Source organism: Pinus tabuliformis, chromosome 1_2 (genome assembly GCF_031772625.1).
Source record: "Pinus tabuliformis cultivar Carrire ecotype Pingquan chromosome 1_2, CPIR1, whole genome shotgun sequence".
Lineage (NCBI taxonomy): Eukaryota > Viridiplantae > Streptophyta > Pinopsida > Pinales > Pinaceae > Pinus > Pinus tabuliformis.
The window spans coordinates 1357793043-1357865131 of record NC_142298.1 but is presented as its reverse complement, the minus strand read 5'-3'; the positions used below and the strand labels follow the sequence as shown (position 1 = coordinate 1357865131).

Sequence of the window (72089 nt, the reverse complement as noted above, 5' to 3'; positions counted from 1 at the left end):
ACACACAACTTCAAATTCAAACAAGAATGTTTCAGGGTCCTCAGTTCTTAATCCATGAAAATTTGGGAGGACGGATGGTGATATGTTTTTCATGGTGGCTCGGGAGTCCTCATTAACAATGGGAAACCCAAATGAATTATCCCCGTCTCTATTTCCTCCAATGGGACCTCTACCTCCTCCATTGTTATTGTTATTTCCTCCTCCTCCTCTACCTCTACCTCTACCACCTCCTTCTTCCTCTGCCATGATGATTCTCCTAGGGATTTCAAAATCTTCTGGTTCTTCTACAAAGGGTGAATGAGAAGAGATTTCTCCTTCCTCCTTACGTGAGTCTATTTCCTCAATTACAATTGGTTTTCTTGTAGGAGAAAGAGAAGAGTTTCTTCCTAGTTCAAACTCAATAGAAGGTATAGGAGAGTCAACTCTTGGCTCTTGAATTTCAGGACTAGGAGTTTCGGTTGGAGATAAGGGAGGTGTCTCTTGTCTATCTCTTGAAGCAGATGGACTTGTAAAAATTGAACTTCGAGCTCTAGCTAAAAACCTTCCCCTAGAATCTCTAGCTCTATGCATGTCATTTTTTATTTTATCTTCAAGTCAAGTTAAATAGTTCTTTTTCTGATCTTCCAGTTCACTCTAGGTGCAAGAAGAGAGCATACTCAAGAATCTATTAAATCAATAACTTTCTCCTTTCTGATCCTCCAGATCACTTCAAAGTGCAAGAGGAGAGCATACTTAGATAGGCTATTAACTTCTTTCCTTGAAACTTTATATTTTTTTTTCTTCTAAGAATATGGCTACTTAATTTCACTTCCCCGACAACAGCGCCAAAATGTTTAGTCAATTTAGTGTTATCTAAATTGCTAGTATTTATTGTCAACCCGGGGCTCGTAAGCTGATGAAGCGAAGGTGTACTATATGTACTTAAGTAACCTCTTAGAGTTTTTCTTATCGTTGGGGGTGTTGTTGTGGTTAATTATGTTCCTAAGATGGAGTGATAATTTATAAACAAGTGAGTGATGGTGTGTGTGTAGAGTGAATCCTAAATGAGTGAAAGTGTGTGTTTAGTGATCTCTAACTACTTGCTGAAAGGAAATGCTTGAAAGGAATAAGTGAACTGAAATGACTTGAAATAAAATTGAAAGCAAATGACCACTTCCAATGGCACTAGACACCGTTCAAGCTGCTGCTAATAAAAGAAAAGAAAGTCACTTTTAAAACCCAAAAATAAAGATTATCTCTCTCTAACTCGATGCTTCAAAGCACATGTACTGTGTAAAGCACGGATAGAAAGTAGCTTAAGTTGAATTAGAAAAGTGAGAAAAATCTGCTTGAAAGACTAATGATGATGGTTTGCTCTTTCTAATTCTCTACTTCAGCCATATGTACTATGCAAAGTATGATTAGAAAGTAGTGAAAGAATAGTCTAAGAAGCACTTAAAATCAAAACTCTACTTTAAAGACTAGTAGTAATATTTTTCTCTTTCTAACTCTCTACTTCAGCCATATGTACTATGCAAAGTATGGTTAGAAAGTAGTGAAAGAATAGTCCAAAAAGCACTCAAAACTGACTGCAGGTTAGTGATATTCTGATCTTAAAAGATAACAGTTTATGATGAAGATCATTCATGTGTTAGCAGCTCTTTGAGAAATAAGATTAAAAATCAGCTATAAAAACAAAAGCATCACTTGAATTTGTCAACTTCAAATACCATTAGTTTGTAAAGCAAACACACACACATAAAAATAAATCCCGGGCTAAAAGAAACCTGCAAAGAAATAACACTGATCAGCTTGAAAGAAAGGAAAACAAGTAAATGAAACTATACATGCTTAAGGAAATGAATAAGAAAATAAAGAAATACTGCACATAAAATACTTTACAGAGGCTGAGATGAGCAGGGGCCCTCTATTCATTCAGCCACAAGAAAACTCAAAGATCTGGAAACTTCAAAACAGTGCTATGTCTATTCCTCCATTTGCAAAAAGTGTACAAAACAGAGTGCTAGGATAGCACTAAAAAAAAAACAGAGTTCACAACGCTCTTAAATTTAACACAAGTTCAGAAATTACAACTAATAAAAGTCTGATGAGCGTACGCAGACGCAGCTATTTATAGAGGTTTCTAAGATAGCCTACTCGTACAGCTAATTAACTGAAAAACAACAAACAGTCATGCGTATTTATGGTCCCTTGACACATCATACGGCTGCGTGGATGAGTTTAATGCTTCTGTCGTCATGGGTAATGAATCCCATGTTGGATCATGTCCCCTGCCACCTGTAGAACGTGGACAAGTCACCGTTTAAGATGACGTGACCAAGCAACTCACAATCACCGTTAAACAGCCTTGAGTTGACCGTAACTTGACCAGCTTTGACCATGGGTAAAGATGATGTGGATGGCTGGAAAAATGGGACAGGAACCTCGAGCACGTTGATACCTAAGTGCCCATGTGGCTCATCTAGCAAACCGACACGTGGAACATTGCGTTTAACAAAAAGGCTGCAGGATCTTCAGATAGCTGCAGGATCGTCAGATAGCTGCGGGATTCCTGCAAGTAAGTCAAAATCTAAACAAATAGTCATTCATTAGCAAAACTTGCTTGATCATGCTTAATGACACCTAATGTAATGATCTGGGTGGTTTTATGGTGAAAATGAGGCAAAAGTGAAGGAAAGATAAGGAAAAACTGAGGAAAATGGTAGACAAGTAGGTGTAGAATAGAGGCTCTACACAAGGAGAGGAGCCTTCAGATTATTTAAAGGGTTATCAACATGCTATCTTTGAAATGCAAAAATAGTACAATCTCAGGAATAGAAATGTGCCAATTACTGCAAACAAAACATAGCCCAAGAAGGATGTTTCAAAGGCTGTTGAAGCCAAGAGGGACAACCCAAAGGCTACTGAAGGTAAAAATGATTCTCCACTTGGTAAAAAGGACATTCAACCTCCATCTCCTACTAAAGAAATTGAGAAAATTGTTTCTGTTTTTAACCTTGAGAATGAAATTGCAAAAATCAAAATATCAGTCCCTTTTAGTGAAATTCTCAAGGTAGATAAATACAGAAGTAAGATTGTAGAGATGCTTAATTCACAACCAGGAGCTGCTGATATCTTAAATGTACAAGAAGATAATCCTACTATATACTTGGGTCCAAGACTTGAAGATGATCAGAATGAAGAATTTCCTCCTTTCTATGTAAGCATTAGTATTCATGATATGACCTTACATAATGCTATGTTGGATTCGGGGGCCTCTCATAATCTTATGCCCAAGGTAATCATGGAAAGGTTAGGATTACAGGTAACAAGACCATATAAGGATTTATTCTCTTTTGATTCAAAAAGAGTCCAATGCATTGGTTTAATTAAAGATGTTGTTGTTGGTCTAACACAAATCCCAGCAAAGACAATTGTCATGGACATTGTTGTGGCAGACATTCCACCAAAGTTTGGGATGCTGCTGTCAAGAACGTGGGCAACAAAAATCAAAGGCACAATGCAGATGGATCTTACTTATGCTACCATCCCTGTTTTTGGTGAGCAAAGGAGATTATATCGGGAGACCAAAATGGCCTATATGGTAAGCAGCAAAGACAAACCTCAAAATTTTCCTATTTATTCATTTGATACTGAACTTGGATCGGCCATCCTTTTCAATGAGTCAGTTGATAATGGATTGGAGGAGATGCTTTCAGAAAATCAGCAAGAAGATGAGAAAGAAACAAAGAGATGGTGGTCATTGTACTTTGATGGATTAGCAGGAAAGGAAGGGGCAGGAGCTGGAATTTGGATCACAAGTCCAAGTGATGAAAGTAAGTTTTACTCTTACAAACTAAACTTTGATTGCACAAATAATATGGCTGAATACGAATCTCTGATTTTGGGCTTAGAAGTCTTGTTAAAGATGAAGGCTAGAAACATTTCTATTTTTGGAGATTCTGAATTGGTGATTAAACAAGTGGAAGGTGCTTATCAAACAAAGGATGTAAGGATGAGAGCATACAAAAATCTAGTGTTGGATATGTTGGAAAAGTTTCAAGCATATTCTTTCACTATCAAAACTAGAGATCAAAACTCCATTGCAGATTCCCTTGCTGTTTCTGCCAGTCTATTTGTCATTCCTATTCATTCTTCTGAAAAGTATGAGGTGGAGGTTCGTCATCGACTAGCTATACCAGATAACATCACTAATTGGCAAGTCTTTGAAGATGATCAATAGGTAAAGAATTTCATTGAATTAAAGGAAGAATTTGAAAGCACTCAAGTGGATCAACAAAATATGTTTGTGGAGTCAAAGGAAAAGTCTGAAGTCTTACAATTAAAAAACAATTTAATACCTAAGGGTCTCATTCCTCTTGAGAAGTTGTTTGATCAAAATGATGTGTTCAAAGCTCCAAAAATACAGGCTGATGAGGAGGAAGTAGAGAGCTACAATTTAGGGACTTCAGTTGTACCTAAGATGGTTAAAATCTCAAAGTTTCTTTCAGCTGATATGAAAGCCAAATATGTTGAGATGATGAAAAGGTTTGTTGATGTTTTTGCATGGAGCTATGCTGATTTAAAACAATATGATTCTTCTATTATTCAACATACTATTCCTATTAAAGAGAATGAGAAACCTTTCAAGCAAAAGTTAAGAAGAATTAATCCTCTTCTCATGCCATTGATTGAAAAGGAAATTAAGAAACTCTTTGATGCTAAAATCATTGTTCCAATCAGATTCTCAAATTGGCTTGCAAATTTGGTTCCAGTTAGGAAGAAGAATGGAGAGATCAGAATTTGTATAGACTTCAGAAATTTGAATAAGGCTTCATTGAAAGATAACTATCCTCTTCCCAAGATGGATTTAATTCTACAAAATATTGTTGGTTCACAAAGGATGTCTATGCTTGATGGTTTCTCAGGGTACAATCAAATTCTTGTGCATCCGGATGATCAAGAGAAGACAACCTTCACAACACCATGGGGTACATTCATGTATGCCAAGATGCCTTTTGGTCTCATGAATGCAGGGGCCACTTTTCAAAGAGAAATGGATATTGCCTTTGCTGAAGAAAAGGATAAATCAGTGGTTGTTTATCTTGATGACATCACAATTTTTTCAAAGAGAGAAGAAGATCATTTGAAGCACCTTGAAAGAATTCTGTTGAAATGTAGAAGGTTTGGTATTTCTCTTAATCCCACTAAAAGTATCTTTGCTTTAACATCAGGCAAGCTACTTGGTCATATTATTTCTGAAGAAGGAATTAGGATTGATCCTAATAGAGTTAATGCAATTCAAAAGCTAGATCTGCCAAGAAGTAGGAAAGAGATCCAATCTTTTCTTGGAAAGGTGAATTTTGTTAGGCGCTTCATTCCCAATTTTGCTGAGATAGTCAAGAATATAACAAGGATGTTGAAGAAAGGAGTGGACTTTAAGTGGACAACTGAAGCAAAGAAATCTTTTAAGGAAATCAAGAAGGAACTTACACAAGCACCGGTACTCATCAACCCAGATTTTGCCAAGGAATTTCTTGTTTTTACATTTGCTTCTGAAGATATAATTGCTGGAGTTTTGCTGCAAAAAGGAAATCAAGGTACTGAACATCGTATTTCTTTCTTTAGGAGGACATTAGCAAATGCTGAACTGAAGTACAATATTCTAGAAAAGCAAGCTTACGCCTTAGTGAAAGCCATAAAAGATTTTAGAATCTATATTTTGCATTCTCATATTGTCGCTTATGTTCCAAGTGCTGTAATAAAAGATATCTTAACACAAGCAGATCCGGATGGAAAAAGGGGCAAATGGATAGCAAAATTGCTAGAGTATGACATTGACATCAAACCTACCAAATTGGTGAAGGGTCAAGGCTTGGCAAAGCTAATGACTCAGTCAAATCTGGACTATCTTGACATAAATTTGAATGCAAAAATCTCAGAAATTTCTGAAAGTGAGGAGGAATTGGTTCAAATCAATTAGAAATTCTTTGTTTCAGAATGGTACAAGGATGTGGCTTTTATTCTACAACATAATAAAACCCCTGCCAATTTAGCAAAGTCCAAAGCAAGGTTTGTCAAGATGAAATCTTTAAGATATTTTGTATATGACCAAAATTTGTTTTGGAAAGATGTAGGAGGGATTTTGTTAAACTGTCTCCTTGAAGAAGAAGCTGATAAAGTGATTGAAGAATTTCATAAGGGGGATTGTGGAGGACACCATTATTGGAAAGCTACTGCAAATAAGATCCTAAGAGATGGATATTTTTGGCCAACTATGTTCAGAGACATTTACAAAAGGGTATCTGCATGTCATGAATGTCAAATATTTGAAGGAAAGAGGAAACTTGTGCCTTTGCCTTTGGTTCCTATATATGTTGAAGCGCCTTTCCAGTAATGGGGATTGGATTTTATTGGAGAAATTCATCCTCCTTCATCAGGACAGCATCGCTGGATTCTCATAGCCACGAATTACTTCACCAAATGGATAGAGGCGATTCCAACAAGGCAAGCTAATGATTCAGTAATTATTTCTTTCCTAGAAAATAATATATTGTCTAGATTTGGCTGCCCAATGAAGATTATAACTGACAATGCTCAAGCTTTTAAGTCCAAGAAAATGATTAATTTTTGTCACCAATATCACATTACTCTTGGACATTCTACTGCTTATTATCCGCAAGGAAATGGCCTTGTTGAATCATCAAACAAAAGCATTGTAAGGATCATTAAAAAGGTGCTGCAGGAAAACAAAAAAGCTTGGCATTTGAAATTGAAGTATGCCTTGTGGGCTGATAGAATTTGTACAAAGAGATCTATTGGCACTTCGCCATATGAGTTAGTGTACGGTGCTGAAGCTATATTTCCAACATCACTTGGAGTACCTGTAATGAAACTAATTCAAGGACTAGAAGAGGAACCAAATGCTGTACAAAGGAGAATCAATCAGCTGATAGCCTTGCAGGAGAAGAGAAATGAAGTGTATGACAGTCATCAACATAGTCAGAACAGAATCAAGAATACATTTGATAAAAAGATCAAAGAAGTTAGTTTTCAGATCAATGACAAAGTGCTGAAATGGGAGGCCAAAATCGAAGAAAAAGGCAAGCACGGTAAGTTTGAGAATTTGTGGAAAGGTCCTTATCAGATTGCTGCTTTCCATGGAAACAACACTTACATTCTGCAGGAAATTGATGGAGAATCATATGCTGGAGGACCTGTTAATGGCAGGTTCCTAAAGCAATATCATTTTTGAAATACTATCAATCTCTCATAACATTGTATATATCCATTTTATCGGTTTTTCTTTTTTGCTAATAATGACAAGTTGAAACATAAGGCTTAAGCCCGAGGTGAAGGCCCAAGAAGCTTAAAGGGGATGCTTGCCAAACAAATTTTTGTTCATCCTAAGAGGATAAAGCACTGGACCTGTGAGTTCTTAGTGTACCACAAGGGCACACTATCCCAAGTGGAGCCACTGTTATCACTTAAGAAAAAAAATTAAATTCTGAGCATCAGTTAGATTCCAAAGGATTGATGTTAGTTTTGTTCTAGTCTTTCCATGGTTGTTTTAGAGTCTAAGATCTAGAAAAGAGTCTTGTTGGTATGGTCAAATAGGGTCAACACTCTATTCTTGCCTATCACTAGTCCCACATCACACATAAATTTCCATGTGTCAAACTTGTGTCAAGGTTTTCATGCGCTACGAAACTGTCTAGGATTTTTCATAGCGCAAAACCCAGTTTGGGAGTTTCGTAGCGCAAAACCCAGAATTTGCACTGGCTGCGCTACGAAATCAGGGATTCGTGCTGATTCGTGTTAAATTTCACCTAGCTATCCAATCTATCAGAATCTGTTAGTCTTACATCATCAACTGTCAGTCCATACACCATGCCTATCACATGCAACCGCTCCTTCTCATCATTAGGTTCGTTAGGTGTCTTGGTACGCTCAAGTTTCAAATTTCAAAAAAGGATCCAAGTGTTTTCAGTTATTGGGTTCATGCATGAGAAGAAAATTGACAGAAATTTAATCAGAATTCTCTGAAGTTCAAGCAAGGCAGTTTCCCTGTTTATTTCAAGCGAGCCAATCATTAAGATTAAGACGGTGCAAGCTCTTCAATCTTCATTTGCAGAAATTCCATTGAGGTGTCTACAGAAAGGAAGGATCATAGGTCGGGCAGGTGTCTAAGGAATGAGCCTAAAGGCTTAGATGATCTCCTGAAGAACAATGAAGTTGAACGAGCTTTCAAACAAGTTGGCTGTTGGAGATTTTGTGAAAAACTTCAAGGAGGCCACATGCAAGTCACCAAAGAATTTGCTTTAAATTTCATAGGATTGAATTCGAAGGTTGGAGTGCTTGAATTACCAATCTCTCCAGAGGTTATATCTGCAGTCACTAAAATTCCAAGGGGACAGGAGAGGTGGTTTAAAAATTTCAAGTTTGATATGACTCCTTGCAAGGAATTCTTGAAGCCAGAGTTCATTGATTCAGACTTAAACAAGTCAGTGCCCAGGAGCTTTGTCAAAGATTCATATGCCAATTTACTTACCTGCATATAGAGATACTTCACCTATGAGGGGAGGTATCATAAGGTGTATTCCTATCACTTTAAGCTTCTGCTTCATTTCACTGGAAAGATATCTCTAGATTTGCCTTTCTATTTGTTTCGTAGCCTAGGCAAAATGTGTGACAAGGTTCAGTTGAAGAAGGAAGCCTGTGAGACCTCGTTGTTTCATCATGGCTTAGTCAAATTGATTGTTTTGCATGAGCTCCAGAAAATAGATAGGGAGTGGTCCATTTTCTTGTTTATGTCTGGCTTCAAGAATGAAACTAGTCTCAGCCCTCAGGCTACGAAGATTTCTTCACCAGCAGTTAGTCATCGTGAAGAAACAAGATCAAGGAGATTCGTGAAATTGAAAGCTAGGAAACAGGTAAAGGAGCCCATGAGACCACTAGTAATCCAAGACACACCCCAACAGTCACAAAAAAGGAAAGGTCAGATCGAAGAGGGTGTATAAGAGAAATCCACAGGTGAAACGGTCCAAAGAAGAGTAACCAGGAGCCAGCTAGCTAGAGAAAAAGGTAAGACAGTGGTTACTGAAGGAAGCCCAGTTTCAAAAAGAAGTTTGAATGATTTTCTTCAAGCTATTGACATTGAAGAATCTCCTCTAGTTTGAGCAGACTTAATGGAAGCAAGTAAAGGAAAAACCAAAAAAGCCAAAACCTCTAAAAAGCTCAAATTTGATGATCAAGCTTCTGAATTTGTTTTTAAGCCAAGAATACCCGTGACAAGGTGTTCAAAAGAGATACAAGAGGCACTGCCAGAAGTAAGTGAAATAGGGGAGGTAGCAAAATTTCATGAAGGACCTGTGGTTTCATCAGAAACATCATCACAACTACATAAAAATGACAGAGGTAAGGCAATTATCTCTCAACAAGAGGAATGTAGTTTTGAAGAGTTGAAAAAGAAACTGAAGCTGGCAAATCTTGAAATTGCCAAACTGAGGAAAACCTCAAGGAAACATGCATTCAAGTAATCTTATTTTAACAAAATGGAGGCTTTGTGGGAAGATAAAACAATTTCAATACCCGAAGTGGTCAGTTGTCATGCTCAATACTTCACCTGGACAGTCCCTGCAATAAAAGAAGCAAGATACATCAGAAAGGTCAATGCAAAATTGAGAGCTGGAATCAAAATTATGAAGAGGCAAATCGAAGATCTGAAGATATAGCTAAACCAGCCTAAAGGCCATCCTCAGCTAAGAAAAACTACATAGCAAGTAAGGCTAAATCCTAAATTTTGATGTAGACTACCTTTTGAAGTTTACCTTGAAGAATGGTGTCAGTTTATTCAGTTTTGAACAGCTTCATGGCATATGGAAGAGCCATTTCAAAGGAAAGAAAGCTCAAGGAAGTTAAATTTTGGCCTTAAACTATGTTTTTGAAATTACACAATAGTTTCGTAGTGCGCTACGAAACTGCTGTAGGTGATGCCTAATGCACAGCAGTTTCGTAGTGCGCTACGAAACTGCTGTAGCTACATGTAATGATTTGGTGGACCAATTTTGAGAGAAAAGGAAATCTTTTTGAAGAGGGGCTTCTGAAAAGGATTACTTACAAGGTGTAAACATCTAGCAAGGGCAAAACAAGTAAAGGAAGGACATCTATGAACTCTAAGCTCTATGTTATGAAAGTAGTCATTATTTCGTAGCTAGTATTGTTCATGATGCTTCAGGTAGCATTAAAGAAGTTTTTGTCTTACCACGTGTATATGGGCAAGGTCTACAGCATATGGAAAACAAGCTAATCCAATGCATTTTTATGTAATTAAGAAGAACAACAGGGATAATAGACTTCAAAGATCCTTTTGGAGACCAAAATCAAAAAAACAGGAACAGCTTCCTAATTTCCAGGAACAGTCAAAGGATGAAGCATCAAGGGTCAGTAGGGAGTTTAAAGCCACCACCAAAGCTAAACTGAAGAAGGCCACTTGTTAGAGAACGAGTTTGAATTGTAATCAATGCTACTACCAACATAATGAGGAGTTACACTCCTAATTGTTTTAGGTCTCTAGAACTACCAGTTAACAGTTAGTTACATTAAATAGTTAGTTTTAAGTGTCAATAGGTGTCAAAGTAGGAAAAATTCGAATTCCCCTCATGCTGGAGGAGGAATCTAAGTCATGTAATGAACTCTATATATGGGAGAAAATCTAATGTATCAAGGGTTGGAAATTTTCAGAGAAACTCTCATATTGTGCTTTGTGTAAGACTCTGTTTTAAGTAATACAGTATTTGGCTTTGCTTCTCAGGAATCAGAAGGAATTCAATGTTCAAAATGTCTTGTATTGTCCTCTTCTCATTATTTACAGTGGTATGAATGTGTGATTACTTAGAAATCACTGATTGTGCTCTAACTTCCTTCATACATTTATAAACTGTGTTGTCCTATATGTTTCTGATGTATTCTCCATGTGTTGAATTCTAGATGCCCTGACTTCCATGTAAAGCTAACATTATTGTCATACTGAAACATTTTTGACTCCATAAGCCCAATGAATATTTTCTAATTGTGTTTCAACCATTTACACTTCTTCATTTGTTTCATAGAGTTAGCCATCTTATTCATTATCAAAATCTTTAATCTAGTGAGAGAGCCCTCTCAGGTTGAGGAGGCTAAGCCTCAGCCAAAAATTGATTTGAAAGAGTTACACAAGGTCTTCCTAATTACTAGCCTATCAGGGTTGATTTTGTGATAACAGTACCATTGGTCCCAGACTAGTCTCAACCGACCCGAAGTCAACGTCATAGTTGTTGGCCGCTCTAATTGTTTTCACAATTCGAGCTCCACATAAATTGTCAACCCGAGAAGGTCTTTTTATTCCAAAGGTAATAACGCACTGGATATGCTCAATTTCAAAAGCAGTTCAATGTTGTAGTAAGAGAAAGTTACACACAACTGTTAAATTCAGCAATCTACTAATTCACAGTCTACTTAATTAAAGTTGAAGTAAATTAACTTATAGCAGACACGATTTCTCTGTTACAGCAAAGGGAAAATAAATGTATGGGAAAAGAAATCATTCAACTATAGCAGGAACAGGACCCTATTCCTTAGTGGGAACTTCAGCACCTGCTGCCTGGCACTAATCACACTGCAAAAGAAGTAACCTTAAGAGGTCAAGACCCTATTCCCAGGAACAGGAATCTTCAGCACTTGGCCTCTCGTTTCCAATCACACTGCAAGTAAAAGAAGGCAATCAATGGGAGAAAGACCCTATCTCTATGTACAGAGATCTTCAGCACATGCTCTCATCATCCACTCGTGCAATCAATACATGTAGCGCTAAGAAACAGAGCATCACAAACCATGTAACTAGTGTTTCAGCAACAGAATTAACTATAATGCAAAGAAATAAACAACTACAGAATAAAGGGGTGGATCTTGTGAGGAAGGCGGGCCCTTTCCTTCTCACAAGATTCCCCGAGAGAAAGAATTAAACGAGAATGCTCAAAACAGGTCTTTATTCATCTGTCAAGAAAACTGGTACATACAAGAAGGAGACTAGCTCCTGTTCACACAATGCTGTTCTCAAAAATACAATTCGCTCCCCTCTAATGATGATGTCTCCTCTTTTTAAAGAGGAGACATCATTTACAAATTTACACAAGAGCGGATATCTTGATTCTGTTCAAAACAAAACTACTCTGTTCTTCTTTAAAAAGAGTTACTGTTACAACAGTCATGCTATCTTTACAATAATTCCGGTAACCATATCCTCGGCTTGCTACTATTATCCACAAAAAGTTCTTCAGAATCGCAAATTACGCAAAATGGAATTTGCGTGCTGTGTCGGCTGTTTCAGCAGCTGAGTTAACTGTTTCAGCATCGGGACCAGCTGTTTCAGCAACGGGACCAGCTGTTTCAGCAACGGGACCAGCTGTTTCAGCAAGTAGTTGGCTGTTCCCGCAACTTAGTCAGCTGTTTCAGCTACAGCCGCTCGTTCTCATCAAGGCATATAACTTTATCTGCGATCTTCAACTTATGTTAGCAACAATGCACTTCAATAGTTGATAAAATATAAGAGTATTATGGAATTAAATGTAAAACAGATTAACCATATAATAAAGAGAGGATTTCCATATACCTTAGGATATAGTGAATGAAAAAGACATTGAAGCTCATAGTTTTGAGGGCAAAATGATATCAAAATATATAACAAAATGGTACATATTGGAGTCCTAACATCCCCCCCAGCTAAAAATGTTGCATGTCCTCAGGCAACCCCTTCGTCTGAATCAGAGTCTGAGTACTGGGACTGGCAATGCAGATTACTCAAGCAGTAGCTGGAGAAAGTGGCATCTGTAGGAGCTCGAAATCCGTTGTTGGTCTGCAACTGTTGCCATGCCGAGGCTTCCTCTTCGTCAGTCAACAAGTAATGATTTTGATATTTTTCAGAAGGCAGCCATAAGCTTGGAAAACGGAAATGATACCCAATCCAGTTGACTCCACAATGCTGAATGCAATCAATATACTTAGGGACTCTATACAATGCAGCATGAAAATTGAGAGGGTTAAAAGGATGATAGTCCTGTCTTTCCTTATCTGAATGCTGCCAAAAGAGATCATTGGCCTTTAGTGCAGCAGGACCCTTCATTCGAATATGCTCTTGACACTTGAAAAGGATTGAAGCCTGTAATTGCTCTATGTGCTCGCTCATACCTGGCTTCTGCAAGAACTCATAGTATTGTGCTATAAACATGGCTGGGCTTGCCGGCTCTGGCCTAATCCACAGGAGTTTATTCTCCTCATTATGACTGCTTGTATTGAATGCAGTCTGCCAAGTGAGCTGATTAGACAAAAATGAAGAAAATGCCCTAATTTGTATGTCCCCTGCAATTGGAATAAGATTAATTCTTCTTTCTTCAGGCATGGCTTCATTATGAAGGTAGAGTTCGCACAGCAGATGCTGGTCGCTTTCAGGGGCCTCCTTGAAGGTCTCAACAAACTTTTCTGAAGTCAATACTTCATGTGGTCTACCATGTGCTAGTGATTTAATTTGAAAATAAGCTAGTCGTTCAGCAAGAAAAAGAGCATAATTTACAGAAGGTTTGCGTGTGACCATCAACTTCCTTACCAATGAAAACATCAGGGCTATCCGTTCCTTAGACTGTGTGGCTTCCTTCTTATATTCCCTGTGCTCTTGCAGTAATTGCTCCAAGTTCTCCCAGTTAGTGTATACAAAGTTTTGCCATTGCAACTTATGCTGTTGTAATACTATATTCTGTTTCTCAGCATGTTCCTTCTTCCATCTGTTGAATTGTTCCAATGGGTCCCATAGCCGAGTCTGTGTCTTTTTAACAGAAGTAGTAGGCTTAGGCACTATTCCCTCTGTCTGTATGGCTGCCTCAGAGGAAATGCATTGAGGCATTATTTCTTCTGTTGGGATACTTGCACCAGTAGTGTGCTGAGGCAGTGTCTCTTCTGCCGAAACAGCTGTTTCAGTAGTAGTATGCTCTGGCGATGTTTCCTCAGCTGGAGTATCTGAATCAATAATCATGTGCTCTGGCAATGTTTCTTCTGCTGGAATATCTGAATCAATAGTCATATGCTCTGGCAATGTTTCTTCTGCTGGAATGTCTAAATCAATAGTGGTGTGCTCTGGCAGTGTTTCTTCTGCCGGGATTGCTGCATCAGTCCCCAAGGGATGAGATATCTCTTGTTCGATTTCTTCTTCTTCTTCTTGCATCACAGGAGGTCCTACTGGCTCTTGTGGAGCAGTGGGGCATTCCTCTTGTGTTCCCTCTGTCATAATTGTCTCAGGGAGTGAAATTTCAACTACTTTATAGCCTGCATTCTGATAAATTGTGCCACACTCCTTGCACATATATTCTATACATGTCTCCCTGTTCTGCATTGAGGCTACTTGTGCTAATGTATGGAGATTGAGTTCTTTTTCAAAAGCCTCTCGAGCCATGGCTAACTCAGCTTTGTAGGCTTCTATTTCAGACTTCAGGAACTCATTTTCCTGCAGTAGAGATGCCATCGTATGTGGGCCTTGTATGCTAGTTGTTTCTGCTGGAATATTTTGCTGGTGCACAGTGGTAGCTGGTTGTTGCACCACAATGGGTGCCTCTTGTGTTTCATCCATCGTGCCAGGAATGGATTCTTGTTCTTCAGAAACTAGTTCTGATACCACAGTAAATAGTCCTCGTGCTCTGTCAGGAATGAATCCTTGTTCCTCAGCTACTAGTTCTGATACCACGGTGAGTGGTGCTTGTATTTCCCCTATGAATTCTTGCTTCTCAGTGACTAATGCTGGTACCACAGTGGGTGGTTCTTGTGTTTCATCCACCGGGTTAGGAATGGAATCTTGTGTTCCGGTTTCCAGTTCTGGTACCACAGTGGGTGGTTCTTGTGTTTCATCCACCGGGTTAGGAATGGATTCCTGCACTTCAATCTCCAATTCTGGTATTTCCATCTCGAGCTCTGGTATTTCAGTCTCTAGTTCTGGCATTTCAGTCTCTAGTTCTGTCATTTCAATCTCTGGGCATTTCCCACTATCATCTTGCTTGTTGTGTTCCTGTGCCTCAGTGACTGGTTCTTGTGGAACAGTCACTGGGCATTCTTCAGTATTGATCTGCTCTGTGAATTCTTCTGCCTCAGTGACTAGCTCTTGTGGAACAGTCACTGGGCATTCTCCACTAACAACCTGCTCTGTAAATTCCTCTGCCTCAGTGACTGGTTCTTGTGGGACAGTCACTTGGCATTTTTCAATATCAACCTGCTCTGTAAATTCTGCTGCCTCAGTGACTGGTTCTTGTGGAACAGTCACTGGGCATTTCCCGTTATCAACCTGCTTGGTGTATTCTTCTTCCTCAGTGACTGGTTCTTGTGTTACAGTCGCTGGGCAAGTGACTGGTTCTTGTGGAGCAGTCACTTCTTGATCCATAACCATTGTCGTATTATCCCGAGGTACTGATTTTTGTGGGACAGTGTCTTCGGACGAAGCCGGCTGAGGAGTTCGGGATGGGGATAAGGGTTTCAATACAATAGTGGCAGGGTTAGGGAAAATGGAGGTAGATTCTGCCTCAACAGTCTTTGTCCTCTTTCTTTTTGGTAGGAAGGCAGCAAAATCGCTGCCTTTCCTTTGTCTCGAATGGGAGTGCTTTTTCTTCAGGACAGGGTTTTGCGGAGAGATAGGAATTTTGGATGTGGACCTTGTCCGTGGTCTAGAACTTGTGACTGCTGGGGTTTTCCTTTTTTTCTTAATGGGTGAAGAAGGGGGTGTTGGAGAATCATCACTAGGGACAGGAATAGTAGAGGGTGTTAGCTCTGCTAACTGTGGCGAGCTCGGGGTTGGGTTGACGGGAGAATTCAGGGTTTCCTCCTGTTGTTCTTCATGAGGATTTTCAGACAATTGGGACGTTTTCTCTTGTTGAGGAGTTTCGGGTGGGGCTTGCAAAGGGGCTTCAGGTGGTTGGGGAATTTGTGGTGGGGCTTCAGGTGGTTGGGGAATTTCTGGTGAGGCTTGCAGAGGAGCTTCAGGTGGGGCCTGCAAAGGAATTTCAGGTAGGGCCTGCAGAGGAATTTCAGGTAGGGCCTGCAGAGGGGGATTTTGCTGAGAAAAACCCCTCTGTATTAACAGCTGACATAAGCGATGATGGGTAAGGGATGTCATGGGAGATTTGGCTTGCTTACAGTAATACGACATATTTTTAATACAACCAAGCAGGTAATAGGGGATATTAACCAATCTTCCATTTCTCAAATGATTCAGCAGAACAAAGTCGTGATTGTACACTACCTGATAACGCCCTTCGCATGTGAGGTAGTGTTTGACGAATTCTGCCACTGATGGCCATGGTTGAGGAAGTGAATGCAGACTGACCCCGCGGCCTCTAGGTTCCACTTGCTTGTCCGGGCGCAAAAAGTCTTGTTGCGCGTTAAGAACGACCGTCTTCCTGCTGAACCAGCGAATGCCCTCAGCTGGCAACCCTGATACCTGAACTATGTCATCCTCTATCACTGAGATTCGAACCCCTCGGACCACTGAGAAATTGCCTTCAAAATTCTGTGCGAATTCTAATACGTCCTCTGCGTTAAAATCTCCCAACCTTTCGAAATATGCTGTCCACCCTGCTCGTTGGAAGATCTGATATGCTTCAGGAAAGAGCTGTAGAAGACTTATGGAGCCGGGCTCATTTCTAATGGCCGCCTTTCCCATGGCTAAAGCTCTGAGTTTTTCCGCAGAAGCACAATTCAGTACTCTCAGACCCTGATCAGACTTAGTAGTTGCAACAATGGCTGCGTAGTCTAAATGACGGCAAAAATGGGTATGATAGCCGGCGGCAGGTTGGTGCATGCGAAATAATCATTCCATTTTTGGAATTCCCCCCTCCTACGTATGGTATGATAGTGATTGGACGCGGGGAGATATGCAATCATTTATGACATGAAATCTTCTCTTTTAATATGTTTTAACCGAATTACATTAAAACCATATACCTCATACTTTACCTTTAATTAATAACTCGAAGTGTTGGTTGCAATAGCCTTGAATGATCATAGAAGGGTCTGTGTAATTGATTCTGGTATATTGCAAGTAATTTTTCACCAAAAGGATCTAAAATATGGTCATGAAGGACCAGAAAGCTTATATGTCGTCAAAGAGAGATGCTGCTTTGATAAAATCAAGTTGCTGAGACTGATGTTTGAGCAACTGACAACGAACGATACATTGCTGAAGCAGGTGTTTCATCAATCGGGGGAAATTGATAATGTATTGCTGAAACAGGTGTTTCAGCAATGGGTAGAATCAATGGTATGTTGCGGAAACAGGTATTTCAGCAACGGAAAAAGTTGGTGTTATGTTGCTGAAACAGGAGTTTTAGCAATGGGAAAAATTGGTGTTACGTTGCTGAAACAGGTGTTTCAGCAACGGGAAAAATTGGTGTTACCTTGCTAAAACAGGTGTTTCAGCCACGGGAAAAATCAGGAAATTGTGATAACTGACTTAGGTCTGTGAATGATAAGGGTTTATTTCAACAGTAAGGGATGGGTAACGCAGACTGAAAGAAGATATTTCGGGAGTGGTGGGAATGATTGGGGAAGAGGATAAAATGATGGGCGGAAGCTTCTTGATTTAAAGCTTCAGATCTTCTCATGATGAATCAGTCCTCCTTATTGCCTTTCCAGAATCTGTAAAATTCAATTGTAACATGCCAATCCTTGACAGGGATTATTAGTGCTAAATCTAATCTACTACTAAAAATATAGTGCAGAAAATTAAGTGCTGTGAGGAGCAGAAGACTCCCCTGGAAAAAGATAATGAATATCAGTCATGCAAGTAGTCTTGAAATCTTCTCTAGAAACAGGGCGCTCATATAAACGGAGCCTATGGCCATTGACTAGTAGAGGTGTTTTAGCATCATCAATTGTTACAAGTCTTACCGTTCCATTTGGAAAGACATCTTCTACTTCATATGGTCCAAGCCAACGTGTGCGTAGCTTTCCCTGAAAATTTTCAAACCGTGAATCATACAGCAAGGCCCAATTACCTTTTTGGAACTGCTTGTGTTTGATAATTTTGTCATGCCATTTCATCCTTTGTTGCTGAATCATGTTTGTTTGGTGAATGGCATCCAATCTCTTTTCATCCAACTCCAAAAGTTGCTGCAATCTAGCTGTCTGCACATCATTCAAATCAAGATTAACAGCTAAGGCAGTCTTCAAAGTTTTAATTTCAAATTCCACAGGAAAAATAGCATTTTTACCATAAACCAATTCATAGGGAGAAAAACCGGTAGTGTTTCTCCAAGTAGTCCTGTAAGCCCATAATGCCTCAGGGAGCCTTTGGGACCAATCCTTCCGGTTGTCCTTCACTGTTTTAGTTAGAATGGCCTCTAAAACTTTGTTTGTGCTTTCCACCTGCCCATTGGCCTGGGGGTGGTATGGTGTAGTCATTCTATGTTGAATATGATATTTGTGAAGAGTAGATTTAAAACCATGAGAATTGAATGGAGGTCCTCCATCAGTAACTAGCTCTCTGGGGATTCCAAATCTAGTGAAAATATCTTCAAACAAGAAGGACAAAACAGCCTCTTCATTGGCTCTAATAAGTGCTTTGGCTTCCACCCACTTAGTCATATAGTCTGTGCAGACTAATATATAGGTTCTTTGATTGGATGGAGGGTTAATGGGTCCTATGAAGTCCAAGGCCCATCTTTCAAATGGTTCAGAAACTACCTAGGGGTTTAGTGGCATTTGGTCTCTATGATTGGGTTGACCCATTCTCTGGCAGCTATCACAAGCCCTTACATACTTCTTTGCATCCTTGAATAGTGAGGGCCAATAGTAACCCATCCTCAGAATTTTATGCGTTGTTCTTTTATCAGCAAAATGGCCTCCACAAGGGCCATCATGACAAGCTTTCAGTATGTCATACACTTCATCTTCTCTAATGCATCTTCGAATCTCCTGATCAAGCCCAGTATAAAAGAGACATCCGCTGATCCAGCTATACCTGGCACTTTGTTGAACAATTCTTCTTTTTTCCCTATATGACAGGTGTGCTGGTAGTTTTCCTGCAACCAAGTAGTTAGCAATATCTGCATACCATGGAGAATGAGCAGAAACTGCAAACAAATATTCGTCAGGAAAACTATCATCTACTGGAATATCATTATCAGTTTTTAACCGTGAAAGAAAATCAGCCACCACATTTTCTTTACCAGGCCGATCTATAATTGTAATATCAAATTCCTGCAATAGTAATAGCCATCTGGTAACTCTAGCGTTTGTAACAGATTTGTTCATTAAGTATTTAATAGCTGAATGATCAGTGTGCACAAACGTAGGATAACCAGTAATATAGTGTCTGAATTTATTAATGGCATAGATTACTGCAAGGAACTCTTTCTCGGTAACTGTATAGTTAAGCTCAGCAGAGGTCATGTTCTTACTGATAAAGTATATAGCATAAGGAAGATGATTTTCCTCTTGTCCCAGGACTGCTCCAATAGCACTGTCTGAAGCATCAGAGGATATGTGAAATGGAAGATTCCAGTCAGGCCCCCTCAAAATAGGAGCAGTAGACAGCTGATGCTTCAATTCTTCAAAAGCTTTTTGACAAGAGCTAGTCCACTTGAATTCAGCATTTTTCATAAGCAATACAAACAATGGAGAAGCTATTTTGGAGAAATCTTTAATAAATCTCCTATAATAACCAGCATGTCCTAAAAAACTTCTCACATCAGTTTGAGTTTTAGGAACAGAAAGATTCTGAATGACTAATATTTTAGATGGATCTACCTGAATACCTAGAGATGAAATAAAATGTCCAAGCACTATTCCCTCACTCATCATCATGTGGCATTTTTCGGTGCTTAAGGAAAGGTGGGCTTGAATACATCTTTTTAGCACTTTCTCAAGGTTTTGTAATCCCTCTTCAAAAGAAACACCATAGGGGGTAAAATCATCCATAAATATTTCCATACAGTCATTCAGCATATCTGAGAAAATTCCTATAACAGCTCTTTGAAAGGTTGCTGGTGCATTGCATAATCCAAATGGGAGAACTCTATAGGCGAAAGTTCCCCAAGGACTGGTGAAAGTGGTCTTGTCTTGATCCTGGGGTGCAATTTTTATCTGATTATAACCACTGAATCCATCTAGAAAAGAGAAGAATTTCTTCCCTGCAAGACTGTCCAACACCTGATCAATGAAAGGTAAGGGAAAGTGATCCTTTTGGGTAGCTTTGTTTAAAGCCCTATAGTCAACACATACCCTCCATTTCCCGTTTTTCTTAGGAACAATTACTAACGGGGAAACCCATTCACTGTCAGATATGGGGTATATAAACCCTGCATTAAGCAATTTTTGAAGTTCTTCTTTAACAATTTCTCGTAAATTAGGATTCATCCGTCTTTGGGGTTGACAAACAGGTCGGCATCCTTCTTTAATGTAAATTCTATGAGTACATAATTCAGAAGAAATACCTTTCATGTCCGTGTAATCCCAGGCAAATGCCCCCTTATATTTGTGTAATAACTTCATTAGCTGCTCTGTTTCAGTGTCTGTTAAATCAGGATTTATGTTTAATGTCTTACCGGGTTCAATTTCAACCGTTACGCTCTTAGATGGGATCGTGTTTAAAGTTTGAGCTGAATCTTCAGGTTCAATCTTTTCTTGTATATCAGTTTCAAAAATTGCAGTTAATTGATTGTGTGTTTCAGCAATGACAGAAGAAGGTTCACAAATAAAGTTATTAATTATTTCATCTTCTGTATTGTCTTTAAGAGTTAAAGCTTGTCCTATAGTTAGAATTGGCTGAACAGCATTATCATCATAATCCATCCATATAGAATCTTCATTATTAACTACTGGTGTAGCGTGAGGATAAAGAGTTAACTGCTTTGTTTCATAACCATTAGAAATTGTCATTGAACCAGATCTACAACTTATAAATGCATCAGCTGTGGCCAACCATGGCCTTCCTAGAATTAAGGGATGTCCCCCCAGCTTTGTTTTAGTTTGCAATACAACAAAATCAGCTGGATATTTCCAGGATTCAACTGATATGAGCAGGTCTTCAACAACCCCTTCTGGCTTAATTGTGGAACGGTCAGCTAACTCTAGAATGGTGGGTGTATCTCTGATTGTGTTATTCAGCTGTAACAATTGTGAAGTTTCCAGAGTCATTATATTAATTGCTGCACCTAAATCTACCAAAACTCGGGGGATTACTGCTTTACCTATTTGAACTGTAACAGTAGGATGGCCAGGATCACCATATTTTACAGGAGGGGTTTTTCCGGACATTAATGCAGACAAGTCTCCCATCACATGTACTGTAAGGGGATCCTTGGTTTTCCTACCAGGTTTCTTCACACAAATATCCCTTAATGTTTTGGCATAAATTGGTACATCTTTTAATGCTTGTAAAAGTGGAATCTTAATATACAAATTTTGCAATTCCCCCATAAAATTAAAAGCAGGTGTTTCAGCTGTTTTGGTTAAAACCAAACGCTCGGGGAATGGAGGTTCAGTTAATTCAGCATTTTTGTTAGACGGTGGTTGAGCTTCTTTTTGCTTTTCGGTTTCATTTTTATCTGAATCAGTTACATCATCAATAATAGGCTCTACTACTCTTCCAGATCTCAAGTGAATATCATTACATTGCATAGTAGGGGATATAGACTGATTCTGAATTTCAATAACTTGCACAGCTTTATTTTTGGGGTTAGGATTTGGTTGCGCAGGTAGTTGGGGTCTCATTTGGTTGTTTGGTGGGGCATTGGATGGCAGAGAGAGTGATTGTTGGAATTGAGGCATCTGATTTGGGTATGGAAGTGATTGATTATTCCAACTTGGGTTCCAAGGATTGAAAGGAGGTGGTTGCTGTGGAGGCCAAGGAGTCCACATGGAAGGATCAACAAAGGGAGGGTTTTGCATTTGCATGGGTGGGAAACTCATTTGATTGAAAAGTGGATATTGCATTTGGTTGAAGGGGGGGTAGCCTGTTTGGCCAAAAGCAGAATAATTGTTCCAACGATTAAATGGCATACCAGAATTCGTACCTTGCCCTTTAGGTTGCCACTGTCTTCTTTGAGTTAGAAGGTAGACTGCTTCAGCTTCTTCCTCTGTTGGCTGCATCGCTGCTTTTATCCCCGGTAGAGATGGACATTGTTCTGTCTCATGATCTTTCTCACAAAGGGTGCAAACTGGTGCTTTATCTCTTGGGCACTCCCTTAGTGGATGTTTATCTCTACATTTCAGGCAGTAAACAGCCAGAGTTGCTTCTGCCTCAGCCTGCTTCTTCTTAACCTGCAAAGTGTCAATCTGCGAAGCAAAAGAACTTAGCATTTCGGTTTTAAATTCTTCAAGCAAATTACCTATCTCTGCTCTTGTTGCTCCTCCATTGGCTGATTTCTGTACCCTTGAATAGGTGGAATCTCTTATTCTGTTTCTTGCAGCTCCCCTAGAACATCTTTTAGCAAGTTCACAAATCTCATCATATGATTCTTTAGATATATCTCCCTTAGCAAGCATATTTAACATATTTAAACAATCATCCCTTAACCCTCTAAGTAATATTGTTTTGCGAATTTCCTTACTTATATCTGGATGATCGGATCTCTGTATGTTGTATTGCAATCTTTCGATGTAGTCCTCCAAGCTTTCGTCCGATTTTTGTGCCATATTGAATAATTCATCCTTCTTCTCTCTCGTCCGGCAGTAGTCCTGATATTTAAGCAAAAAAATTTGTTTCATTTGCTCCCATGTTGTGATTACCTGGCTTCCAAGGCTCATGAACCATCTCAAGGCATTCCCTTTTAAGGTGGCTGGAAACAGTTTCAACTTTTGAGCATTTGTAACATAATCATAGCTTCTGCATAAAATATCAAATTCAAAAAGAAACTCATCAGGATCCTCAGTAGATAAACCATGAAAGTTAGGTAGGGCAGACAATGGGATATTTTTCATTGTTCCTGCAGGCAGATCACTGATGGGAAATCCCAAGGTAGAAAGAGAATTTTCATCCCTTCTCTCCTCTTCAGGACCTGTACGTCCTCCTCCAAAGAGGAAATTTTCATTGTTGTCTTCCATTGTTGGTCCTCCTACTACACTTTCTCGATCGTCAGAATCCTCTATTGGTTCTTCAATATTTCCTACTGGTCGTCCAGCGCTTTCTACTATCTCCTCGATGTATTCTTCTATTCTGCTACTTTCCTCTGATTCTTCAGCGCTGACTGCTGGTTCTTCTGTATTTTCAGGACCCACAACTTCTTCTGTATTTTCAGGACCCACAACTTCTTCTGTATTTTCAGGACCCACGACTTCTTCTGTTCTGTAATCCGACTGAGGGGAACGCTGAAATTTTGACTTCCGAGAACTCAATCTTTGTGATGATTCAGCTTTTGATACAATCTCGTCAATAAACGTTTTTCGTCCTCCCCAGCCCTTGCCACCTGCGCGGTTATTTTTCTTCTGGTTTCCTCGTCCTCTCATACAATCTGCACATTAGGACAAATAGATAAATACTTTTTGAAATCTATAATTACCTTCCCCGGCAACGGCGCCAAAATGTTGGCCGCTCTAATTGTTTTCACAATTCGAGCTCCACATAAATTGTCAACCCGAGAAGGTCTTTTTATTCCAAAGGTAATAACGCACTGGATATGCTCAATTTCAAAAGCAGTTCAATGTTGTAGTAAGAGAAAGTCACACACAACTGTTAAATTCAGCAATCTACTAATTCACAGTCTACTTAATTAAAGCTGAAGTAAATTAACTTATAGCAGACACGATTTCTCTGTTACAGCAAAGGGAAAATAAATGTATGGGAAAAGAAATCATTCAACTATAGCAGGAACAGGACCCTATTCCTTAGTGGGAACTTCAGCACCTGCTGCCTGGCACTAATCACACTGCAAAAGAAGTAACCTTAAGAGGTCAAGACCCTATTCCCAGGAACAGGAATCTTCAGCACTTGGCCTCTCGTTTCCAATCACACTGCAAGTAAAAGAAGGCAATCAATGGGAGCAAGACCCTATCTCTATGTACAGAGATCTTCAGCACATGCTCTCATCATCCACTCGTGCAATCAATACATGTAGCACTAAGAAACAGAGCATCACAAACCATGTAACTAGTGTTTCAGCAACAGAATTAACTATAATGCAAAGAAATAAACAACTACAGAATAAAGGGGTGGATCTTGTGAGGAAGGCGGGCCCTTTCCTTCTCACAAGATTCCCCGAGAGAAAGAATTAAACGAGAATGCTCAAAACAGGTCTTTATTCATCTGTCAAGAAAACTGGTACATACAAGAAGGAGACTAGCTCCTGTTCACACAATGCTGTTCTCAAAAATACAATTCGCTCCCCTCTAATGATGATGTCTCCTCTTTTTAAAGAGGAGACATCATTTACAAATTTACACAAGAGCGGATATCTTGATTCTGTTCAAAACAAAACTACTCTGTTCTTCTTTAAAAAGAGTTACTGTTACAACAGTCATGCTATCTTTACAATAATTCCGGTAACCATATCCTCGGCTTGCTACTATTATCCACAAAAAGTTCTTCAGAATCGCAAATTACGCAAAACGGAATTTGCGTGCTGTGTCGGCTGTTTCAGCAGCTGAGTTAACTGTTTCAGCATCGGGACCAGCTGTTTCAGCAACGGGACCAGCTGTTTCAGCAACGGGACCAGCTGTTTCAGCAACGGGACCAGTTGTTTCAGCAAGTAGTTGGCTGTTCCCGCAACTTAGTCAGCTGTTTCAGCTACAGCCGCTCGTTCTCATCAAGGCATATAACTTTATCTGCGATCTTCAACTTATGTTAGCAACAATGCACTTCAATAGTTGATAAAATATAAGAGTATTATGGAATTAAATGTAAAACAGATTAACCATATAATAAAGAGAGGATTTCCATATACCTTAGGATATAGTGAATGAAAAAGACATTGAAGCTCATAGTTTTGAGGGCAAAATGATATCAAAATATATAACAAAATGGTACATATTGGAGTCCTAACAATAGTATGTACCACTCTCACTGGTCCCAGACCAATCCTCCACTGACCTGAAGTCAGTCTCAGAGTATGTACCACTGGTCCCAAACCAGTCTCAACCAACCCGAAGTCAGCGTCATAGTGGGTAAAACTCCTACAATTGGTCCCAAACCAGTCTCAACTGACCCGAAGTCAGTGTCATAGTGGGTACAACTCCTACAACTGGTCTCAGACCAGTATCATTGATCCCAGATCAATGAAGGTCATCCTAGCATAGGGAGTACGATAGATACAATGATGTGTCCATCAGTACTACTATGGTCCCTATCCTTATTTCCCTTCTCATTGATTAGATGAGAGGCACTTCCCATGAGTCCCAGACTACATGGGTAGGATGCATTGACAGGAGAACTTAATCAATCTTGTCCTCACAGGAGAACTAATCATCATGTTACATAAACGCCATGGAGAACACATCATCCAGGCCTCACAAGAGAACCAATCATCCTGCTACATAGTCGTCATGGAGAACACATCATCCAAACCTCACAGGAGAACCAATCATCCTGCTACATAGTCGCCATGGGGTGTACACGTATACCACCAAGGGATGGTGAATCACCCTGTGGTTATATGTTGCTCCAAGAAGTACCTCGCACCCCCCCGGAGCCCCCATAGCTCAATGCATCATACAGGACCCTCTTTGGAGGGTCTTTGAATGACACTAAGTGGTTCTCAGAAAGTAAAAAATTTGACCTTTCCTAGGGGTTTTGTTAGAATGTCGGCGACCTGTTCATCTGTACTGATATGTTGGAGCCTTATAGCTCCCCGCTGCACCATACCTCGAATATAGTGATACCTGATATCGATATGCTTGGAGTGATCATGAAATACGGGATTCTCTGACAAACAAATCCCACTCTGGTTGTCACATAGGATCATGGTGGTATCCAATGTAAATCCAAACAGCTCACTGAAGAGCTTTCACAACTAGACTACCTTATAGGAGGCCATGCTAGCAATAATATACTCAACTTCGGTGGTGCTCAAAGCCACCGACTCTTGCTTCCTGCTCATCCAGGATATCGAAGCAGATCCCAAGGAGAAACAACACCCGGAAGTGCTCTTACGGTCCTCCACATTGCCTGCCCAATCAGCGTCAATGTATCCAAGTAGTCTCACATCTCCGGCAGTGTATCTTGACCCATATGTAATTGTGCCATGAAGATATCTTAACAGATTCTTGGCATCAATCCAATGTATGTGGTGAGGTTCAACCATATGTTGATTCAACATGTTGATTGCAAAGCATATATTTGGATGGGAGTTCACTAAGAACATTAATGCTCCGATGAGTTGCTGATACTCAGTAGCATTTCGTAAAACAGGTCCAGCAACACTACCACTTAACTTCTTGAAGTCAAGCTCCATCGAGGTAGTTACAAGCTTTCATTCTACCATACCAAATATTTCCAACATCTTCACCACATATTTTCCTTGAGATATGAAAAATTCCCTTGGCTTCTGCCAGACTTCAAGTCCTAGGAAATAGTGCATCAGTCCTAGATCCTTCATTTCAAATTCAGAAGCCAACTCCCTCTTATATTTGTGAATAAGAGGGTCTGTGCTTGTTAGGAAGAGGTCATCCACATACAACACCAGTATGAGAGGTTTTTCATATTCAACCTTAAAGTAAAGGTTAGGATCGGCTTCACTCCTGGTGAATCCCAGCTTCATCAAGTAGCTATCAATCCTCTCATACCATGCTCGAGGTGCTTGCTTCAGCCCATAGAGAGCTTTCTTCAACCTGCATACATGAGATTTTTTATCATAAATCTCAAATCCTTCGGGTTGCTCCACATAGACCTCTTTTTTTATTGAACCATGCAAGAACATGGTCTTGACATCCATCTAATGTAGGTTCCATCCTTATGAAGTTGCAAGGGCTATGATCGAGCGGATGGTCATATATCTTGCAACATGTGCAAATATCTCATCATAATATATACCTTCCTTCTGGGAGAAACCAAGAGCAACAAAACGAGCCTTATACTTTTCCGTACTTCCATCTGATGCATGCTTTATCTTGTAAAGCCATTTAGAAGTGACAATTTTCTTGTCCTGGGGTCTGGGAACTACTTCCCAGACATCATTCTTCATAATAGACTCATATTCTTCGGTCATAGCATCCTTCGATACTTTATTCTTGACGGTATCTGAGAATGATGAAGGCTCATTTTGTATGATCGTGCTCATGATGGTCAGGTATCCCTGATACCTGTTAGGTTTCTTACTTTCATGGAAGGTTCCTCGAGGTGCAGCATGTCCTTCAGCATCATCGAGTAGCCCCCTAAGCCAAGAGGGCCTCTTCCTAGAAGAGGAAGGCTTAGGTGGATCAATATGATCCATGGAATCCTCCACATTAGGAATTGTTACATCATTTTCCCATAAAATCTTTGAAAATCTTTGATCATGGAGCATGGCACAGACATCTTCCACAATCATATGGTTCTTCCTTTCTTCCACACCATTCTGCTCAGGAGTATATGGTGTAGTAGTCTCCCTCTTAATGCCAGCCTCAGATATGTCTAAGTGAACCAACTGTAATATATCAGAGGTCTTGCTTGGGCTTGAGGGGAATGGTCCTCTTTTGAGCTTTCCTTCGGCACATCTCAGATATACACCTTCTTTCTCTACTCAGAATTTGGGCATCCCTGTCACCATTTGTCTTACATCGGGTAGAGATTTATAATGAATGTGGGCAAACATCCGATGTCAAAGTTCGAACTGAAAAGATGTGTCACAAGACATGACACCTAGCAGACTTCCACCAACCTGATATAATGAATCAACTCGAAACCCAAGAGTGAAGGCATCTTTAACATTATGTTTCCATATATGTACCTTGCCATTGCTGAAGGTTACCTTGTAGCCTCTGTCTTCCATTGCTGAGATGGACACCAGTTTATTTTTTAGGTTAGGTACATATAATACATCCTGTAAGTGCATCTTATTACCTTGATTCAATTTAAGGGAGACATTGCCTACACCTTTCACGGGATATTTCATATTATCTCCAAGGAAAATTTCCAGGTTAGTTTCTTTCTCTATCATATTATGGAGAATTTCTTTGTAACCATTGAAGTGCCTTGAGGCACCACTATCAATGAGCCAAATTCCCATTGAGTCCGAAGGAGCAGAGGTAGATAGAGTAGGTGGTAGATAATATTCATCCTGCTTATTTTCAACAATGTTGGATTCATACCTGGAATTTCTAGCCTTCTTGAAAGGTTGTCCTCTTCCTTGATTTCCAACACTCCTTTTACCTTTGCTATTGAATTTGCCATTCCTTTGATTGTCATGAGAGGGATTTTGATCATCGTCCAGGTGTGAGTCCTTTCTATCAGGGCACTCCCTTGCATAGTGACTTGCTTTATCGCAAATGTAACATCGTCCTTTTCTTCCACCCTTAGGTCCAACCTTTTTTTTTTATTTAGTCCCAGAATTACTTCTTTTCTTAGCATGAGAGGAAAAGGCAGCAGGAGGACATTTAGGCATGGGCATTTCTTGCTCTTCTACCCTTGTTTCTTCTTGAATGCATCTAGCCATTAATTCCTAGAAACTAGGAATTACATTATTATTCAGAAGAGTGGTCCTGAACACGTACCATCTGGATGGTAATCCTCCCAGAGTCGTGAGTGCCATTTCCCTATCAGTGATAGTCTCCCCAATATATAGGAGATCATTCCTGATTTCGGTGATCCTTAAGAAGTATGCTTGCATACTCTCATATTTACCCTTCTTAATTCTAAGAAACAAAACTTGATTTGCATCATTGACTTTAAATAAACTCACCAGTCTATCATAGATTTCCTTGGAGGTGTTCAAGTCAGAGATGTAAGCCACCAAGCACTTGTCGATAGAGTCTTAGATGATCTTCTTTGTTTTGACTTCTCTGATTTTCCATTTGTTCCTGGCAATAGTGGATGCATTTGATGGAGGCTCAACAATATTGCCTCTCACATGGTCCAACACTCCTTGATCTTCTAAGGTTAGATCGATAGACATCTTCCATCTGTGATAGTCAACTTTCTCACGGAGCTTGTCCTCGACAGGAAAGAGTGATGAGGACCACATAGTTCTTTTAGGATAGCCTTGCCAATCTTCTCTTCGGTGATTGCTCTTGCTCTTACTTGTGCTTTGTCTTCACCTCAACTCTGATACCATGTTAAGTTATGGTATGTTCTATGCTTATAACAGTTTACTTATCTTTCTTATTATTATCCACAGATTAGCAATCACATGTACATAAAGTAAAGTGTAGATAGAACATTAAATGATCGACATAAAACAAGCCAAGATAAGAGACACAAGATGTGGCGACTAGCTAGGGACAAACCCCAATTTCGAGAAACCCTTTGATCAAATCTTCCTTTATCTTCAATAATTCAGCAGAAAGAAATAGTACATAAATCGGATTTACATCAGCAGTAGCAAACCCTAGATCAACCAAACTAGGGCAGGCAATATCTTGCAAACCGACCATCGGATCGGCTTGATTCCACCACCAAAAAATGCGGCCTTCAGAGGAGATCCAAATTCAGCTACATCGTAGTTGAGAGAGGCAGACTGATGATCAACACTAGTCAAACTCTGGTTCTGCAGTTGCAACCCTAAAATTGCATCCTTCCTTCCACATGTGTGAGAGAGAGTCTCTTTTCTATGCAATAGAGAAGAGCCTCTTTTCTACGCAGGAGAGAGACAGAGATGTGATGAGATGAGTGAGTCCAAATGAGGAAAATACCTCCTGTATTTATACACAACTGTTGATGTTTGAATAGATGCGACTGTTGGGATTCTGAGCCTACATGAGTTGGAGGTCAGGTTGATAATTATTCCATAATCAAAATAAATTCATATCTCCATAAATACTTATCGGAATCAGATGATCTTTAGATCAATCCTACACCTCTCGACGAGAGGAATATAATAAAAATATTATCAGCCATGAATAAGATGACCCACATGGAGTTTGGCCCTAGTTGGTATTATGTGATTTAACTATGTCACATAATACCAATGTGTGATCTACTATGATATATGCTAATGATTTGTTTTGGTTTTATGTTCTAACCCGATATTAGTGGCCTCAACCAACCACATATGAATAAATTCATGAGAGGAATCAAGGGATAACCTTCCCTATGTATATTGAGAGTTATTAAGACTATTAGGGGTGTGTGTGCATGGAAGACTCTCTTGAATTAAGGGATACCCTAAGGAGTTTGAGGGTAGAAATAATAAGATGCAAAGATGAAAATGAGAGGCTTTTCTAAGCATAGGATAGACAAGAAGAATTTAATGCAGTCATATTACAAAGCTTGTGAGACTTGCAAAGACAAAGGCAACAAGTATTAGGTACTATTCATGGGGATAGGAAGAGTCCCTTTCACATAGACGAAAGGACCAATGGAGTAGACAAAATGCGGTCCAGGAAAAGGCACAAAAGATAAATTGAAGACATTGTGAGAGGGAACGAACCATTGAGCACCTTAGAGGGAAGAACTAGCACTTATGGGCATCACTCTGGTAGGCCATCTAGTTCTACTACTAGAAGATTTCATCATCATCACCATCATTAGCATCAGAGGAGAGAAAGGGACTATATGCCAAAGGACTTTAAAAAGTCCAAACCACCCACATTTGATGGAGAGATGAAGAAATCTGAGAATGCAAAAGCATGGTTGCTTGGAATGAAGAAATTCTTCAGAATCCATAGTTATTCTAAGAACATGAAAGAAAAGGTAGCCACCTATCATTTGAAGGGAAAAGAATACAGATGGTGGGAAGGTTTAAAGAATGTCAAAGTCATAATTGAAGAGGAGTTGATTTGGAACAAATATGAAAGGCTCTTCAGAGATAAATATCTATCAGAGAGGTACTATGAAAGAAATGAAAAATAATTGTATGATCTCATAATGGGACAAATATCAAATGAGTAATACATCACCAAGTTCCTAGAATTGCTAAGATATGTTCCATATCTCAAGGATGAGAAGGAAAAGGACCAGAGGTTCATCGGTGGGATGCCTCTAACATTCAAAGATTGAATTAAAATTATAGAACCTTAGACCTTAGATGATGCCATGAAGAAGTTGAAGTATTGTCACAAGGAAGCAAAATGAAGGCCAAAGTTCAAAGGTGATTGTAAAGCAAAAAGTGGCATTAAATATAAAAGGAAATGGCACAATAAAGTACTAGACAAGAAAGAGAGCATGAGCATAGCCAACACAGGTTGAGTACAAAAAAAAATCAACCCAATGGACAAAGGTCATACACACCATCCTAAAGGATATCAACGCAAATATGAAGCCAAAGAACCATTATGTTGTTGGACATGTGGAGAAAACCACTGAAAAAATGACTGGACACATTAGAAAAATGCAGAACCAAAAATTTACAACACATAGGAAGCCCAAACTATGGGAAAAATAGCACAGAGAATGTCGATAATTTATGTGGCAGTGGACAATCATCAGGCATACCACTAGGCATCCATCATTGAGATGGAAGGTAAGTTGTGCAATCAGATTATTTCTGTCTTAATTTACCCTAGTTCTAAATATAGTTATATCATCCCAGAGCATGTGGAAGAATGTCAATTGGTCAAGGAAGTGCATGCAGAACCTTGGCTGGTTAAATTATCAATAAGGACAAAAACAAAATAGCCATTGGGTGAAATCATGTGTGTTTGAGATCACCAACATGCCAACAACAACTCATTTGAATTTGTCACCATTGGGTGTGTACAACATGTTGTTGGGCATGTATTGGTTATATGCACACAACACCAAAGTTGATTGCTTTGAAAAGGAAATCAAGTGCTTGGATGAGCATGGAGAAAGAAGGGTATTGCAGGGAAAGTAAAATCCTACTTCAGTGAGGTCGATCACAACCATGCAGGCCAAAGACAACTACTGGAAGGGATGACATTTATTTATTGTGCAAATTTCAAGCGATGACAAAGGCAATAGCAGTGTTGAGGAAGAGGAGAGTGAGATACTAAAAATATATCCTGTGTTGTAGAAATACAAAGATGTATTTCCAGTAGGTTTTCTTGAATTACCTCCTCACATAGAGGTTGATTTCTCTATCTAGTTGATGCTTGGAGTAGCACTAGAATCCAACGAATCATACAGGATGAGTACTCCTGAACTAATTGAGTTAAAATTACAGCTGAAAGATATGTTTGATAAAGGCTATATACATCCATGTGTGTTTCCATGGGGAGCACCAATCTTATTCGTGAAGAAAAATGATGGTACACTCAAACTCTGCATTGATTACAGACAACTAAATACAATGACCATAAAGAATAGGTATTTGTTGCCATAGATTGATGATTTGTTTGACCAATTGAGTGGAGCATCAATACTCTCCAAGATCAATTTAAGGTTGGGCTATCGTCAAGTGTGCATCAAGGAAGAAGATATCCATAAGGCTACATTCCAGACTAGATACAGGCATTACAAGTTTGTAGTGGTACCCTTTGGACTTACTAATTCCTTGCCACTTCCGAGTGTTCAATGAACAATGTATTATGTCCTTATTTGGAAAAAATTGTGATTGTCTTCGTTGATGATACATTGGTGTACTTGAGTACTGAAAAAAAAAGAACATGAAAAGCACTTGGTTCTTGTGCTAATTACTAAGAGAACACAATATTTATGCAAAGCTTAGTAAGTTTGAATTCTTCCAGTCCCATGGGCATGTCATCTCCAAGGAGGGGATATTAGTTGATCCAAAAACAATCAAGGTCAAAATGGAGTGGCCAACACTAAGAATGTGGATGAGATTAGATCATTTATGGGGTTGGTAGGATACTACAGGAGGTTCATCAGAAAATTCTCCAAGATATTCCATCTTATCACTCCCTTACAGAGGAAAGGAAATAATTTTGAGTGGATAGTTGAATGTGCAACAAGCTTTGAATAGTTGAAGCATTTTCTCACTAATGCACTAGTGTTGAGGATTGCAAATCCAGACAAATATTTCTTAGTTTTTATAGATGCCTGCAAGGAAGGGCTTAGTGGAGTCTTGATGCAGGAAGGATAGTTAGTTTTCTATGAGTCACGGAAGTTCAATGAAAATGAGGAAAACTATGTAACTCATGACTTGGAGTTAGTTGACATTATCCATGTTGAAAATGCAACAAGAAAATCTCAGTTTGACTTTGTCTTGGTCAAACTAGAGAAAATTTGAATTTCCACATCAACTTAAATCTTGGAGGTAGTTAACTGAGGTGACATGGCACTTTTCACTTAGTTAACTCAGTTAATTCGAGTTGGGGAAGCTTGATTTTAGTTTAGTATGATTGATTTCTAATTTGTAGCAATCTATTTCAGTCAAATTGAGTTATGATTAGTTAAACTAGTTCTAATTGTTGGAGGAACTAGTGGAAGGTTAAGTTGTGGAAGTGTAACTTCAACCATGCTTAGTGATAAACCAATTAACTAATCAATCAACCCAAAATAATTGATGCATGTAGATAATTCGGGTTACCCAGTTGAGATGGATACTCCAAGGAAGTGTACTATCAGTTGTATAATATTCTGAAATGTACAGGTGGTGCATGCAGTCATAGGATGAGCCTAAATTAATTGTGCAATTCCAATTCAGGAATTTTCCTAATTAATAGGGGCCTAATTCCTCAAGGAAGAATGTAAGGAAATATGAAGAGGTTTTGAGCAGTTTCTTTCCCCTAGATAAATATTTGTGCATGTGCGTTAGTTCATCTTACATGTTTATGAATTGTGTTCTCGATCATGAATTGAATTCTACAGAGCAGTAGGGTAGATTTGTGTCTTATGTTTTAGTAAATTTGATGGGAAGTTTCAAATCTACATCATAATTTCTACAATCCATGCATTGAAAATGTGGAGGCATTACCTCCTTGGTAGAATATTTATGCTCATGAAAAACCATGGAGGACTCAAATGATCAGCCTAAATTAAATGCAAGACATGTTATATGGTTGGATATACTTAGCAAGTTTGACTTTGAGATCAAGTAAATCAAGGGAAAAGAAAACAAGGTTGTCGATGCAATCAGTACAAGGATTCAATTGAATCACCTAGCATCCATAAGTTTTTATAGAATGGACCTAGGAAAGCAAGTCAAACATGAAGGGAAACATGATGAGAAATATCAACAGATCAAGAAAAGGCTCCAATAAGGTAGTGAGGGTGGTGAGGATAAGGAATATCATCTCACAACTGATGGTCTAATTAGATTCGAAAATAGAATCTATGTACCAAATATTGATGATTTGAATAGGCGTGTAATGAGAGAGTCCCATGCTAAGCCTTACTCTAGCCACCAGGGATACCAAAAGACTCTCATAGCCATCAAAATATTCTATTATTGGCCTAACCCAAAAAATGAATTAGTTGATTTTGTTGCTAAGTGAATAGAGTGCCAATAAGTAAAGGTTAAATGCAACTATCTAGCAGGATTATTGCAGCCCATTCCCATTCCAAAATGGAAGTGAGAAGTGATCTCCATGGATTTCATTATTAGTTTTCCAAGAACCTCCAGGAAACATGATGCAATTATGGTGGTCATTGACAAGTTGAGAAAAGTGGTTCATTTTGCAGTATTCAATTCCACCAATTCAGCTAGTGAGGTGGTTCAAATATTCATACTAGGAGATTGTGAGGTCAATGCATTGATTTCCCAAGAAAAACATTTCAGATAGAGATGCCAAGTTCACTTCAAGGTTTTAGAAGGAGTTGTTTGTAGGCTTAGGAAGAAAGTTGGCCTTCAATACAACTTATCATCCACAAACAGATGGACAAAAAGACAAGACAAATAGAATCCTCGAAGACATGTTGAGGATGTATGTAATGCACCAGCCAAGGAAGTGGGAAGTGTGTCTTCCACTTGTATAGTTTGCATACAACAATGGGTACCAAGAATTTATAAGGATGATCCCATTTGAGGCACTTTATGGAAGGAGTTGCAACACTCATATCAGCTAGAGTGATCCAGTGAACAAGGTCCTTATTGGGCCTGATATGAAAAAATAGATGGAGCAGTAAATGCATATCATCATGCAGAATATAAAGGTGGAATTACATAGGAAGAAAAGCTATGAGGATTAGCATAGGGTGCATAAGGAGTTCCAAGTCAGGGAACACATTTACTTAAGAGTCAAACCCAAGAAAATTTCACTGAAGATTAGGTCATGTGCCAAGTTGGCACCACGATTTTGTGGGCCTTTTGAGATACTTAAAATAATAGGGCTAGTGGCCTATAGGCTTACCTTATGTCCATTAGTAAAATTCCATGATTTTTTCAATGTTTCTATGATTAAAAATGTGAAAGAATCTAATCATGTGATTGATTGGTCTATGCTACAGGTGGAACCAAAGGGAGATATTCACCCCAAGCCATTATGCATTCTAGACTAGAGGAGTCTCGCACTTCAAAATCAAGCAATAGAGTAAGTCAAAGTGTAGTGGAGGCACTCTGGGCCCGAGGAAGGAACTTGGGAAATGGTTGATACTATGTGGGCATCACATCCTTTTTTTTTGTTGGTTGAAGAAAATGGATATCAAATTGTAAATATTGTAAAGAGTTGTGTATATAATGCTCCATAAAGAGTATGTTGTTTCTTTTGAACATGTTTTATGTGTTGTATATAGAAAAAGAACATCGAGGATGGTGTTCCCCAAAGGGGTAGGAGTTTTTTACATGCCCTAATTTTATTCTACACCCATATATATAATGTAAATATGTAATAAATGAAAAATGGGTTGAGTCAAGGGACGTAGATTCCAGAGCTGAGGAGGTTTCTTGCTTGGGATGTTCAATATTTCCTTATTGCAGGAAGTCTGAACTACTCTTGAAAACCTTCTAAGGTTGGTTAGTGAGATCTAAATGGAACATTTTCTCTAAATTAAATGAGTTGGAAAAGAAGGATGAGGGCCATGCTTGTTTGGGCAAGGGACAAGGCCAAGAGGACAAGAATATATGAGGTTGGGGGCTTTGTGCATAAGAATAAAAGACATGAGAAGTCAACCACGATGGATGAGAGTACGTAATATGGGACAGCTTGTGAGTTAACAAGGGAGGGGAGTCTTTGCATTCAGGGGGAATAAGAGAAAAAGAGTCCCTAAAATGCTAACAACAAAGGAGTCTTGTATAAAAAGGAGGAATAACCACGATATCAACTTTGGTTGAAAAGATTGGCAATAAAAAAATATTGCCCCTGAGTGAGGAACAATGGCCCCTCGATTCCCTATTTAGCCATAGGGTGGAGATGGATTTCTCTAGAGTCCCATGATGGATGGGGTGGATGGTTGTTCCTTGGATTCCTGAAAGGAGGATCTCTGAAGCCTCTCTTGTTGTGTTTGTTTAACAGTGAGTTCTAGAATTGCCAAGGTTGGTGGAACCAATGTGCTATTGTTTGAAGGGTGGATACTTATTTCTCTAGACTCCCTTGACATTTTAGGGTGGAGAAGAATTCTTTGGACTCCTTGAAATTACTAGCTACTGAGCAACTAAAGGGTGAAGGTATTGGGCCCCTATATTCCTTGTGCTTTTATTGACTACTTAATTAGTTGCTGGGTGGAGGTGGGAGAACCTCTAGAGTCCCTACTTTAACTGGTAGTCAGTGTTTAAAATCCTTTGAGAAAATCCCCTCAGTCTCTAGATTCTAGCTTGAGGTTGACAGTTGCAAGTGAGGATTGGTTGCAACTTGTCTATGGTTGGGTGGAGAGTTGTTGTCCTAGACTCAATTTCCCAACTCCAACTTTCAATCCAAAATAATTCTTTATACATGTAACTTGTGCCATTGAATATGTGTGTTGTGTGTGTGTGTGCACGTGTGTGCACATGTGTTGGTAATGTTGGCATTGATTTCAAATGATCATGTTAAGGATGCTTGATGTCATTAAGGTTGATTATTGTTGATTGTGTTAATGCTAATTTATGTTGAAGGATGATAAGTGATGTGAAGTGAAAAGGTTTATCATTATTAACTATGTTGATCATTGTGAAGGCTGAACATTGTTAAACATGTTGATTGATTATCTTAATGTATGACGTACAATCAAAATGAAAAATGACACATGATATCTTGAGACATAAGTTCGAAAATCTATGATTTTATTAAACAAGAATCCTCAAAGGCATTCCTCAAATCTAAAAATGTCTCAAGATTTGTCCTTTGCATTCATTGTTGTTGGCTTATATTATTTCAGCTCTATTTATGATTATAGAATTCCAATTTTTAGATTTGAAAATGAAGAGGAAAATTGTGAAGAACCTTATAATATCAAGAGACAACTCCTCATTTTGTATTCCTGCATAGAATAGAAATAACCAAGAAGTTATGCTTATAAAATATGCATTGTTGAATGTGAAAATAACTTTTTGATGTTAAGTTGTTTATCTTAGATGGTTCATAAGCAACACTTTGGTGAGGAGAAGGAGAGAAAAGTTTCAAAAGAGGAACAAAATTGAAGAAGAGAAGTAGAGAATATAAGTAGCAAACTTGAGAGCAGAAATTAATCTCATGTAACCAGAAAAGTTGACTTTGTATCATGATTAGGAGATTACAGTCTCCTTTCAAATTGCAGTTTGATAAAGAACAGGTTATATCCTATTGAGGTAGGAGCCTCTTGTGGGTTGTAGCATGCCGAAAAGTTTGTAGGAGTCAGAACTTCCTTGAGGTAGCAGCCTCATGTGGGTTGGAGCCTAAAAAAAATTAATGTAAAAGGGGAGTAGGAACTCGCCATCACATCACTCTCAGCCAAAAAATCATGATTTTCTCCCTTATGGGTTTCCACTTATATCTGATGTCTTCATGTGTTGCTTGTTAAATGTTGTGTGAATGCTCTTGAATTTTGTATAAGCATATGTGCAAATATTTCTTTCTGGTAACTGCAAAATAAATCTTCAATAATTGATCATGTACATAAGTTTCATAAGAAGATAATAGAAAAATGAAACTAAGTTGAGCTAAAAATTGGAAAGATACAATTACTAATTCACCCCTGTCTCAAAAATTTCCAAACATACATTAATTGGTATCAGAGCCAAGTTCCTTCAATATCAGTCTAACAACTGGAAGGAGGTACTACATCACTAGAATTGCTAATCAACAAGGATGCTCAACAAATAAAGCCCCTTTATTCCTTAAAACAAATTATATATTCTAGAAAGTGAGAATGAAAACATATTTAATGTCTCTTGGTGTAGAAGTTTGGGTTGTTTTGTTTGTGGGATATAAAGAATCAAAGACAATGAGTAGAGACAAAGATGAAAAAATTGGAATTACAACCAATGCAAAAGCTATGAATGCTCTTCTTAGTGGATTAAGTGAATCAAAATGTATTAAGGTAATGCACTGTAAAATTGCTAAAGCAATGATCTGGGATAAACTAGAAAATATTCATGAGGGAGATACCAAAGTTAAGATGGCCAAATTACAAGTATATAGAATGCAGTTTGTGACATTATAAATGATTTAAGATGAAGATATTGCTAAGTTTTTCCTAAGAGTAGATGAAGTTGTTAATTTCATGATGGGTCTAGGAGAAACAATCAAAGAGAGTATAATAGTCCAAAAAATATTGAGGTCATTACCTTCAAAATTTAATCCTAAGGTTTTAGTTATAGAAGAGACAACCAACTTTGAGACTCTAAACAGGGATCAACTACTTGGTTCCTTGACAGCATATGAGATGATAATTTCAAAAGGAAAGTTAGCTACTAGAGATGTAGCTTTTAGGGTAGACAATACCACAAAAGACAAGGAATTTTCATACTCAAGGTCCAATGAAGAAGATGTGAAGTTTGTTAAAAGATTAAAGAAAGGTACAGGTAAGTACAAAGGAAAAATTACATTTAAGTGTTTTAATTTTGGAAGAGTGGGGCATAATGCCTCCAAATGTATTTACAAGAAACAAGAATATTAGTCTAGAGGGAAAGGAAAGAATAAGTCAAATAAAATGCAGAAAGAGAAAAAGTTTAAAACGAAAATATTTTATGCTCAAGAAGATAGTAGTGTATCTAAAATATATAATGAATCCTCTATTGAATATGGAACTAGTGAATTCATATTGATTGCCTTAGAATATCTAGAAAAATATTGGAAGGAATATGAAGAGGATGAGGAAGGTGAGGTAGATCTTGAGGGAGAGTTGATCAGTGCCCTAGAGGAAATAGACAGATTTAAACAAAAGAATAAGAAGCAGAAAGATATTTTATTGAAATATGTAAAATAAGAATCAAATTTAGAATAAATTATGAAGTTGAAAGTTGAGCTTGCATAAGCAAAGAAGGTGGAAGACATTCTGTTGTAGCAAATAAAGAAGAAAAGTCAAGAGTGTGAAATATTGGAAGAAGAGGTGGTAACCATGAAGAAAAAAATACAAAAGGAATAGAGTGATTTGAACATGAATATTCAACACGTAAAAGGATCTAAAAAACTAGATGTGATACTAATTTCTCATAGGTATCCACTCATGAAGGTTGGGTTAGGCTATGAAGGAAAATCCAGTGAAATTAAAATAGAGGACAAAAATAAAATTAATTTTGTAAAAGGTGTCAAGGGAGACAATCACAGTCCACATCATTTTGAGAAAACAAAATGCATAGCACTTCAACATCAAATGAGAAACAACAAAGAATCATCACCAATCAAATGCATCAGACAAAAGGAGTGGACAATTAAACAACAAACTATCAAATACCATGCTTTTTCATGAGACAAGATTATCAAATTTCAAGATTGATGTATCCTCAAGTGTTATCCACTACCATGATTCAGGTGGATAGTGGTGGCTACCCACCTATTGCACTTGGACCCCCACCATTGTTTCTTTCAATTTCCTTAATTGTAGCACAATTTACTATTTTTGGTAGTTTTTCGGGTCATGAACTTCCAAAGCCGTTTTGAGGACGTAAACTGCATTATTTTGGAAAATGGGAGAACTTGTAGCTTACAACATGAGCTTATCATCAAAAGTTTTATTCCTCAGATAGATATTTCTAACAAGGTATTGTACATGTCAAATGAAGATCTTATGCCAAAGTTACGACCCTGGGAAGTTGATGTACTAATTTACCTGAATGCGACCCACAGACTTTTGGCACTTCATCTCCTAGGGTTAGGTTTTCAAATGTTTAGGGTTTTCCATTGTTTCTAAAAAATAAATATGCCTTCAAGCCTCATTTTAACACATTTTATAAGGCATGTAGCCTCCAAATCTCTTCTCAGAGATAAGCTACCATAGCCTAAGCTTGTTTATTTCCATTCTACATGTAAACAGATTTTAGTACTTTGTTGTTAATGAATTGAAGTTTTGTTTTTGTTTTATCTCTATGTTTCTATTCATATATGTATTTCATTTAGTACCTTCATAAATTTGGATCAATGATATCAAAGCAGTCTTCTCTTTCTCTGTTCTTTTGTGGATATCCCCAACGAGGTTGAGGTATAAAGAGTTAGGGCTCAAACTGGTTGAACCTTTGTAAGACCGGCCTCACTAACCCTAACGACCTCCCATAGTATAAGAAAATAAAGACGAGGGGGAAGGAGATACTTTCAAAATATTGCTTGAAGAAGGCCCTGAGAAACAAAGGAATGCAATGATGGACAACTTTTCCGAAATCCTTCAGCGAATGCCCACCGAGAACACACCTTCATCCAGAAGTTACTACGAAGGTGCCACCCCCCTTCAAGGTACAAGTAAACTTTGATATCCCTATATTTGAAGGTCAAATACATGAAGATGTTGTAGATAAATGGTTGAATCTGTTGGAAGGTTACTTTTCAATCCATAATTTCTCTGATAGGGAGAAGATTACTTTTGCACTTATTAAGTTTGCTCCCCATGTCAAGGATTGGTGGAAAACTTACTGTGAGAAATAGGTCAAGGAACCCTCTCTATTTATATCCTTCTCCTCTTGGAACTCTTTCTGATACACTGTCAAGGAATAATATTACCCAGTGGTCTTTCATACTCTATGCGCAACAGTAGGTATCAAAGGCTCTAAGCGACATCTAGTGCTCAAGTACCGCAGTTGTCTGCACAAATACATTTAGGAAGAAATGGAGTTCTTGGACATCTCCTTGCTTGGTGCAACATACTGATATGCTACCAATATTGAAAAAATAAATAAACAAAAGAAGCGCAACTTTGGATCTACGAATCAAAAGTAGGGAAAGTGTCCCCAAACTGCATAAAAAAGGGAAAAGCCAATGTGGAGTGAACCAGGACAACCCACCAAATCCACAAGCAAAGAAAAACATCACAAAGACAAACTAGGACACAAAAAACTGGTGTGAGTTCCATAAAAGCCCCACTCAAAACACAAGTGAGTGTCAAGCCAACCAATCCCTGGTGGCTGAACTGAAGGCTTCATAATCAAAAGCATGTTCCGACTCCGAGTTAGAACCTGACAAGGAAAATGAAAAAGGGAAGCATATTATTGATGTGGTTACCAACGCCATTGTTGCCACCACCAAGATCCCGAATATTGAGCCTGAATACCCATACGAGGGTGTTGGACACCTAATCCTCAATGGGTTAGTGTGGAAGCCGAATGGACAAAAGGAGTCCAAGAGACCTTGGGATGTGAATCCCAATGGTCACAACAATGTACTATAAATGTATATTTCCTGTTAATAAAATGTGTACTCACATGATTTATCTTTCCTATTTTATGTTTCCCATGTGTGTTTGACATGGTATCAGAGCGGGCGATCTCCTACCCTGCTCCATTGTGAGCCACCTGTTTGTGTGGCCTTTGTAAACCAATGCTCTCCTCTTGATGATACTTTTCTGAGCATTTCTTAGAATAGAGGATGTTACCTCTATCAGCGCTGCCATTCCTCTGTTGTGAGCAGTCCTGGCCCTTTGCCATATTCTTTTCCAGCGCTGCCTTATAACGCATCTGTCCATGAATGTTTGTCTGTTTGCCATATACCTTTTACAAAACCTGCGCCCTGCTCTTCTGTTGTGCTGTCATCCTGACAGAGTCTGAACGCTGTCCTATTCCTAAACGTTCACCTGAGCGCTGTCATAACCTGAGCGCTGTCCTGTCCATAGGGATCCTGATGCTCCACTAAAATTTGTTGTCTGACAAAAGCAATTATATTTGTTCTGCATTATTCGTTTTCTGCAGTGCACTGAGCGTTATTTGCATTTGAATAATTTGGAAGTGTGCGTTGAAGGAGAAGGAGATCGAATTCCAGCGCCTTCTATCATGGAGATTGCGGACTTCGAAGGTGAGTGGCCTTTGGATTTTTGTTTCTGAAACCCAAGCCTAATAAACCGGAGGCGTTTTTACTGCCATGGGAAGATGGATCTGCGTGGGGTATTTACGCTGGCCTTCGCCTCTTCCACGGTAAAATTGTACCCTCTGAATTAATTATACGCCTTAAAAACGGCTTTTCTGGGAATAGTTTTCGAAGTATTGTCGAGCTCAAATGGGTTCATCTCTGGATCCGTTTGTTAAATGGATTTCTGAAGCCAAAACGATGGTTAGATGTTTTTTGGATACGATTCGGAGTCTGTACAAGCATCAATGCGAAGTTTCTCTTCGGTTTTCTATATTTTGTGGAAATTTTGAGTAATTAAGCCGGAAACTTTGTCTCTGTTTTGTGCGTCGTACGTCCTCGCCCTGGTCGATGTTGTCTCCTTTCTGGTCGATGGCAATTCGTTCTCCGTAGAATTTTGATCTGCTGGACGTTTTCTCACACCCACACGGCCATACACGCTGCTGGAAGTCCAGAGGACATTGCTAAACTATTTCCGCAACTCTACGGACAGCCATCGGTCCATCTCGAGCCGAGCGATACAGCGGCTTTACAATCAGACCGAAAATTGAACATCGGTGTCGTGCTTTCTGGTGGCCAGGCTCCAGGTGGTCACAATGTCATTGCGGGATTGTTCGATTACGTGCAAAATAACACTAAGGATAGCACTTTGTTTGGATTCAAAGGTGGCCCAGCAGGAATAATGAAATGTAAATATGTTGAGATGACAAAAGAGTTTATGTATCCATATCGCAACCAGGGTGGCTTTGACATTATTTGCAGTGGCCGAGACAAAATTGAGACTCCCGAACAGTTCAAGCAAGCGGAGGAGACTGTACTGAAGCTTGATTTAGATGGTCTTGTTGTCATTGGTGGAGATGATTCAAATACAAATGCCTGCCTTCTTGCAGAAAAATTCAGAGAGAAAAAGTTAAAAACACAGGTGATTGGCTGTCCAAAAACAATTGATGGTGATCTTAAGTCCAAGGAAGTTCCAACAAGTTTTGGGTTTGACACAGCTTGTAAGATTTATGCAGAGATGATAGGGAATGTGATGGTTGATGCGAGATCAACTGGAAAATATTATCACTTTGTGAGGCTTATGGGCCGATTTTGCCATTAAAAGAAGAGCCATACGCTGCCATAAACTGTGGGTCGATTTTATGATTGCACTTTCAGGTGGTCAAACAATTGCCTTCGGTCAAGCATCTATTGCATCTACACCAGCTACATCGTCTTCCATTCCTTTTGGTAATAAACCACCTGGATTTGGTGGTAGCACATTTGCATCTTCACCAAGGTTCTGCGTTTTGTTTTTCTAGTTGAATTTCCAACTGATATTTTTGTTATCAAGAAACCCAGAGCAGGACAGAGTTTGAGGCCATTCTTGTGATATCGCAGCGTTAACCATATGTTGTCTCTAGTCATTGATATTTACGTTGTCTCCATTCATTAACATACCATTGTTTTCTATTTGTTTCCTTGTATAACATTGCGCTGCTCATACCTCCATATGCATACGCTGTCCATATACCACCGTTGTCCATTTAAGTAACGCTGTCTCATGTGACTCTATGTAAAGGGTCTCTCACATTATCGTGTGTTTTTAATTATGGTTGCTTCCATACGCCATTAAGCAGGAGAAACAAAAAGGATTTCTTATTTCTGGTCGGCAGCTTGAGTTTGGAAACAAGAGCTTACTTAATTTAGGCTATACGGTTGATGAACTTTTCTAACAGAGGCTACACAAATTTTGGAGCTCTACAAGTCAGATTTCTGGTTTGGTACGAAAGTAGGAAACGTGGTCATTTATTGATTTGATTGTTTAAATAATGGAGAAAATTCATGGATTATTGGAGTTTTTAAACACTCTAATATTATCTGCTGATGGAAGCACAGTTAAAGTCAGCAAAGACACTCTCAAAGATATTCAAACATCTTTACAACATGCACAAGAAAACATTGATTTTTTGCAGCTTGAATCACAGCTACAGCAAGAAGAGCTACATCAAAATAGACATCATTCTGAACCTGTTTCTGTTCAGAACATTGAGACTGCAACCCATCAACAGCAAGTCAATAATGTTACTGTTCATTCAAATAAAGCAACAATTGTACATGCAGATGCAGAAACTCAGTCTGCACTTCTCAAGCCCATCATCAGACCTTGGGAACAGCTTGTCCACAACAAGCACAGAACTAGTCTTGGATATGACAAGGACTTGTCCTTTCATATTCCAGACTATGCCAAGCCCATTTAGTTTCAGAGTGCTGGATTCATTCATGACAGTTCAACTGCTCCTCATGACAGTTCAGCTTCAGCTGTTCCAGACTCTTCCCCTCTTCCACAGCAACAACAACAACAAATCGTGAAATGCCAACACTGTGACCGAGTTGGCCATCTGAAAGATCACTGTTTTGATCTTCATCCATGTAAGCACTGTCATAAAACCAGCCATTCTTCACACAGATGCTTCAAAAACAAACATCCTGCAAGAACAAAGATTCATCTTGGATGGATCGCTTCTTGGCAATGGGCATCAACAGCCAAGAAGATATTCCAAACACATGTCAGAACTTGTTCTAGAATATTGAACAGTCTTGCAGTTGAGTTTTCTCCATCATGAAATGATGGTCATCTACAAGCTTCAAAGTCACATCAAGCGAGCCTGAGCCACAACCTGCCACACCAGTTTCAGAGTTGTAGCCAGAGACAAAGATGCCCGTGAACATGCCTTCAGTTGGCAATCTGGGACACTTCCTCTAGCAGAAGACTTCAGCTTCTAGCCAGTTTTGGAAGAATTCTAGTAACAAAATTGAGGACACTTCCTCTAGTAGAAGACTCCAGCTTCTTGCCAGTTTTGGAAGAGTTCCAGGAATTGCATTAAGCATTCCAGAGTTGTTGGTCATCCTTAAACCATCACAGGTTGAGACTTCCCTTTTCAGGTTGAAGTTTTACCTTTTATGCGGGTGAGACCTCCCTTTTATGGTTGAAGGTTTCCCTCTTTAAAACAATAGGATCACTTCCTCTAGCAGAAAACTTCAGTTTCTTGCCAGTTTTGGAAGAATTCCGGGAACTGCACTAAGCGTTCCAGTGTTGGTGGTCATCCTTAAACCACCATCCTTTATACCAACATTTCATAGAGCACATTCAGCCTAGTGCTGCCATGCATTTTTTGCACATTTTGTATTACTGCTCTCTTCTTGGACTCATACATAACCCTTCGGATTAAGGGGGGGAATGTTGGACACCTAATCCTCAATGGGTTAGTGTGGAAGCTGAATGGACAAAAGGAGTCCAAGAGACCTTGGGATGTGAATCCCAACGGTCACAACAATGCACTATAAATGTATATTTCCTGTTAATAAAATGTGTACTCACATGATTTATCTTTCCTATTTTATGTTTCCCATGTGTGTTTGACAGAGGGGGAGCATCTAGTCCACTCATAGATGTGGGTGAAGGGTTCTCCATTGTAGTTCATTGTCGACATCGGGAGCCAAAAGAACCTCATTTCAATAGAGGTTGTAAATCCATTGGGCCTACCGACCACACCACATCTACAACAGTACACCATCGGTTAGCTTCACCAAGGACGAGATCTTCGTGTTAGCCAACAATGTCGCCTTCCCTACAACATATAGCCCTTCACATATGAGGTAGTGTGTGATGTTTCTCCTCTTAAAGTTTGTGATGTATTATTAGGCCAACCATGCTTGTGGAAGTGTCATGCTTTGTCTAAGTTTAGGCTTTTCATTACTATTATTTAATTTGGTAATAAGTTATACAGGATACCATAGGTAGCCCCACCTACCGCCATCCCTTGGATCTCTGCTAAGCAATGCAAAAAGATCATATCTTAGTCTACGATTTTTTTATTTTATTTTTATTTAATCTCAAAGTAAGGGGAAGATTGTCGCCACGTCCATGGCCCCTCGAAAGGGCTCCTCCACACAACAGAAGTAGGGGGATAAGGTTGTGCAAGAATAATGGAACATATTCTCTTCACCCACAAGGGTACCCTTGCACTGTTAGGTCAAGCATTCGAACGATTTGACTCTTAGAGAACCCATACCCAATGGGATGATATACTACCACTCCATTCTGGAAAATGAAGAGATCAAGTGATAGATCCATGATTTTCTACAAAAAAGGAACATCTAACCAAGTTTTTCACCCTGCAAGAGCCCAATTTTACTTGTACAGAAGAAGGATGGGACCTAGAGGCTCTGCATTGATTATCCGGCACTAAACAAAATCACTATCAGGAACAAGTATCCAACCCCATGGCTTGATAACCTTCTAGACTAGCTCAAGGGGGCCAAGTATTTCAGCAAGATAGATATGAATTCTGGCTATCACCATATTCCAATAGAACCTACAGATGTATGGAAGATCGCCTTCAAATCCAAGGAAGGAATTTTTTAATGGTTGGTCATGCCCTTCAAGTTGAAAATTTCCCCTACTACTTTTATGAGGCTGATGGATGACATCTTGTGGCCCATTACCAACTCGTTCATGGTTATTTATCTAAACAACATACTTATTTTTAGCAAGAGTTGAGAAGAGCAATTGCAACACATATGAGAGGTCCTTCAAACCCTACAACAACATAGATATAACAAATCTCTCCATAACTCAATTGGTCTCAGTCCCTTTCAAGTGAGTCTGGGATTTCAACCATTGTTTTTTATTGATGTCGCCATGCCTCTTGTCACTACACAAACAAAATCCACACATTTACAGTCCAATGATGATAAAACAACCAGGTTTGTTGAACACATCCAGCACATTCACCAACAGGTTCACGATATCTTGGAGAATTCCAATGCCAAGGACAAGTAGCAACATGATCAATATTAGGTGCCACACAAGTTTCAAGTGGGTAACAAAGTTTAGTTGCATTTACAGAAAGAACGCCACACCAGAGACCATCAGAAAAACATACCACTCCGATATGGGCCTTGCACCATCATCAAGGCTATGGGAGGCTATTATTTTGAGCTCAACATTCCCCCATTCCTTGGCATGCACTCAGAGTTCAATGTGGACCACCTTCGGCGATACTTTCCACTATTAATAGACACATCAGACATTGCAAAACAACTCACACCAACAGAACTAAACCAAAACTGCATGGAACAAGACACAATTGATTAGATCAAGGACACATAAATTAAGAACAATCACCAGTAGAAAATCCAATTGCATTGAGTTATCAAATCTAGCCAACTCCTGCACCAAGGCAAGTGCCTCACCAGGGACCAAGTTCACCAAAACTTTCCCCATCTCATGGAGGCACTCAACGTGATGGGAACAATTGTTTCCTAAGGTGGGAGGACTAATCAAGGTGGATTGGTGGCTACCCACCTATTCCATGTTGGCATTATGAGATAAGTGTTGTCCTTGATGGCAAACCACACTGATGACAAATCATAGTGCAGAAGGTCAGCAGCAAGGAATTGATGATCAGACTATAAGAAGAAGAGAAAGTTCATACACGCAGGTTCGTTAAGCCCAAGTCGCGTGTACACGCAGGTTGGCTTCATTAAAAGAGCGTGTATGTGGAAAACTCATTTTGGTCCATGGCGGTTAGTCCTTGGAAGTTGTGCCTATGGTTTTGGACCTTGGTGTCTCGACGGACGTGTTGATCCCTAGTTTTGAAGTTGATGGTATTGGATTTCTATGGTTTTGGCTCTTGGTATTGAACAAGGCCTAAGGCTATATAAAGGGAAGGAAATCATTAGGCAAGTGCATCTGAAATGTCTTGAATATCTGATGAAGCATTAGATCCAGTATGCAGGGTTATGGGTTGATGATGCATTGCTTGATCTGAGCTAAGGAGAGATCTCACCTGTTGATGGAGAACTAGATCTAAGGAGAGATCGGGATCAAATGGTTTGAAATGAACTATCTTTATGATGCTTATTCTAGATCTACATACTGACGCATGTATTGTTCTATAAGTGTTATGAGTATGACTGATGTCTGGTACAGCTGCAAGTTATGAGAAATTATTTTTAGATCTGTACGCGGGTTGTCTTTGATAAAAGCGCGTATACACGCGGGTTTGATTCATCGAAGTAGCGTATACCTTGTAAATCTTAATATTTGAAGTTGCAGATGGATCTGATGGTTATTACAGAGTTCTGTGTCTGCTCTGTGTTCTGGTGACTGTTGTTAACAGGGTTTCAGTGATTCAGAGTTTGATGATTGTTTTGAGCTTCAATGATAGTTATGGGTCCAGTCTGAAAATTGATGAAACGTGGTACCTGGAGGTGAGAAGATTGTAGGCAAGCACCTACGTACTAGTATCTAAGCTAGTACAAAAGCTAAAGGAGATCTTTGGAGCATTGTAGCAGGTAGCAGCCTGCGTACTAGTAAATGGATCTGCTAGTACAAGAGCAAAGGGGGTTGTAGCTCCCGTACTGGTATAAGACTGCACCAGTACAAATATTGTAAAAGGATTTTCTTATTAAGAAGAAGATTGAGATGACTTGCAGCAGGTGGTTTTCACCCACATTGGGTTTCCACCTTATATCTTTGTGTTCATGTGTGTGGCTCTTGTGTGATGTTCTGTTCTGTTATTCTGCACCTGTTTACTATTAATATGCTTAATAATGATCTGATGCATTTACTGAAGATTAAGCTAACTGAATTATAAGATCTCTGGATATACGCGAGTTTCATTAGATACAGTAGCGTGTACACGCGGGTTCACTTAATTGAAGTAGCGTATATGTTTCTGAGTATGAAATTGAAAAGTTTGATTGATCTGATAATACTGATTCACCCCCCCCTCTCAGTATTATTTCCAACAATTGGTATCGGAGCCGGTCCTTTGGTAGAAGCTTGATCGCTTGAAGGAGATCCATGGAACAATGGGAAAGAAGCTTAAGAAGAAAGCTCATAAGAAGAAGAAGACATCTCAGAAGGACTATGACAGTGGGAGAGTCGATTGGGGATTAGGTATAAGAAGCTCTTCAGATTCAGAATCAGATTCAGAATCATTATCAGGTATGAATGTGTTATCCTCTGATGTTCCTGCTATATTTCCTTGTGAAAGTGATGGAAGTGATAGTGAAACTACTGAACATGCTTTTATGGGTGAGCAAGAAAAGTGTCAAATAGAGGCAGTGTTTAGAAGGCTTGCAGACAAAGTTAAAGATCAACAAGATCTATTGAACAAAAGGGAATGTGCTTTTAAAGAAGAAGTTACCAAACTAAAGGCCCAAATAGAAAAAGGAAACAAGGTAAGAAAGCTACTCAAGGACAAGGAAGACCAATGTCAAAAATTGCAGCATGAAGTGACATCATTAAGAAAAGAAGTCAACGAAAGAAGCACAACCATCAAGAAACTCAAAGATAGATCCAGCTACTATGAAAATCTTGAAGCTACAATCCCCTCACTAAAAGGAGATCTTGAAGAATCAAAGAAGCAGAATACAGATCTACTCCAAGCTATTGCAAAACAAGAAAACGAAGTCACCAGCTTAAAATCTCAACTAGAATGTGCCTTCCGAGTTCGTCAAATGCAGCAGGATCTGAATGAAGAACAAGAAAAGGAGATTCTCAAATTAAGGCATCAATTGGAAGAAGGAAGGAGAGATGGAGAAGACATGAAGAAGCAATGTCTAGAAAAGGAGGAACAACTTCAAGTTGAGGTAAATATCTTGAAAGGTAAAATAGAAGAAAAGGATAAGCTTTTACGATTTCAAGATAGTTCTAAAGTCTTGGATGATATTCTTAGTAGTCAAAGGTCTCCTGCTATCAAGACTGGTCTTGGTTTCCATGAATCTGTTGAAGGTGAATCTAGTTCACAAGGTGAGGCAAGGAACTCTAAAGAGAAATCCAAAATGATCAACAAGGAGATGAAAGGTCAACCCCATCAACATTCAAGGAAAAAGACTCCTCAAAGAAAATTTTTTACTCCTCCTATGAATAATGTTGAATGTTATGTATGTCATAATCTTGGACATGTTGCAGCTAGATGTAGAAGAATAAGAATTCAAGACTATTATGCGAACAGGTCATCTCAATCAAGGTACTTTAATGGATATTGCTTTGCTTGCAATATGTATGGTCACAAAGCTGCTGATTGCTACAGGAGGAATATGAAACATGTAAGATGTTATACATGTAACAAGCCTGGACATATAGCAAAGGAATGCAGGAACAAAGGATGGACATCACACCAAAAGGAGAAAACCTCATCACACTTGAAGATATGGAGGAAGAAGGAAGTACAGTCAGCACAATGTACTGAGACACAGCACAGCACAGACATATCAGACTCAGGGGGAGCTGAAGGTGTAAAACTTCAGTGTTCTGAATCTCATACGCAAGTTCCTTGAATGGAAGTCGCGTGTATACGCGAGTTAGACACTGCAAAGCCGCGTATATGTCAGTCTGAGGAAAAGCAGTGGGGACGGGATCAGAAAAAGGATCTGATATGATTCAGTCTATTATTTGCTCTATTGGTTACAGTCTGCTGAGGATGTGTGGAAATGTTTTGTTACTTGTATGATGTCTAGAAGTGCTTTTGATCCTAACTTGAGGATGATGATGTTTTGATGCTTATTGCTGATATATACATGATCAGATCTAACAGATGGCACTGGTTGAGGGGGAGCATATGCCTTTAGTAATTCATTGTTGGCATTATGGTTAATAATCCTTGGTGATGATTCTTATATGGCTAAATGATATATCTTGCTATGATGTGGTTGTGAGTTGTCTATGATAAAATCTCATATGATTCTTGGGGTTACATAGTTGATGTTCAGATCAGATTTATGGATGATTCTTTGATGATGCATATATGGTGCTTACATGGTGATCTTCATAAGGACAAGGAGAAGTACAAAGCTTGAATATACATCTTCCTCACTTGATGATGGGTCACTCATATACTGCTGTTGTCATATGCATAAAAATCATACAGTTATGATGCAGGCACTCTTGTGGATAAGGATTGTTGCTGTCGATGATATCAAGAAGTTTTGTCAAATAAGCTTGAGCTCAAGATACATAATGCTAATACATGGATGACTACTCAAAGTTGCTTTATTGGAGACATGGTGATGAGTTCTTATCTATATGATGATAGGTTTATACTTACATATGTTAATTGATGCAGATGTCCCCAAGTAATGATACTTGGATCATGTAGAGCTTGATGAAATGGCTATGGTGGTTTCACACATGATACAATGTGAATGACTCTGAATTCTGTTCAAAGGGATGAATTGATGCAGACATACCTTGTTATAGGTTGATGACCTATTCTCTACAGGACATTTACAGGTTGCTGATATGGAAATTTGTGTACGCGTGTTGTTTAAAGGATATCCGCGTGCATACGCCGTTTTACAAGGGGATAGTCGCGTATATGGTGTACGCGTATTGCGTAAGGGATATCTGCGTATATACGCTTGTTTATGTGTATACAGACGCGTATATGGAGATTTGAAGGAAATCAGCAGGGACAGATGTTGGTTGCAGAAAGTCTGATATAGGTCTGACAGAAATCATCTGGCACAGGTTCAGGGGGAGCAGATAATCTTCCAATGATGCATTATTGGCATTATCTTAGAAGCCTTTGGTTCTAGTTCACAAGTTGTTGTTGATTTCAGGTGAATCAAAGTCAGAGGAAGAACAAAAGGATCTCTTGGTTGCTGATCTAAATGCTGATTGACAAGATGCCGGCGATATCAGTTATTTGTGACTTTCATAAGTCTTGGTCTAGATCTATTGTCGCTATGTCATGTATCTCATTTGTGATATCTCTTTTATGGTGTCAAGGTCATGTAACGGCCTATTTTGGTTTCCCCACTATGCCTGGGATGATTGATGCAATATGATTGGTTGTCATATGTAAACTTTTGATGTATCCCCACTTGGTTGGGTGGATGAGTCAATTTTTGTATATCCTCACTTAGTTGAGAGATGGATGTATGTATGAGTCTTTGGTGATAGGAAGGTCTTTTATGATGTATAGAGTCATGTTCTTCTTGAAGAACATCTTTTGCAGATCTTGCCTATAGTCAGGAAGAGCATGTACAACACACTTCAGCGGTACAGAGATTCAGCATGTACTCAGGGGGAGCATGGACAGATTGGTACACCTTGGCATATACAAAGGGGGAGACTATTCAGAGATTTCAGCAGGTACTCAGGGGGAGTATGGACAGTGGAATGATTCAGTAAAGGAAGAGAATATCTTGGTCCACCCTTTGCCCTTGATGTCAAAGGGGGAGAGTGATTTGGTGTTGTTGCCATCAAGTCCAAAGGGGGAGATTGTTGGCATTATGATGCATGTGTTGTACTTGATGGCAACCCTCTCATAGAAGAATATCTCACTTATGTATAACTGGGTGAATCTTCAGAAGAGATATCAGATGTGACTGATGGAGGACAGCTCAAAGGAATCAGATGATGAATCTTCAGAAGAGATATCAGATGTGACTGATGGAGGACAGCTCAAAGGAATCAGATGATAGTTCTAAGTGTGACAAGTTAGCTTTGCCATCAAGTCCAAAGGGGGAGATTGTTGGCATTATGAGATAAGTGTTGTCCTTGATGGCAAACCACACTGATGACAAATCATAGTGCAGAAGGTCAGCAGCAAGGAATTGATGATCAGACTATAAGAAGAAGAGAAAGTTCATACACGCAGGTTCGTTAAGCCCAAGTCGCGTGTACACGCAGGTTGGCTTCATTAAAAGAGCGTGTATGTGGAAAACTCATTTTGGTCCATGGCGGTTAGTCCTTGGAAGTTGTGCCTATGGTTTTGGACCTTGGTGTCTCGACGGACATGTTGATCCCTAGTTTTGAAGTTGATGGTATTGGATTTCTATGGTTTTGGCTCTTGGTATTGAACAAGGCCTAAGGCTATATAAAGGGAAGGAAATCATTAGGCAAGTGCATCTGAAATGTCTTGAATATCTGATGAAGCATTAGATCCAGTATGCAGGGTTATGGGTTGATGATGCATTGCTTGATCTGAGCTAAGGAGAGATCTCACCTGTTGATGGAGAACTAGATCTAAGGAGAGATCGGGATCAAATGGTTTGAAATGAACTATCTTTATGATGCTTATTCTAGATCTACATACTGACGCATGTATTGTTCTATAAGTGTTATGAGTATGACTGATGTCTGGTACAGCTGCAAGTTATGAGAAATTATTTTTAGATCTGTACGCGGGTTGTCTTTGATAAAAGCGCGTATACACGCGGGTTTGATTCATCGAAGTAGCGTATACCTTGTAAATCTTAATATTTGAAGTTGCAGATGGATCTGATGGTTATTACAGAGTTCTGTGTCTGCTCTGTGTTCTGGTGACTGTTGTTAACAGGGTTTCAGTGATTCAGAGTTTGATGATTGTTTTGAGCTTCAATGATAGTTATGGGTCCAGTCTGAAAATTGATGAAACGTGGTACCTGGAGGTGAGAAGATTGTAGGCAAGCACCTACGTACTAGTATCTAAGCTAGTACAAAAGCTAAAGGAGATCTTTGGAGCATTGTAGCAGGTAGCAGCCTGCGTACTAGTAAATGGATCTGCTAGTACAAGAGCAAAGGGGGTTGTAGCTCCCGTACTGGTATAAGACTGCACCAGTACAAATATTGTAAAAGGATTTTCTTATTAAGAAGAAGATTGAGATGACTTGCAGCAGGTGGTTTTCACCCACATTGGGTTTCCACCTTATATCTTTGTGTTCATGTGTGTGGCTCTTGTGTGATGTTCTGTTCTGTTATTCTGCACCTGTTTACTGTTAATATGCTTAATAATGATCTGATGCATTTACTGAAGATTAAGCTAACTGAATTATAAGATCTCTGGATATACGCGAGTTTCATTAGATACAGTAGCGTGTACACGCGGGTTCACTTAATTGAAGTAGCGTATATGTTTCTGAGTATGAAATTGAAAAGTTTGATTGATCTGATAATACTGATTCACCCCCCCCTCTCAGTATTATTTCCAACATTCCACTTGGATCCCCACCATTGTTTCTTTAAGTTTTCTTAATTGTAGAACAATTTACTGTTTTTGGCGGTTCTTCGGGTCTTGAACTTCTGGAGCCTTTTTGAGGCCCTAAAAGACATTTTTTTGGAAAACAGGTGTACTCATTATTATCACTGCAAGTTTGTAGTCAAAATTTATAGCACTCATATAGATATTTATAATGAGGTATCGTATGCGTCAAACGAAGATTGTATGCCAAAGTTACGACCTCAGGAAGTTGATGTACCAATTTACTCCAACGAGGCCCACAGACTTTTGGCACTTCATATCCTAGGGTTAGTTTTTTGGATATTTAGGTTTTTCTATTGTTTCTTAACAATAAATAGGCCTTTGAGCCTCATTATAACACAATTCATAAGGTATCTAGCCACCACATCTCTTCTTAAAGATAAGCTACCATCATTTGAGCTAATTTATTTCCATTCTGCAGGTAAACAGTTTTCAGTACTTTCTTATTAATGAATTGAAGTTTTGTTTTCATTGTATCTTTGTGTTTATGTTCATATATGTATTTCATTTCATTCCTTCATAAATATGGATCAATGGTATCAAAATGGTCTTCTATCTCTCTGTTTTTCTGTTCATATCCCCAACAAGTTCGAGGTATAAGGATTTAGGGCTTGAATTGGTTGAACCTTTGAAAGACTGGCCTCACCGACCCTGACAACCTCCTATGGCAAAAGAAAAGAAATATGAGGGAGTAGGATATCCTTTTAAAATATTTCCTGAAAAATCCCTCGAGCAAGAAAGGAATGCAATGATGGACAACTTTTTCCAGATCCTTCGATGAATTCCCACCAACGACACATCTTCATTCAATAGTCACTCCGAAGGCACCACCCCCTTCAAGGTACAAGTAAATTTTGATATCCCTCTATTTGAATGTCAAATAGATGTAGATTTTGTAGAAAAACGGTTGAATATGTTGGAAGGTTACTTATTGGTCCATAGTTTCTCCCCATGTCAAGGACTGGTGGGAAACTTACTGTGAGAAAATTTGAGGAGCCCTATCTATTTACAATCACCCCCTCTTGGAACTCTTTTCGAGATACTATCAAGGAACAATATCACCCCATGGGGAGCTATGAGGACAAGTACATACAATGGACCACACTATGACAACAAAGGGACCAAGATGTGCATGAGCTCACAAATATTTTTCATACTCTACGCACAAATTTGGGTATCAAATACTCTGAGCGACATCTGGTGTTCAAGTTCCACAGTTGTCTACACAAATACATTTAGGAAGACATGGATTTCCTAGAAATCTCCTCAATTAGTGAAACATACTGATATTTTGCTAAGATTGAACAAAAATTTAAACAAAAGAATTACTACTTTAGATCTGCAAATCAGAAGTAGGGCAAGTGCGCCCCCAAACCATAAAACAAAGGAAAAAACCAAGATGGTGATCTAGGTGGATATTGGTGGCCACTTGCCAAGTCCACTTAGACCCCCACCATTGTTTCTTTCAGCTTTTCAGTTTCCTTAATTGTAGCATAGTTTACTATTTTTAGCAGTTTTACAGGTCCTGAACTTCCGGATCCGTTTTGAGGCCCTAAACGACGTTTTTTGGGAAAACTAGGAGAAAAATGGGTCCATGGACCATGATTCTCTTCCAAAATTTTTAGTCCTTGGATAGATCTTTCTAACAATATACTGTGTGCGTTAAACGGAGATCATATGCCAAAGATACAACCCCGGTAATTTGATGTACCAATTTACCCAAATGGGGCCCACGGTTTGGCGTTTCATCTTCTAGGGTTAGGCTTTTGAATGTTTAGGGTTTTCCATTGTTTCTTAACAATAAATAGGCCTTCAAGCCTCATTGTAACACAGTTCAGAGGCATGTAGCTGCCACATCTCTTCTCAAAGATAAGCTACCATCGCCCTAGCTGGTTTATTTCCATTGTTGTTTGTAAGAATATTTAAATATTTTACATTAATGAAATGAAGTATTATTTCCACTGCATCTCTGTGTTTATGGTTGTCTCTATGATTCATTGTGTTCTTGTTTAAATTTGGATCAGTGATATCAAAGTGGTCTACATTTTTCTCTGTTTTTCTTTGCATGTCCCCAACGAGGTCAGGATATAAGGAGTTAGGGCTTGAGCTGATCGAACCTTTGCAAAACTAGCCTCGCAAATCCTGACGGCCTCCCATGGCGAATGAAAATAAAGACGAGGGGGCAGGAGATCCTATCAAAATCTTACTCGAAGAAGCCCTCGAGCGACAAAGGAACGTGATGATGGACAACATTTCCCAGATCCTTCACCGGCTACCCAGGGGTGACACATCGACTTCCAATAGCTACTCTGGAAATGCCACACCGTTTAAGGTACAAGTTAATTTTGAAATCCCCATATTAGAGGGTTAGATAGACACAGATGCCATCGATAAATGGTTAAATCTGCTAGAGGGTTATTTTTTTGTTCATGATTTTTCTAGTCGGGAAAAGATTATTTTCGCTCTTCTCAAAGCAGCCCCCCACGTCAAGGACTGGTGGGAAACCTACTGCAAGCAGAAGGATGAAAGTACAGGCTCACTATTTTCAGCTGCACCCACTTGGGATTCATTCCGAGATGCCATCAAGGAGTAGTACTACCCTGTCGGATGCTATGACGATCAATACATAAAGTGGACCACGCTGCGGTAGGAAAGGGACCAAGACATGCCGAAGTTTACTAATATTTTCCATACCCTTCACACAAAGTTGGGTATCAAGGATTCAGAGCAGCATTTGGTACTCAAATACCATGGCTGCCTGCACAAGTACATCTAGGAAGAAATAGAATTCCTGAACATCCCCTCACTCGGCATAGCCTGTCGATATGCCATCAATGTCGAGCAAAAGTTTAAACAGAAGAAGCAAGACTTTGGATCTGCGAATCTGAAGCAAGGGAAAGGTGCCCCCAAACTACAGAACAAAGGACAAAGTCAAGGCGGGGTGACCCAAGACAACCCACCAAAGCTGCAAGCAAAGAATAGTGTCGTGAAGTCAAAAAAGAACATAGGAAAGTGGTGTGAGTTCCATAAGAGCTCCACTCACAACACAAGTGAGTGTCAGGCCAAGAAGTCACTGGTGGCTGAGCTAAAGGTTTCAGAATCAGATGCATGTTCCAACTCTGAGTCAAAACTCAACAAGGGGAATGACAAAGGGAAGCAGATTATCGATGCGGAGCCCAATGCCACCATTGCCACCATGAAGATCCAAAAGGAGGAACCCAAAGATCCAGAGGAGGAGGAGCGTCTCTTCCACTCCTAGATGTGGGTAAAGGGCTCCCTGCTACAATTCATCGTCGACATCAGGAGCCAAAAGAACCTCATTTCGGCAGAGGTCATGAAGCAGTTGGGCTTACTGACCACAACACATCCACAACCGTACACCATCGGGTGGCTTCACCAAGGATGGGATATTCGCGTGAGCCAGCAGTGTCACCTTCCATACAACATCAAGCCCTTCAGGGATGAGGTATTGTATGACATTGCTCCCCTTGAAGTTTGTGATGTATTATTAGGAAAATGATCTGATAATCACCCTATGAGTGACCTCAGTTAAAGATTTATTAAATGAAGGTATTACAGACTCATAAGTTGGTGTGTGCGTCTATGTTATTTAAGCAACGGATCGATCAGATTGCAAATACACAAACACTTGAAATGGAAACAGCAGAGAAACACAATAAGAAAATACAAGAACACAAGAATTTAATAAGGAGTTCACCCTATCCTCCAGGGATACATCTTCAGTCTAGCTCTTAGTGGTGGCCTTCTTTTATTGTGTCTTGAAGCAGAGAATTACAATGAAGGAGCTCAGTATGAGTCTCCTGAAACAGATTGGCTTGGCAGGGTGGTTCTTAGATTCCCCAAGCCACTGGAGTACACAGACTCTTTTCCTTGCCAGCTCTTTGACCTCTCTGGTCTGACAGATCCTCTCAGGGATGGCTTGAATCTCTCAAGCTCTCTAGTGCTTGATGCTGCCCTTGGTTAGCTCGGCCCTCTGCCTTCTTTCTGCTTTTTGCTTCACTGGTTCTTCTCTTTTCTGGTTTCTGTCTTCCTCTCTGGGTGTGTGTTTTCTATTCTCTGTTTATGGCTTTAAATCATTCGAGCTCATGGCGGTTCATTTCCTCTTCCGCCTCTATCAATTCACCTGCTTGCAGCTACGCTTGGAGTTCCCTATTCTCAGCGTCATCATCAGACTCACAGGGATGGCCACTTGTCCTCCTGCGAACTGCACCAGCTTGCCTCATCGGTTCGTTTCTTCAGTTACATTATGGAATGAGTCATTTGCCACCATGGCGGTCAATTCGAACTTCAAATTCTTCTAAATTATGGCATATTCCCTCATCAATTATGTCTTCTCCATTGGGCGTGATCTCAGTCATTAGATCTGGAGCCCCCAGATCCGACGCCATTCGCTCGTCCCGCACGGTTGACTAGCTTGACCGTTAGCGTGTGATGAGCGGCAGTTTCCTCTCTCCTCCGCTTGCCATGCATTAGGCGCTGAGTGGAATCGCTCCTTTTCCTTCAAAACTACTTACCACCCATGGACGCCCCTGATCAATACCACCGGTTTTGGAGCGGGTCCCGCCATTAGCTCTTAGCCTTTTATCCCACGGTTTTCCTAGCTCTCATGCGACCGAGCACTCGGGGCTTCTCCAATTTGAGGTTTTTCGCTAAGTGCTAATCACGCATCAAAAACTGCCTCTGTTTCTCGATCTGAGCCTCCCAGGGGCTAATTTTTCCTCCCGCGCAGTCTCCATGGGCTCGGTCAGCACGCTTTGGCCGAGGTCCTCGTCGTTCCACGCTGGCTGCCATTGCAACTAGTTTGGAGGTGTTCTTGATCGCTGTTTTAAATCCTTTGAAGTCTGTCCCAACCTAGTACAGCCATGGCTCTGTTAATCATTCTTTATGGATCCAATTTAGATCACGGACTTCCCACTAAAAAGCTTTTGGACCACCAAAAGTTGGTTTTCTTTCAAGCATCGACTAAGTGAGGGTACTGCTGTCTCACTTGCCCAATCTCAATCCACTTTGCACTGCTCGGCTTCAAACCTTTGAGTCCAATTCTGAGGTACTCAACATCTCCTCTGCACATCATCCTCACCTTCCCATCCAGCACTGTGTCTTCCTGCAATTCATTAAGATATTCAGATAGTAGGTCATCAATAGAAGGCAATTGACTTTGCTCTTCCTGATCCTCAATTAGAGAAGGTTCAAACAATCTCAAGCAATCTGCATTTACGACTAAGTAGATGTTCATGTAAGCTGGTAGATCAAGGCGAAAAGTATTTTCACCAACCTTCTCAAGTATCCTAAAAGGTCCATACCTGATAGGCTTTAGCTTTTTAGCTTCACCTTGCATCATGTCCTTGCTGATATACAGCCAGACCTGGTCTCCAACGTGAAAACTATGCTCCATCTGATGCTTGTCATGCCTTGCCTTATTTTTGGCTTGGCTCTTTTCCAACCGTTCCTATACTGCCTGGTGGATCTCCTGGATCTGTTCAGTGAACCTAGTTTCCTTGTCCACATCACTGTGTCCATCAACTGTGGTATATTTACCAAAGACAAAATCCAAAGGAGACCTTCGTATGAAACCAAAACAGGTCTCAAAAGGAGATCTCTATGTAGAAGTGTATTTTACTCTGTTGTAAACATGCTGCACATAACATAAGTGTTCATCCCAAAGCTTAGGATGTTTGCTGCAATATCCCCTGAGTAACTGGATCACTGTCCTATTGACTACTTCTTTCTGGCCATTGGTTTGTGGATGAAAAGTTGTACTTTTCTTCAGTTGGGTGTCCATAAGCTCCCACAGACTTGACCAAAACTTCCCCACAAATCGGATGTCTCAATCAGATACAATAGAAGTGGGTAATCCAAAATGAACCCATACATGTTCAAAGAATAGTTTTGCAATTTGTTCAACTGTAATCTATTTATTACAAGGTATCAAAATACACATTTTGTTGAACCTATCCACAACCACATATAGATAATCATGACCTCTCCTAGATTTAGGCAGTCCTCCAACAAAGTCCATGGAAACACTTTCCCAAGGGTGAGAAGGAACTGGTAATGGAGTGTACAAGCCTAGTTTTCTATTGTTGGGCTTGATTTTAGCACACATAGTACACCCTCTTACATATGTAGAAACTGTCTCATTCATTTTTGGCCAATAAAAAAATCTTTGCAGCTGTGCAACTGTTTTACTTACCCCAAAGTGACCTGATATCAGAGAAGTGTGTGCTTCTCTAACTATCTTTACTCTCTCAGTTTGTGGAATGCAGAGTTTCCCACAATGATATAAGAGTCGGTCCTTTACATGATAATCCAATTCTTCTATTCTCTTGCCTCGACTCAAAGTTGCATATACATCTTTAAAGTCTATATCTTGAGCATATTGTTCAATGTAGCTTTCATGTAGTACAAAATTATGCTTAAGTATAGTAGATTCATTTATAATGGGTCCAGATAACATGTCTGCAACTTTGTTGTGTATGCCCTTTTTATATCTGGTGACTAAATGAAACTGTTGTAGAAAACCCATCCATCTGTAGTGTCTTGATTGCTGCGACTTAGTTTGGGAGTGCAGATATTGGAGTGGTTGATGATCAGTATGTATTACTATCTCTTTGCCCATTAAGTAATGTTTCCACTTTTTCACACTCTAAACTAATGCATACAATTCTTTATCATATGTAGGATAGTTAACTACTGCAGGATTAAAAGTTTCAGAATGATAACATATGGGTTTACCATGTTGTGTCAACACTGCTCCCATGGCATAGTCACTGGCATCTGTTTGGATCTCAAACGGTCTTTGTAGATCAGGCAGTGCTAGTACAGGTGTTGTACTAATCTTTTCTTTCAAGGTGTCGAAGGCTTTCTGATGTTTGCCTCCCCACTGAAACACCTTGTTCAATCCTGTCAAAGTATGTAAGGGAGCTGCAATTGAGGAAAAATTAGAAATGAACTTCCTCCAATATTTTGTTTCTCCTAAGAAGCTTCTCACTTCTATAGCATACTTAGGTTTAGGCCAGTTTACAATGACGGCCACTTTAGAGAGATCTATTTTCAATTCACCACCCCCTACTATATGACCCAAATAATTTAGAGATGTTTTGCCAAATTCACATTTTGAGAGTTTAACATAAAGTTTTTCTCTTTTCAAAACATATAATTTCTGCTTAACATGCTTTAAGTGTTCTTCCCGCGTTTTACTAAAAATCAGAATGTCATCCAGATACACAATAACGAAATCATCAAGAAAAGGCCTGAGTACATCATTCATTAATCTCATGAAAGTAGCAGGGGCATTGGTCAAGCCAAAAGGCATAACCAGCCACTCATACAATCCCTACTTCGTTTTGAAAGCAGTTTTCCATGCATCTTGCTCTGCAACTCTGACTTGATGGTATCCACTGTGAAAATCTAGCTTGGTGAAATAAACAGCTTCCTTCAATTGATCTAAAAGATCATCTATGTGAGGAAGGGGATAACGATTTTTTATTGTTATCTTATTCAGTGCTCAATAGTCAATGCACATTCTCCACAAGCCATCTTTCTTTCTCACAAAAACGATTGGTGACCCACATGGTGATGTGCTAGGCTTGATGAACCCCTTCTCAAGAAACTCCTACACCTGCTTCTTGATTTCAGCATTCTCTACAACAGACAACCTGTACATTCCAATGTTAGGCAATGGAACATCTTGCTGCAAAATAATATCATGTACTATTTCCTTTTTGGGTGGCAGACCTGTAGGTTCCTGAAACAGGACATCATACTCTGAAACGATCTTTTCTATATCAACTTGCTGCTTAGCATTACAGCCCTCAAATACATTGGTTTTATCAGGTTTCTTTTCCTTTACAACCATGAGTAAGAATTGTTTGCATGAATTTATCATTCTTTTCATCTGCCTAGAATTTATGAGAGTATAATTATTCTAGAGCTTGTGAGCTCTTACAAAGTATTTGATTCCATCTTTAACAAGTAGATACTTGTTCTCAGCTCTATAGAAAATAGCCTTTCTATCATAGAAGTAATGACTCCCTAAAACAATTCCACATATATCCAAAGGAATTATGTCTAACTCAACCTCATCTACAAATGCTGACCCAAAAGAAAACTTGAGTTTTCACTGTCTAGTCACTTGTAGTTGTGCTTTATCATTCAACCATCCTAATGGGTATGGTTTCTTGTGAGGTGTAGTTTCTAATCCCAATTTCTTTACAATTGATTCAGAAATCAAATTTACTTGTGAGCCATTATCAAACAAAGTATCAATCTTTTGATGTTTGGAAATAACTCGAATATGGAAAAGCTCATGTTTTTTTCTCTCATGTTCTTCATCAATAATAGTTTGAGCAGAATTACTCGTAGATGCTTCAGAATTCTTACCTTTTATACCTATGGCTGCAATGATTGTTTCATCTCCAAAGTCTGACCCCAAATCTTTCTGAATAGCTGCAATAGTCTTCTTCTTCTTGCCCTCAGACTTCTTAGGTCTCAGCTCTAGATGCAAAATCCAACAGTGCTCATCATCATGCCCCTCCTTTTTACAGTGAGTGCATGAAGCTTTGCTTTTCTGTGCAGTGTTAGCCTTCCTTGATTTCCACTTTTGCTTTCTTTTCTCCTTGCTCTTGCTTGCAGTGGGTTGGGATGGTCCCCCAACTTCTGGATCTCCATTCTTTCCTCTAGCTTCTAGATGAGTAGCTTATACAGATACCTCATCTATACTAGTGGGATTAAACATGAGGATGGTATGCCTCATGTAGCTGTGTAGACCACCAATGTACTTCAAAAGAGTCTCTGGTGAGTCTAATGAGATCCCTAGAATCAATGCTCTCTTTCTAAATTCTTAACTGTACCCTTGCACACTTTGACCTTTCAACTGCCAAAGAGTTTGCCAACTCATCATGGCTTGTTGCATGTAGGCCAATGGATAGAACTGTTTCTTGATTGCAAAAACAAATTCACTCCAGACAGAGATAGTTTTACCATGTCTTTTCATGTCAGCTTGGGTTCTGCCTTCCCACCAAACCAAGGTAGTGCCTTCTAGGCATAGGCTTGCCAGCTGAATTTTGCTCTTGTCTAAGTCGATGTTTTTCACTCAACAATACACATCAATTTGTCTAATCCAATTGTCTAATTTTTCAGGATTTAGCTCTTATTATGCACAGGGCTATTAGGAGGTGTGAGAAAGCTTTCCTCTTTCCCTTTTCCCTTTGAGTGGTCATGGGGATGAGAGTCATCTTCGTCTTTGTCTTGTTTAGAACCTGATGAATATTCATCCTTATGCTTTCTAAAGTCCCTATACATTTCTTCTACCATAGACTTTATAGCTAGGAAACTCTCTATGAATTGAGGGTTTGGCCCCATAGAACCTTCCTCTGACATTGTCTTCTAAGGATAGACTCTCCCAATTTCAGGATTAGTTTTGACCAACTCTCCTTCTCCTAATTTGAGCTTTGATCTAGTGAGCATTCAACAGCTAAACCAACACAAGCTTGTCTAACCTTACAGCCTAGAGCTCTGATACCACTTGATCTAATAATCACCCTATGAGTGACCTCAGTTAAAGATTTATTAAATGAAGGTATTACAGACTCATATGTTGGTGTGTGTGTCTATGTTATTTAAGCAACGGATCAATCAGATTGCAAATACACAGACACTTGAAATGGAAAACAGCAGAGAAACATAGTAAGCAAATACAAGAACACAAGAATTTAATAAGGAGTTCACCCTATCCTCCAGGGCTACATCTCTGGTCTAGCTCTCAGTGGTGGCCTTCTTTTATTGTGTCTTGAAGCAGAGAATTACAATGAAGGAGCTCAATATGAGTCTCCTGAAACAGATTGGCTTGGCAGGGTGGTTCTTGGATTCCCCAAGCCACTGGAGTACACAGACTCTTTTCCTTGCCAGCTCTTTGACCTCTCTGGTCTGACAAATCCTCTCAGGGATGGCTTGAATCTCTCAAGATCTCTGGTGCTCGATGCTGCCCTTGGTCAGCTCGGCCCTCTGCCTTCTTTCTGCTTTTTGCTTCACTAGTTCTTCTCTTTTCTAGTTTTTGTCTTCCTCTCTAGGTGTGTGTTTTCTATTCTTTGTTTATGGCTTTAAATCATTCGAGCTCATGGTGGTCCATTTCCTCTTCCGCCTCCATTGATTCGTCTGCTTGCAGCTGCACTTAGAGTTCCCTGTTCTCAGCGTCATCATCAGACTCACAGGGATGGCCACTTGTCCTCCTGCGAACTGCGCTAGCTTGCCTCGTTGGTTCATTTCTTCAGTTATGTTATGGAATGAGTCGTTTGCGACCGTGGCGGTCAATTCAGACTTCAAATTCTTCTAAATTGTGGCTTATTCCCTCGTCAATTCCACCCTCTCCATTGGGTGTGATCTTAGCCGTTAGATCTGGAGCCCCCAGATCCGATGCCATTTGCTCGTCCCACACGGTTGACTAGCTCGACCGTTAGCACACGATGAGCGGCGGTTTCCTCTCTCTTTCACTTGCCACGCATCAGGCGCTGAGTGGAATCGCTCTTTTTCCTTCAAAAATGCTTACTGCCCATGGATTCCCCCAATCAATGCTACCGGTTTTGGAGTGTGTCCCGCCGTTAGCTCTTAGCATTCCCATGGTTTTCTCGTCTCTCATGCGACCGAGTGCTCAGGGCTTCTCCAATTTGAGGTTTTTCGCCCAGCAATCAAAAACTTCCTTTGTTTCCCGATCCGAGGCCTCCCAGGGGTTAATTTTTCCTCTCGTACAGTCTCCATGGGCCTCGATTAGCGCGCTTTGGCCGAGATCCTCGTCTTTCCACACTGGCTTCCATTGCCACTAGTTTAGAGGTGTTCTTGATCGTTGTTTTAAATTCTTTGAAGTTTGTCCTGACTTGGTACAGCCATGGCTTTGTTAATCATTCTTTATGGATCCAATTCGGATCATATAACCATACTTGTGGAAGCGACATGTTGTGTATGAATCAAGGCACCATGTTGTTATTGTTACTTTGGGAAATAAGTTGTACAGGATACCGGAGGTAGCACCGCCTAGCGCCATCTCTGTGATTACTGCAAAACAATGCAGTAAGATCGTTTCCAAAATCGGGAAATTTGTTTTCCTGATGATATGCCCTCAAGGAAAGAATAAAACGGTGGCCACGAACTCCAGACAAGGCCCCTTCGCAAGACAACTATAGATGGACAAGGTTGTGGAGGAGTACAAGGACATCTTCACCTCCCCCGCAAGGGTTCCTCTACACTGTCAGGTCAAACACTCCATCAATCTGACCCCAGGTGTGTCATTGCCCAATGGACCAATCTATCGGTGCTCCATTCTCGATAATGATGAAATCAAGAGGCAGATTCAGGAGCTGCTGTAGAAAGGTCACATCCACCAAGTTCATCGCCCTGTGGAAGCCCGATCTTGTTGGCACAAGAGAAAGATGGGACTTGGGGACTCTGTATTGACTATCAGGCACTGAACAAGATCACTGTCCGTAATAGGTACCCGATCCCACGGATTGGTGACATCTTGGACCAAATAAGGGGGGAAATATTTCAGCAAGATCGATTTGAATTTAGGATATCACCAAGTACCAATCAAACCCTCCGATGTGTGGAAGACTGCCTTCAAAGCCAAGGAGGGCCTTTTTGAATGATTGGTTATGCCTTTCGGATTGACGAATGCTCCTACAGCCTTCATGAGGCTAATGGATGACATCTTGCGGCCATTCACAAACTCATTTGTAGTGGTATACTTGGATGACATCCTGATCTTCAGCCAGAGTTGGGAAGAGCACCTCCACCACATCCGACAGGTTCTCCAAACACTGCAGCAACACAAGTTATGTGCCAATTTGGAGAAATGCACTTTTGGCATGATCCAGGTTCAATATCTGGGATACATTATTAATGAACAGGGGGTGCATGTGGATCCATCCAAGATCCAAGTCATTCGAGATTGGCCATCTTCAACCACTCTGACAGAGCTCCGTAACTTTCTAGGTCTTGCCAACTTCTACCGCAGGTTTGTGTTGGGATTTTCTCATATCACTTGGCCCTTGAGTCAAGTCACCAAGGGAGGAGCAAAAGCAAAATTATTTTGGTCTAAATATCAACAAAAGGCATTCATAGAGTTGAAAGATCGCCTCTGTACAGCACCAATGCTCGCATTACCAGACTTGCAACAACCATTTGAGGTTGAGACAGATGCCTCTGACTATGCTATTGGGGCATTCCTTACTCAACATGAGCATCCAGTGGCATATCACAGTGAGACACTTTCAGACATAGTCTGGAAGTATCCCACTTATGACAAAGAGATGTATTCCATTGTGCAGGCCTGCCAACAATGGAAGCATTACATTTTGGGGAAGGAAACGGTCATCCACATAGACCAACGACCCCTGCAGTTCATACAGACCCAAGGGAAATTGCAGAATGATCACCATCAGAAGTGGTTGACATACCTGCAACAATTCCATTTGAATATCAAGTATAAGAAGGGTAGCACCAATAATGTTTCAAATTTCCTCATTCGACCACCGATCATGGCGTTAACCACTATGCTCAACTCTTGTCGGCACGAGACTTCGGATTGGCCACTACTCTACAAAAGCCACCCAGAATTCAGCCACACATACCAAACACTCTTGGAGGGTCAGCATGTTCCAAATTTTCACCTCCAGGATGCCCTGTTATGCCTCCTGGGTCACCTTTGTGTTCCTTCAAGCGAGTGTGCCAAGATGATTTGGGAAGCACATTATAGTCGGGCTGTTGAACATTTTGGGGTCGAGAAAAAGGTGGCAGTACTGGAGAAGTATTTCTATTGGCTGAATCTTCGACGGGATGTCAAGAAGTACATCAGATCATGCACTACCTGTGCCATTTCCAAACTGACCATCAAGAAGAAAGGCCTCTATACCCCGCTGCCTACCCCTAGTCGACCATGCGAATCCATCTCCATGGATTACATGTCAAACCTCCTTCCACTAAGCATGGAAACAACTGTGTTTTTGTGGTCATCAACAAGTTCTCAAAGATGGCCATTATGGTTGCCTGCAAGAAGAATATCACAGTAGGAGCCACTGCTAAACTCTTCTTTGAATGAGTGTGGGTACACTTTGGGATCCCACAGTCTATCATCTCAGATCGGGATAGTAGGTTTCTCAGTACATTTTGGTCTAGTCTCTAGTCGATGCTTGACACCAAACTCACTAAGTCCATAGCCTTCCATCCTCAAACTAATGGCCAGAAAAAGGTTGTCAACAGGATGATCGTACACATTCTGCGCATGTACAACTCAAAGCATCCACGCACATGGGACGAGAGCCTCCCCTATGTTCAGCACACCTACAACTAGGCTCTCCACAGCTCTACTGGCCACAACCCTTTTCAGGTGGGCTTGGGATTCCAACCACTATGTCCCATTGATGTGGCCATGCCATTTGTAGCTATTCACACAGATTTGGCTCATGTTTAATCTGAAACAAATAAGGCAAACAGCTTCATTGAGCACATCCAACACATTCACTAGCAGGTCCATGACATTCTGGAGAAATCAAATGCCAAGTACAAGCAGCGACATGATCAACATCGGGTGCCACACAAGTTTCAGGTGAGCGAAAAATTCTAGTTGCATTTGCAAAAGGAACGCCTTATTGGAGCCTATTGGAAATTCAGACCACTCTGATATGGTCCTTACACCATTACCAAGGTTGTGGGAGATAATGCATTTGAGCTCAATATTCCCCCATTCCTTGGCCTGCACCCAGTGTTCAATGTGGACCGCCTTCGGCCATATTTTCCGCCATTACTAGACACATCCGACATTGTAGAACAACTCACACCCATAGAGTTAAATCCAGATTGCATGGAACAAGTTGCAACTGATCGGATCATGGACACATAGATCAAGAACACTTGCCAACAGAATATCTAATTGTATCAAGTTGTCAAAGCAGGCCTACTCCTTCACCAGGGCAACTGGCTCACCAAGGACCAAGTTCAGCAGAAGTTTCCTCATCTCATGGAGGAACTCAACACAATGGGGACCATTGCTTCCTAAGGGGGGAGGAATGATCCAGGTGGATATTGGTGGTCACTTTCCAATTCCACTTGGACCCCCACCATTATTTCTTTCAGCTTTTCATTTTCTTTAATTGTAGCACAATTTTCTACTTTTAGCAGTTTTTCAGGTCATGAACTTTCGAAGCCGTTTTGACGCCCTAAACGACGTTTTTTTGGAAAACTGGGAGCAACATGGGTCCATGGAGCAATGTTTCTCTTCCGAAAGTTTTAGTTCTTGGATAGATCTTTCTAACGAGATATTGTGCACGTCAAATGGAGATCGTATGCCAAAGTTACAACCCCGGGAAGTTGATGTACCAATTTACCCAAACGAGGCCCATAGTTTGGCATTTGATCTTCTAGGGTTAGGTTTTTGGATGTTTAGGGTTTTCCATTGTTTCTCAACAATAAATAGGCCTTCGAGCCTCATTGTAACATAGTTCAGAGGCATGTAGCCGCCACATCTCTTCTCAGAGATAAGCTACCATCGCCCTAACTGGTTTATTTCCATTGTTGTTTGTAAGCATATTTCAGTATTTTACATTAATGAAATGAAGTATTATTTCCACTGCATCTCTGTGTTTATGGTTATCTCTATAATTTGTTGCATTCTTGTTTAAATTTGGATTAGGTGGGGTGACCCAAGATAAATTGTTGAAGCCGCAAGCTAAGAACAATTCCACAAATACAAATAGCAACATAGAAATTGGTGTGAGTTCCATAAAAGCCCCACTCACAACACAAGTGAGCGTCGATCCAAGCAGTACCTAGTGGTTGAATGAAAGGCTTCAGAATCAGATGCATGATCTAACTCTAAGTCATAATTTGATAAGGGGAATGAAAAAGGGAAGCAAATTATTTATGTGGAGCCCAATGCCACCATTTCCACCAAAAAGATCTAGAAGATTGAGACCAAAGATCTAGAGGAGGGGGAGTGTCTCTTCCACTCATAGATGTGGGTGAAGGGTTCTCCAATGTAGTTGATTGTCGACAATGGAAACCAAAAGAACCACACCCATAGCCATACACAATCAAGTGGCTTCACCAAAGGTGATATCTTCATGTCAACCAGTAGTGTCGCCTTCCCTATAGCATTAATCCCTTCATGGATGAGGTACTATGTAATGTTACTCCTATTGAAATTTGTGATGTATTATTAGGCCAACCATACTTGTGGAAGCATCATGTTGTGTATAGGTGTAGGCCTTGCACTGTTATTATTACTTTGGGAAATAATTTATACAGGGTACCGGAGGTAGGCCCACCTACCACCATCTATTTGATCTCTACTAAGCAATGCAGTAAGATCATCTCCCATAGCAAGAATTTTTTTTCTTTCTAATTCAATATGAAGGTAAGGAGAATATTGTGGTCAGGTCCATTGCCCCCAGGAAGGGTTCCTCCATGCAGCAGACGTAGGAGTATAAGGTCGTGAAAGAATACAAGGACATCTTCTCCTCACTCATGGGGGTACCCTTTCACTATCAGGTGAAACATTTAATCAATTTGACTCTTGAAGAAACCATACCCAATGGGTAGATATACCACCACTCCATTCTAGAAAATGAAGAGATCAAGTGAAAAATCCAAGATTTTTTTGAATTGGTTTCCATATTCATCGCATTAATATTGGTTAATGTAGCAATGTTTCGAACCATCTTATGTGGTACATCATCAGGATTAATTAAATATGTGGGCACATTCGACCAAGTTCCTCACCTTGTGGGAGCTCGATTGTACTTGTACAGAAGAAGGATGGGACGTGGAGGCTCTAAATTGAGTATCGGGCTCTAAACAAAATCACTATTAGGAGTACGTATCCAATCCCAAGGATTAATGACCTTCAGGACCAGCTCAAGGGGGCCAAGTATTTCGGCAAGATCAATATGAAGCTTGGTTACCACCAGGTTCCAATAGAGCCCATGGATGTATGGAAGACTGACTTCAAATCCAAGAAAATGTTTTTTGAATGGTTTGTCATCCCCTTCGATATGACAAATGCCCCTACTAGTTTTATGGGGATGATGGATGACATCTTGCGTCTCTTCACTAACTCGTTCGTGGTTGTTTATCTAGATGACATCCTCATATTTAGCAAGAGTTTTTAAGAGAACTTGCAACACATCTGACAGTTCCTTCAAACCCTCTGGTAGCATAACTAAAACATATCTCTCCATAGCTTGACTGGTCGCAATCCCTTTCAAGTGGGTTTGGGATTTCAACCATTGTGTCTAATTGATGTTGCCATGCCTCATGTGACTACACAGACAAAATCAACACATGTAAAGTCATAGGTTGATAAAGTAACCAGCTTTATTGAATGCATCCAGCATATCTGCTACTAGATTTACAACATCTTAGAGAATTCCAATGCCAAGTACAAACAACGACATGATCAACATGGGGTGCCACACAAGTTTTAGGTGGGAGACAATTTTTTTTCATTTGGTGAAAGAACACCTTACTATAGCCCATCAGAAGCTCATACCACTTTGAGATGGGCCTTACACCATCACAATGGTTGTGGGGGATAATTACTTTCTGCTCAATATTCCCCCATTATTTTTCTTTTGCCCAGTGTTCAATGTGGACTGCCTTTGGCCATAATTTCCACCATTACTATACACATTAGACATTGCTGAAGAACTCACACCAATAGAGCTAAACCAAAACTGCATGGAACAAGACACAAATGATCGGATCATGGACATGTATATTAAGAATTCTCACCAATAGAATATCCAACTGTATCGAGTTATCAAAGCTGGAGAATTCCTAAACCAAGGCAAGTGGCTCATCAGGAACCAAGTTCAGTAGAATTTTCCCATCACATGGAGGCACTCAATGCAATGGGAATCATTGTTTCCTAAGGGGAGATGACTGATCTAGGTGGATATTGGTGGCCACCCACATATTCCACTTGGACCCCCACCATTGTTTCTTTTAGTTTCCTTAATTGTAGCACAATTTACTATTTTTGGAATTTTTTCACGTCCTGAACTTATAGAGACGTTTTGAGGCCCTAAATGATTTTTTTTTATAGAAAATGGGAAATTCCATGGCTTGCATTATGTGCATGCAGTCTAAAGTTGCAGTCCTTGGATAGATATTTATAATGAGGTACGTTCACGTCAAATGAAGATCGTATGCCAAAGTTACAACCCTAGGAAGTTATCGTACTTATTTACACCAATGAGGCCAACAACCTTTTGGCGCTTCATCTCCAAGGGTTATGGTTTTAGATGTTTAGGGTTTTCCATTATTTCTTAATAACAAATAGGCCTTCAAGCCTCATTGTAGCACAATTTAGAAGTCAATTAGCCACCATATCTCTTCTCAGAGATGAGCTACAATTGTCTGAGCTTATTTATTTCCATTCTACACATAAACAATTTTCAGTACTTTGTTATTAATGAATTGAAGTTTTGTTTTTGTTGTATCTTTGTGTTTGTGTTCATATTTGTATTTCATTTTATTCTTTCATAAATTTTGATTAGTGGTATCAATAGCAGTCTACTCTTTCTTTTTTATTTTTTGCATGTCCCCAACGAGGTTGAGGTATAAGGAGTTAGGGCTCGAACTGGTTGAACCTTTGCAACAACGGCCTTGCCAACCCCAACAACCTCCCATGGTGGAAGAATAGAA

At 39.7% G+C, this 72089-nt stretch overlaps 1 protein-coding gene across 1 annotated transcript; it reads left to right on the top strand.

The window, feature by feature from the left end:
• The first annotated feature begins 15554 nt into the window (after nucleotides 1-15554).
• LOC149211270 (pyrophosphate--fructose 6-phosphate 1-phosphotransferase subunit beta-like) lies at nucleotides 15555-43456 on the top strand. Its single transcript, XM_089399236.1, has 5 exons — nucleotides 15555-15560; nucleotides 15898-16148; nucleotides 17367-17454; nucleotides 42201-42303; nucleotides 42657-43456. Exons 1-5 carry the CDS (start codon nucleotides 15555-15557, stop codon nucleotides 43454-43456), a joined length of 1248 nt encoding a protein of 415 aa, XP_089255362.1.
• Nucleotides 43457-72089: the final 28633 nt, after the last annotated feature.

Excerpts from the sequence above, each read along its gene's own strand:
- LOC149211270 (XM_089399236.1), top strand. Across the intron at positions 16,149-17,366 it reads GCTGACATAAGCGATGATGG|GAGTTTTAGCAATGGGAAAA; the intron begins GTAAGGGATGTC and ends TTGCTGAAACAG. Across the intron at positions 17,455-42,200 it reads GTGTTACCTTGCTAAAACAG|TGCACTGAGCGTTATTTGCA; the intron begins GTGTTTCAGCCA and ends CGTTTTCTGCAG.